This window comes from Lepeophtheirus salmonis, chromosome 5, assembly GCF_016086655.4.
Source record: "Lepeophtheirus salmonis chromosome 5, UVic_Lsal_1.4, whole genome shotgun sequence".
Lineage (NCBI taxonomy): Eukaryota > Metazoa > Arthropoda > Copepoda > Siphonostomatoida > Caligidae > Lepeophtheirus > Lepeophtheirus salmonis.
This window is the reverse complement of record NC_052135.2, coordinates 19430514-19502602: the sequence shown is the minus strand read 5'-3', so window position 1 is coordinate 19502602 and position 72089 is coordinate 19430514. Positions and strand designations below refer to the sequence as shown.

Genomic DNA, 72089 nt, shown 5'->3' with positions numbered 1-72089 from the left:
CTTTCTATAAGAATTTTACGAGATATAAATCGACAATCCCATATTGTATCCCTGTCGCTGTTACTCTTTTGAAGAGCTACTCCTCATTTTCATTTAGACATCAATCCAACATTAATGGCTATGATAAATAAATTCAAATACATACCATTTGTCCATTATTGAGAAGTATCAAACATTTTGATAGTTTTTCCCAGTGATGGGCAAGTTAACTTAACTTTTTAACTGGTTAAGTTAAAGTTAATTATTATTTTATTTTTTATAACTAGTTGAGTTAAAGTTAATTTCGATTTCTATGAAAATTAACAATGTTCAGTTAAAATTAATTTCAAGTTTGTTTTATTTAAATTAGTTAAGTTTAAGTTAATTAACTTTAAAGAAATTTGAGTTAAATTAACTCACCCAACCTTGGTTAAGTTAAATAAATTTCGATATTAAAAATTAACTATTTAAGTTAGTCAATTGAGAGATTTATCAAAGCTTTATAATAAGAACTATTCTGTCAGTCTCTCTGGCTGAAATTTTCTCCAATTCCAATTAAACGATCAAGAAAAAAATACAAATTTAAGTTACTTCTAAAATGGAAGGCAAAGACAGCTAAAATTTTAGATTTTTGAGTTTCTATTTACTTTTAAACTATATGTAAAATTATAAAAATATCAGAGATAATATAAAAACGAAATTTTCTACGACATTGAGAAAATATCCTTATTATCGATTTGATTGAAATGACTCAGTTGAAAAGTTTAATAAAACAAATAGTGTCAACATAGTGTTTAACTAAATTATCGGAGAAGTAACGGTAACTTAAGGACAGTTTTTTAGTATTTCAACTTAACATAACAAAATAAATTTAACTTTAACTAATTAGCTTAATCAAGTTATGTTAAAATTAAGATAATGCAGTTTAAAAAATTAATAAGTTAAGTTAAAAGTTAATTTTTATAATATAAAAATTAACTAGTTATGTTGAATTTAAATAACGTTGTTTATATAATTAACTAGTTAAGTTAAAAGTTAATTAGCTTAACTTATTTAGATCAAGTTAAGTTTCATTAACTTGCCCAACTTTGGTTTTTCCTAAAAATTACTTCATAATTTCAATTGAATATAAAATTTTGAATGAAAAATTTAGGATGACAGCTGTCACATATTGACACTTGCCACTGGTTTGAATTATTTTAAGACCAAAATATTATTATACGAGTTATTTAATTATGATTTTAAATTCTTACAGTTTTGCAGAAAAAGTTATGAAATATATCCAAAAAAATGACTTGAAGTATTTTGAAAGAAAATACATAATTATATAAACGTATTGCATAAATTGTTAAATCAAATGATTAAGCTTAATAAATACTTCAAAAATTGTATTTTTTCAATAAATTTTGAATTTCATTAAGTTTCAGATATCTAAGGAATAAATTGGATTGAAACTCAGCAGCGGTGCATATATAACTAATTAAATATCTATTTACTAAACCTAGTATATCTATTACCTTTCTAAATGAGCTTCAAATTACTTATTAATATGTATTGCATATATTAAGGTTTCTATACCGGAATCCGAGGATATCGTTTAACTGGAATTTCTCGTGGTTTTACACCTACTTGAAATTCCCGGGAAATCCCACATTTAATTATTTCATAATATAAGCTTAATTATTATGTATGCATACCGGGTAGGTTTGTATATTTCACAATGATTCAAACCCCCCCCACTATTTCATTATTTAACTTTTAAGCTTGTTATTAGGTTAAAAACTCAAAAAAAGACACCCACGGGCTCTGGAAAACCAACTTGCACACTATTACTTACTATGATAAAATGAAAAAATAGAGTGAATATGTGTGAAACTAGCCCAAAATTTATTTATAATATAATAATTTATAGATTTATTCTATATAAAAAAATGGTTATTCGATAAAATATTTATCAGAAAAAAAAGTCTGAGAAAAATAATGTTGATAGAATAGGTCTGAAAATAAAAACTGAATTTACACTTAGGAACAATTTTATAACTCAAAAGTAATCATGTGTTTGATTTTAAGATCAACAAAAAGAGCAAACTGAAATTATAAATTGTGTGTAAATCTTGATGTACCTACGTACTAAGCCGATATTGTCATTACAATTTATGAGTACAGAGCTATAATTTTTATGTATTATAATAGTTTGTTAAGAATAATGTTTTCTTTCTTTAATTTAATATAAAATTAAAATAATTTTTTGAAGTACTGTCTGACTAATTGATTTAAGAAATAACAATGTAGCAACGAGTGTATATAACTAAAGCTCAGCGCCTCATATTTGAAGAATAGTGATAATAATGTTACGTTATATTTGGATGTTCTAGAGTTGATAGTAAATAGGATGTATATATCGAGTTGTAAGAAAATATGAAATTAAACGACAACATGTCTTTTTTTTTCTTTGCAACTTGAATACGATCTTTTTTTTTAATTACTATTTCCTAAGAGAAAAGCCCACAAGTCTCAGATTGATAAAAAAATCACTTTCAGATTCTTCGTAGACCTGAAATTGTCCATAAAGGCATCTTCTTAGACTACGATTAACGTTCTTGCCAAAAAGCGCCAAGTAAGTCGTGGAACAGTTTCCAGGGGCATAGACACTGACCTGAGGATGAAATCATGCATCCTCTACAAAAGAAATATAATTAAAGATCAAATGAAGGTCATCCGTACTACCCACCGAATAAAACTGTAGTACAATTACAAGCCCCATAGTAACCGTATCATGTTTTATTCGGATGAGAAACAATGGACTTCCTACAGATCCCACACATCCAGAACGACATATTGACCACAGAAAGAGCTAATTTTTTAAACCAAGTTTTCGGCTAGCATCATGATCCTTTGGTTCATTGGGAGCAACAGCAGTGTCATGCCCACCATTTTCTTTGATCCAAAACACAGGTACTGTGAACTCAAAAAATCAAAAAAATATATAATGATATACCTGAATAAAAAAGTAATTAGATGAAAAATGCAAATGTAATCCAAACTTGCTTCTGAGAAATATCATCCTTTCTTATTTTTGGACTGACGGGTAACATAGGTGAGTATCTCCAATCAAATACTATTTTTAGAAATTCAAGATAATCTTAACCTTTCTCTTTATTCTCTGTTATGTATGTACTAGCAGTAGTATCTAAAATTGCAAAGAGTTATTAAGTGACGGGGAACAGACAAATTTTTCTAGAATAATATATATTTGTTTATAATATAGAAGATCACTCCCCAAAAAATCATCTACGTTACTCTCCATTTTGATGAGGACACTTACACGTAGTCACTCAATACTTAGATATGCTCTCTTCAAGAATGAAATAATAATTATAAGAGCTTGAGAAAAATCGCATCGTTCAGTTTACCAACAACCACAACAAAACTTGCATAGTAAAAGAAGCTTAGGATTTACGACCCTAAATATACGTAGTCCCTTTCGTTTTTCTTATTTTAATATGAGAGGTTGAGGTTTACCTACACATGCCAGTGGCTAAATCTAATCTAAAGTAATATTCTTTTTTATTTTCCTTTTTAGTATAAAACGCTGAGCTTTAGCTGAAAACGCTCGTTGTTAAAAAGGAGTCCAGAAAATCAAACAACAAGACAAACTTTGCTTTATTGATACAGATTATGAACATACATAAAGTCATTTCTTTCCACTGTCACACAAGTCCCTCAATATCTCATTTGAGAAAAATAATATAGATTTTTGATACAGTCAGCTCATGCTACCGTAGTTAATGTATTGTCCAAATCTATATATTACTTTATATCTGGTTGAGTGCGTGTTTTTACTTTAAATAATTTGGTGACGGAGATAAAAATAAAATATGATAAATCAAAGGTCCTAATTATTTTTCGAAAGAAGATAATCAGTACCAAATATGCATCTATATATTATGTATGTATGCCTTTCTCACAATATATCAGGTCCTTAATTATATCTAATGTAACGAGTTGAATAAAAAAGTTACTTGTGTTGTATGTAAATATTAATCTGTTATTCAAGAATGTTTTCACTAGAGCTAGGGACTCGGACTTGAGTCTCTTTAAACTACCTATTCAGATTCGATTCGAACTTGTATTGAAGAAACCCACGACTTTACTGGAAATCAAAGTTAAAAAATTCATATTTGAATATGACTTGAGACTGACTGGCATTATTTATTACAAACAGTTAAATATCATTACTTAAGCGCCTTAAGTTTTTTTAGATTATTAAATTTTAACATTTCTGATGGCATGGCGTTACCTCACTAACATAAATTTGCCATATGTTCTAATGTCAGCTGGCAATATTTTACTTCTTTTCACCTAATCTTAACGTAGAGTAAGTCGAAAATCAGAATTTTAGAAAGCAATGATGTGAGTATTAACAAATTTGTAATAATATGAAAGTCTATTCTATACCCAATTTAGGAAGATTGAATGTATTTTAGAGGTTGAAACTTAATTTATACATATTTTGTGGATTATTAGAATATTTGTTTCATTATTATCAATTATAGTAAGAAGTTTTGATTCCTGGAAAAACTTGTAAGGTATTTTTAACCTATAATATTAATCAAATGGCTTAAATTTCGTTCTTACTGAAAAATAAATTGTATCAAATCAAATTTTGTATTTATTACAAGTTAGTCATCCTCATAAAGGAAATCAATTATATGAAAAAATATACATTTTAAAAGTGTATATCTATTGGGTAACATCTTTTCCCGATACTTTGTTTTCAACATTCGAAAAAGTTGATCAAACTCCTTCAAAACAACCCACCCTAATGAAAATGTTCATACTCTATAGCTACAAATATTTAAGTGTATTATTACTTTAAAACTATTATTATATTGTATATTGTACATATGACGTCAGCAATCACCATATTAATATTATATTACCTATTTACAATGTATATAATTGGTAATATGACAAGTTATAGCAACTAAATACATAGATATATGTAAATATAGTAAATATTGTGTTTTTTGCAATTCAAATTTGAACCTTTTAATTTTTTGTTTAGTACTTAAATCTATGATTAACATACATACAGATACATATATTATTTTTACATGATGAAAATGTCACATACATTTGAACAAACATATGTAAGTACTAGTTACTTGCAAAAAAAGAAGAAGAAAAAAAGATGCAAGGCCCCCTAAAAAGTAATTAACCCTTATTGAATCTTACAAACTTTTATATTCCAAAAATGAATACAAAAAAATGTACAAAATTAGCTGTAAGTACCTAGTTAGCCAATTCTTCCAAACTATAGAATTAGTATTCAATAATCAATCATTGTTGGGGGGGAAGCATACAAATCTATTGCTGAAAGCAACAAAAGGTTTTTATTGATATAATAAATTTTATCATAATTGAAGGAGACACCATCTTGGGGACTCATACCTGAGATTGTTACTATATAAAATGTACAAATTTCCAATCAATCTTCATTAAACTTCATCAAATGCCTTTAAGTATAAAACAAGACTTGAATACAAAACGATAAACATTGGTATTTAAATTTAATGGCTAGACTTATACAAAAAATATTTTGGATTGATATGAAGATGAGAAAAGACGGATAATTTTATAAAAATATCCTGTTCTATTTATTTCAATTGTTAAAAAAAAGATTGTATAAGGTTGTAATAACATATTTTTAATACATGTTGGGGTATGTTATATAAAATTAAATTAACCATTAGAGGGATATATTCTTCAAAAGGAGTAAGGTTTAAGTATTTTTATTAGTTGAATCCATTTTGACATCCAAAATAATGCACTACTACCCTTAATATGAAAGAAAAAAGGGTTTTATTGTTATAAAACTTGGTTGTTTAGGTCCCCAAAATGGCCAACATCGACAAGACTGACGTCACATAACAATGCTCTATACCAAATAAAAATGGGATGTTAGCGAGGTAACGCTGTGATATAAGTAAAATAACTTACATCAAAATAAAGTACCATAGTTCTCATACACAACATTATTCTTATTGTAAATTGCAACCTTTCTTCCGAAAATAAACAAAAAATGAGTTAAAATCAGATAGTAGTAGACCAGTTAGCCTTATTTAATAATTTGTTATCAACGAATATAAAGGAATAATTATTAACAATAGCTCATTCGAATTCAACTAATCAGCGTTCAGAAAATTAATAAGGGAAGAAGTAAAAAATCTACTGCTGACAGCAAAATACAGTGTACATTTTTATTTATATTACCATGCTAATTTTCTACATATAAATTATAAAAATAACTTCCTACACAACATAGCAGTAAAGCAGTTTGAATTCTTTGAGGACTGTGATCAAAAAACTATAATTACCGATAAAGTATTTCTACGTAATTTCAAGCATAATAATTATTGACTGTATATTCCCAGATATTTTTAGCAGGACTTCTTAAATCTTCCTCTTGTTTTAAAGTAGGTTATTTTTTACGTTTTATTTAATATTTTCGTTTGAGGATATATAAGACAAGCTTTATTTTGTATAAATATAGGTATGTATATATAGCAATATTTAAATAAATTTCAGAGCATTGACACATTAATAAGGAAAGTGCATTTAAACCTCATTTTTAATGAGAATTATACTTATATTCTATACAATATTAGTTAGTTTGCAGATTCATTCTTTTTTGGGATCTCACACATAGCAATCTTCAAGACGTCTTGTAGCCTTTGCTTTTCAAAAAGAGAAAGAAACAAGATCGTAAATTATCTGGAAGTTAACCAATTACAACTTATAAATAGGGATAAGTATTTCGTAGAGCGCGAAGAGAAAGGAGAGCGAGACATATGCAAATTACAACATCATGGATCCAGCACCCCACTCATCCATAATCTATTATGTTTAGTGATAAATTGAGACAGCTGTGTGGTCATGGCATTTTTATTATAAAAAATTTTTTACCACATGACGTATCTAAATATTATCATCTTTTTCGTTTATATTTACTATTTTCTTGCCATTAGTACTATATAGCTATCATTTCTCACTTATTTCATGACAGAGAACCGTCCTTTTATAGTGTGTTGTTATTGGTTTGGGAGATATCACTATGAGTAGTGTTATATAATAAATAAGATAGAGCCTAGACAAGGGGTTAATTACAGGGGCGTCTGCAGGATTATATTTGGAGGGGAGGGAGGTGATTTTTTTGAAAAATTTCCAAAAAAAATTTTTTACTTCTATTTTCTCATTAATTTTTTTTCAAGATTTTCATTTTTATGGAGATTGTAAACTATTGATGGTCTTGATCACAAGGGATGTGATTTAAATTCACTTATATTGTGATAATGGAGTAAGTGTTCATCATTATACCTAGCTCTTCATCTCAGATTTTTATTTAGAGTATTGTGAAGATAAAATCCGGTCAATTAGAATTGCAAGCGTGGCAACAATGCTAAGCTATTTATCTTTATATTATAGTGATCTATGCAAAATAAAATACTGTCAAACATGGTCTAACAATCAGCTGTTGTATGTATGTCACTGCACTAAGTGGCTAACTCCTGTTCCCACACAGGAGTTTCATAACTAAACCTGGGATGTTTGGTAAAATAAATTATTGTTTGAGATTAGTTAAGGAAAACATTTGGTATAATTTCCATTTTTTCTTATTTATTCATTCTTTCTGGAATTGTTGTTGTTCTAACATCTCCTCAATAATTTTTTGTTCGCCGAGTACTTTTTAGTTTGTACAATAAGATTAATAAATACTGAAATAAATTTTTTCCTATGCCTGGATTGAAATTATGTAGGGCATAAAATTTGGAGCTACCTACCGGACGACGCAAAATATTTTGCTGAATATCCCGATGTAAGGACTCTTACAGCCCCCTCCAGGTCCCACATCAAGAATATGAAATCATACGAACAACATTTGACTTATGATGATTCTGACAACTTTAACACCGACCTCTTAAAGATGCTAGTTTCCTATAATATAACCTATTCGCCGTAGAGAACCCCATTTTCTCAAAGTTTATGAAGAAATATGCCGATAGAACCTCACTAGTAGAAGGACTCTACATAGATTAATGGAGGTTGTCAGTGAGGATGTAATCTCCAAAATTAATGGTAACGTTGGAGATAAGGATATTTTCATAGCTGTTGATGAGACTAAAAACAACGGGAACGATCAATGACAGCTATATTGATGGGCCCATTGGATGGGTGTTTCTTGGGTTGTCGTTATCTAATCAACTTGATAGACATAAAAGTTGCTAATGCCATTAATTTTGCAAATTTTGTCGTTCAGAGTATTCAACTAACTCTTGGTTTGGACTTTGACGAAAATAAGTTGAAAGTTTCATCACAGATGAAGCGTCCTACTGTAAAAAAGTGGGTGAAGACCTCAAAAGAAGCTACCTCCAATTAAACATATTATTTATGTAGCTCATGGACTCTATAACGTGGCTGAACTTACACGTAAATAATTCCCAAAGACAAACGAGCTCATTTCAGAAAAAAAAAAATGTTTTTGAATGGCAGGCTAAGAAAACGGAACTTTACTGCTTCTTACCAAATTCCCTTACCTCCCGCACATATCGTCACACGCTAGGGAACTTGGTTGAAAGCAGTTGATTACTATTTCAATAACTACGAAGTAATCAGGGAATATTTAAATAACCTTATTGAAAAAACACCAATGTTCGTTAAAGCTAAGGAGATTATAAATGATGAGTTCATTTATGAAGAATTGTGAATAATTAATCATAATCTCAACACAATTACTGAGAACATTACCGCGTAAGAAGGCAGACTCCTTTTAATTGTTAGCTTGAATATTGTTGCCCATTTACGCGTCGATATCAAGGTAGAGCCATTCAAAACAAAATTAAATATATTTTTAGATGAAAATCCAGCGTACAACGATTTGCAAGACCTAGCAAATTCTAAGGAGACAATTTACAGAAACACACCTATGGTAAATTGTGACTTAGAGAGGATTTTCAGCATATTCAGAACCATTCATACAAAAATAAGATCTTGTTTAAAGTGTCAGGAACAAGCTAATTATAAAATGGAATATTGAAATTTTAGATTCCTAAGAATAAGTATTTATCAAATAACTTTTTTAAGAATAAATTATGAATTATGAAGCATGAATGGTCTCAAAGACTTGATAAGTTATTATTGATGTATTTAAATATTCAAAAATTAATTAAACAAATACTTCTTCAAATTTAGGATTAGCATTTAGCTAAATGTTCATAGTCTCCTAGATAAGGGTTAGAGAACTACAGTAATATGGCCAAGAACAACAGCATGAATGGTGTGAAAGGGGGTCTTAGCTTCAAATGGCGTACAAATAGTTTGTCTAAGATCAGTTTCTTCGGGTAAAGAATTGGGTATGTTCCATGGATTTCTAACATGTTGAAGTACATTTTAATTAAAATAAGTAGAAATCGTTTTAAATACTGAACATATTAATTTACTTTTTCCTTTCTTTGCTTTACAAATTACTTAGATGACGAAAAATGAGGATTCTACATGGAATTTGAAGTATGATAGGAAAAAGACGGATTTTATTTCTACTCATAATTAGTATATTTTTTTATGTATAAAAATGTTTCATTATTTTTGTATATTTATAATTTACATTTGCCCCTAATAATTTGTTGAATCCATTCGTAATATTTAATTTGAATAACTTCAATTTTGTTTCATTTTTCCCCAAAAATTTAGTGAATCCATTTGTAATATTTATTGTCTTTTGTTATTGTTTATTTGTTTCACTTTTTGTGTATAGCTACTATTAAAATTTCTAATTGATATTTATCGTTATAATTAATCGTTTTTTTTATTTTACCCATACTTCTTTAACTTAATACCACAAATATACGTTATAATACTTTAGTTTATAAATTTACTTGTAATTAATTAAAAATTTATTTTATTGCTACACTTCATATAAAACATACGATCAATACGGGCACATGTAAAAATAACTTTAATTTTTGGTGCCCTCGCAATAAATAGTTTGCCGGATTAGGTGTCCTACTGCAATCCGTCCTGAAGGTCTTCTAGGGATGGTGCATTGTTTAGCTAGCCCCCGATATCAGAATTCATTAAAAAACTGGAGTGGCTAGAGACGGAATGTCTAAACTTACAAGTAATCCACTGCTACGGGTTAAGTGATAATCATAAGTTTTTGACTACTCACTGTATGACATATGATATTAGCGATTTTTATTAATATTTGTTAATAAATCTATATTATAGAAATTTGGAATTTTTTCATGATTTTCACTAAGTAAACCTTGATACGTCATAGCTATTTCATAATTTATTCTTTTCATAAAATATAAAGTAAAAAGTTATTCTATTCATATGCTCCTGTTGTGTCTTGACTACGTTGAAGAGAGACAAACTATTAAATAAAGGAATCCAGGACGACCGAGAGAAATGAGGAGAGAAGAGACGCGGAGGAATAAGGCAACGATGTAATTTAATTGGAACACGTATATATTCTTATTAATACATAATCATGACTCCTCTGACAAACATACACAATGCACGGCTATTTATAAGAAGAGTAATGAGGATAGTAATTTATACATATATTAAATAATAACAATAACTAAAAGATGAGAAGGTAGGAAAGGAGTCACGATTAAATAACATAAACATGTATCTGTTTCCAAAAGAACGGAAATACAATTTCTTTTTGATCTCTCGTCGTTTATATCAAATATTTATTGGCCATTTTATTATTTCTATGAATAAATGTTGGCTATTTTTTCATAGAAATAATATAATAACTAATGAATACTATTATTTTAATAAAATATAACTTTAATAATTTGTAATTTATTTTTGAAATAGTGAAGAAATAATATGAGAGTGATAGTCTGCAAGTATATAAGATCTAAATAGCGGTTGGTATGATTGACTTATTTGGCTAACTACCAGAGGATTTTGAGTCTTTTTTTTTTTTTTTTTTTTTTTTTTTTTTTTTTTTTTGGATAAAGTTATGACAAGAGATGAAAGAAAAAAGGATATAAAAAGGGACATTTGCTAGTATTACTCCGATATCAACCCCCAATTTTACTCTGAGCCCAACAAGGACTTACTATTTTATCTCTGCAACAAATCGTCATGGTTACTCTACATCTTTTATGAGGACACACAAACGTTCAAACAGGTTTTGAATATAAAGAGTCTATTTAGGAAAGGATGTTCACTACAAAGGATTAAATAATAATAACAACTGCAAAGGAAAATAAAATTCGTTCTTTATACTACCAATTACAAATTAACGGGCCAGCTAAAACACCAGATTTACATGTATGTATATGGAGTTATAGACCCTCTCTTGACGAGATAATAAATAAATTATGTATACTGAACATAAATGAATGTTTTCCCCAAATTTCTGTCTTTCCCTCTCTCTCTTTATCTGCGAATTAAAAAGCGAGCACATATCCTAAGCGATCACCTTTATCAGTTTCCCTTGCCTGACTTCTTAGTACAGATTTGATTGTACATAGTAGCAAATCTTATATTTCTTATAAAAACAAAAATAAACTGTTAAATACTTTTTGTAATACTATGCTCAATTAAAAGTTCTTGAAAACATCAATCCCAAATTTGAATTTGATGTATTATTCCATAATTTCTTTTACCCCACGCAAGGCTCCAGGAAAAGACTGCTCATAAATCTTTTTTATATTGAGGTTAGATTTTTTTGTGGATAAATTTTGAATGACGTGTTTATGTTTAAATTAAAAATTTTACACTTTTTGAAATAATTTGTCAAAAAACTTCAACATTAATTTCACTTATTGACATGTATTATGCAAATATATATCAAACTTTGACAAAAAAAAATATTTAATTCAATATAATATTTGTATTTGCGTGCTTCTTTTTTTTTACGCCAACGCCCAGAGCCTAAGACAAATGGCTATAATGTCCCCTTCCAACCCCGGCACTTACTCCATTTCAAGCTTAATAGGTTATACCATAACATGTGTACAACTGATGTTTGACTTCCACCATGCTTTTAAATTGGTGTCATGGTATTTGAGTGGTTGTGTGTTTTGTCAAAATCTGTTTTTCTTGCTCAACAGTCGGTACGATACATTAGCAATAGTGACGTCATAGACTATGAGTAGTTGCGTGTTATGTCAAAATCTGGCTCTCTTGTCCAGCAGTCGGTACAATAAATCAAATTGAAAATTCTAGCAATCCCGATTACATGATGGTCTAACCTTGTGTTTATATTAACCTTGCTCCATTTGACTTTTTTTTTTCAAAACAGAGACCATATGCAACTCCTAGCAGCAATAATGTATATGTCTTGAAGGTCAAATTGATAGTAAATTAATAGAAACGTATTGTGATTAATGCAAGTCATTTCCATGCAGACTCTTGTGAACACAAAAGGTAGTCATAATGAATGATTTTTTTTAAAATGTTCTATAAATTCATGTTTTTCTATGTGTTACGTTTTATGCTAATCAAACAATTTATTAAATTGGCTTCCAATACCGATAAAAAATTTCATTTTTTCAATAATTAATAAACTGAATGTTTTTTACATATTTAGAGAAAGATGGAATAAAATTTTAAAAAAAAGTACTAACCAATTTTAGCATATTTACTATCAAATAATAATTAATTGAACAGATATTTCCACGAATCTTGTACCCAAAATATTGGTAAAAAAAACAACAGGTTTTCATTACTAAGGTTTCTCATTTACCGGGAAAAATATAAAACTATCACTGAAATTTAAGTATTTCTTTTAATATTTTGGAAACAAATGATAAATTTTTAGTTAGTCCTATTCATATATTGTCATTTTCTTTATTTTTATCATTAATAATGCAGGAGTTGGTTTGTTAAAGTGTGAATTCCTTAATTTGATCCGATTTGTAAAAAAAAATACTATATTGTAAGTAATAAACAAGCTAATTTTTCATTTAATTATATATATATAATTAAATGAAACTTATCTTATGAAATAATTATGCAGGATTTCCCATATTAGAAACCCCCAAGAAATCCCGGTAAACGGGATTCCGACATAGAACCCTACTTGACACTACTAGATATGTACTGGAAAAAGAAACATCTTCCATGCATAAGCCATAGCCCATATCATACTAAATATGTACGTCATGTACATATTTAGGGCCCTATTATACATACATTAACATGATCGACTATGAGTAGGTATATTTTGCATATAATAAAAAATATCAAAGAATCATATTGAGAGCAATGCAATAAATGACCTTGATTACATTCCGTTGAGGTTTGAATCTCATAAGAACATCAATTCTTTGTACAGTAATAGTCATATATATCTACATATTTATTAACTAACAATAATATGTTAAAACTCTCTTTCAATATTATAGGATGTTACAGTATATAACATCAAGACATAAATAGTATGAATATAATATCTATTTTAACACTCTGTATAAAGTATTAAGCTATTTCTACATATTATTTTCATTTCCTGTTTAAGAATCAAATTAATAAAATAGTAATAATATGTAAAGACTTAATATTTTTCGTCCTTCGAGATTTTTCAAGTTACTCTTATATAAAAATATATATGTAGATATCGGGATCGGCATTTTCGCCAAAATTCATTTTATCAAAAAATACAATTAAGCAGTGTAGGTAGGTGACCACTCATTTTTTATAACGAATGTGGCTCATCAACCCAAAAGCAAGCTAAAATGACCTTTCTCAAAATTAAGTGTGGATTACATTTGTATTCTTCGACGAATTATTGTCATTTCTATGCACAAATTATTCTCATTGACCCTTTAATGAGAATGCAAATTCCACTGAAAGTACCCAAAATTAATCATCATCAAAGAATGAGAAATTAAGAGATTTTATTTCAAAGGTCATATCGGACCCAATCTAAGTTTGTTAAACCAAATAAAAGTTATATGCTTAAAATTCTTGAGTATCTTAGCTTAACCCACAAATTTGAATACAAATACTATAATTAACTCAAAATGTCTATGAAATATTGAATTGTATGTATATATAAAGTAAAAAAATAAATGGAGATTTTCTCCTTTTCTTGATTTATGTTTAAGATTGTTTTTATGTTGACGTACCACAAGTATGATACACAAACACTTTGTAGTTTCAACTATATTTTGAGCAAATATTAAACATCTAGGCGACATGGAACGTTATTACCCCTTCCCCCCCCCCTCTTCCAATAAATTATTACCATAATATAGTAATAAGGTTATTCAGGACATAAGTTAAGCAGGGGCTTCTGTCAAATGTAAAGTAGAATTACATTGAAAGTGAAAGTGTTTTTGAGTCCGCTATTAGAAGATGTATACAATGAAGTCACAGGAGATTACTATGTGATAGCCGATAGGATTAGAAACAGAATGATCCTCCATAGAATAATGAAACATAAAATAGTATAATAATAAGCAAAAAAAAAATGTCGCAACAAAAGTAAAATATTTTGAAAATTCTGCTAAGACCTGGTGAATTGCAATATATGGACGTACACACGTATTTATATATTGTGTGTGCATGGAATGATGATTCACTTTTAACATCAAGTATGCTGCTCGGAAGTGAGATATAATGTGAAGTATAGGCTTATCAATTATCATTCAATTATTTAGTATAAGGCCATGGATGCTGGATGAAACTTGGTGCAAAATATAAAATTGGAGGTAATATGATATAATAAATAGTCACTTTGTGAATACTTTTGTTTCGCCCTCTCAATTAAAGGGAGGAGGATGAGCTGCTGCTGCTGAATTAAACAGGAGATGATGGATCCAGAAGAATAAAATAGACAAGTAGTAGTAGGGATGTTAAAAGGTGTGCACGCTCCGCCTTTTTCCTTTTTTAGTACATAGGAGAAATAGAAGAGTGATGCCTCGCTCGCCCTTGAATTTCAAAAGGCAAAAGGAGCTCAAAGGCATGCATGGAAGAATTGATGAGAATAAGAAGTAAAAGAAAAGAAAAAGGAGGGACGGTGAGGGAGCACTGAAAAAAGGAAAAGAAGGAAAGAAGAAGAAGAAGGAGGTGAGCTGCTGCGCTGAAGAGGTTTTTTGGTCCTCCCTTGAATCTTTGAAGTGAGGAAGAATAATAATACAACATATATTTGAGTAATTTTTAATAAAATCAATCACCATCCATTTGTTTAATTCCAAGGAAGAAGGGGTTATATATGGCCTAGGGCGAGTCCTCTTCGAATGTCCTGAGGAGGGACTACAAGTGAGTCAGGATGAATATCAACAACAAAAATATCCGTAACCAAAACCATGGGATTGATGAAGATCGTCTATCCAGACTCCAGGATTTGGAGAGGAAATTGACGGATCCTAGGTCTATAATCAATGTGGACTGCCTCATCGATACCGTCCAATCTCTTGTGGCGGATTGTGATCATCCCGTGATTCGAAAGATAAAGAACATAGATTCCTTCGTTCGGAAATGTAATTAGAGCTCTATTAGGCCATTCCTTCATACTTTCTCTCTCTCTTGCAGATGGATCCATCAGCGAAAGCGTCTCCAAACTCAGGATCAAACCCTCAGACTTCACTTTCATCAAAGTGATTGGTCGAGGGGCCTTCGGAGAAGTACAACTGGTTCGAAACAAGTCGAATCGTCAAGTCTACGCCATGAAACTACTCTCCAAGTATGAGATGATTAAAAGAAGTGATAGTGCCTTTTTCTGGGAAGAAAGGGACATCATGGCACATGCCAAATCAGAGTGGATCGTCCAATTACATTTTGCCTTTCAAGACAACAAATATTTGTATATGGTCATGGACTATATGCCAGGTATATGCTCCACTCTTCCACCTTCTCCTAGACGCCTTCTTTTTCATTCTACACTCATTTTTTAGGAGGAGATTTGGTCAATCTTATGTCAAACTATGATGTCCCGGAAGAATGGGCGAGATTCTATACAGCTGAAATTGTGCTAGCCCTAGATGCTATACATTCCATGGGTTTTATTCATAGGGATGTTAAGCCAGATAACATGCTTCTAGATGCAAGAGGTCATCTCAAACTTGCCGACTTTGGAACCTGTATGAAAATGAGCCCAGACGGGCTTGTTCACTCAGAAACGGCTGTGGGTACTCCAGATTATATATCACCTGAAGTATTGAGTTCCCAAGGAGGAGAGGGAAAATACGGTCGGGAATGTGACTACTGGTCTGTGGGAGTAGTACTTTACGAAATGCTCTATGGAGAAACTCCCTTCTATGCAGAATCACTCTCGGGAACCTACGGAAAAATCATGAATCATAAAAACGCACTTGAATTTCTTGATGATGTCAAAATCAGTAATGCGGCTCAATCCATCATTAAAGAATTTCTAACCGATAGGTAGTGTCTTCATAAAAATTGAATTACATTCACATTTGCCGCCATATTTGCTGTGTATGTATATAAGGATTTAAGATTTTTATTCTTAGTACATAGAAAATGTGTAATTTTTTCCCTTCTTCGAATAGGTTATTGGTGCTATAATTATTTTTGCTAATATTATAGAAACTAAAACATGCTCACTATTAAATTAACAGACATATTTGCCATTCATATTTTCATTCATTTTTTATTTTTTTAAAGAAACAACCGCTTGGGGAATAAAGGAATCAACGAAGTAAAAAATCATAAATTCTTTGAGAATGATACTTGGAATTTCGATACTATTCGAAATTGTGTTCCACCTGTAGTGACTGAATTATCAAGTGATGATGATACTCGCAATTTTGATGAAGTCGAGAATGAAACTCCTAATGAAAATTTCCCTACTCCAAAAACATTTGCTGGAAATCATTTGCCTTTTGTTGGTTTTACTTACTCTCAAGATATCCAATTACTAACAGGATCAAAACATGCCTCGCAATCTCCTCCTCCAACTCCTCGAGTAAGTGTCTCTTGTTTTCATTATTATTATTATTTTACTAAAATTGATTGATTGGTAAAATAAATATTGTCTTAGTTAATGCATGCTTATATAATCTACAAACTATTATATGAGAAATGTACCATTTTAATTTAGCTATTACAATTGAATAATTGTTACATAAATAATGAAATACTTTTTCCAGAATCGAACATCAGCTTCACAAAACAATTTTTCTTCAGCTTCTGCAGATGATACTTCAAGGGAAAGAGAAAGAGCCGAGAAACTCACTCTTCAACTCAATAATACGTATAATGAACTCAAAGAAGCAAATTCTCGTGAAGAAAATATTCGTGCAGAGATGTCTAAAAAAGAAAAAGACTTAGCATTAGTTAAACATGAGTTAAAAGAGACTCAACGTCGTATAGAGATTGAGTCTGAATCTCGGCGTAAAGCTGAAAACGAGAAGGCGGATTATCGAAAAAAGTTAGAAGACGAATCCAACAAGTTAACAAGGGTTCAAAATATTTCATTCCAAACATCTGAGAAAATTTCAAGTCTTGAGAAAGAAAAGAGGGATTTAAATGAAAAGCTAAAAAAAGAAGCAGAGCATAACGAAAAGATAAAAAAAGCTAATAATGAACTCTTAATTTCTAAAACGGCAGCTGAATCTGAAATTTCAGGCTTAAACGATAAGATATCTGCGCTTATGGAAGAGCGAGCTTCTTTGGAGAAGGATGTGGCTAAAATACATTCTCATTTACAAATGGAGAAAAATAATCGTAATGAGGTGGCCAATGTACTCAAAGACAAAGAGAGTAAGTTATGAGTTAATACGTCATTAAATGCTATTTAATTACTGTTTCATACATTTTATTATAATTTTACAGATCGTATTCTGGGTTTGCTCTCTGAAATCAATTCCCTTAATGATCGTGATCAAAATTCTTCTCGTGATAATGTTGAACTTTACGCAAAGATATCTGAGTTAGAAAAAAATAAAGCCAATTTAGAATTGGAACTCAAATCTATCGTTTCACGATATGATCAACTAGTCAAATCTCAAAAAGAATATAACGAAAACAATAAAAGTTCTAGTAACAAGCAGGAAATTGAACAACTTAAAGGTATATTGAAATGGAATCCTTTTGATATTAATGTTTTCTTTGACTTGCATATTTATAGTTTTGGAAGATAAATTGTCAAAAGAAGTTCAAAATCGTATGAAAATTGAATCTAATTGCCAGGATAAAGATCGTAAACTATCAATGCTTGCAGTTGATTATCGTCAATTGGAATATAAGCTTGAAAAGTTGGAAAAAGAAAATGAAAAAATTCGTACCCTCAATGCTCAGATAGAACGTTTAAAAGAAGAAAAGTCATTAATGCAATCAGAAATTAGTGTTCAAGCCTCTGAGATCACTTTACTGCAAACAAACGAGAAACATCTTGGTAGAGATAGTGCAAACTATAGAGAAAGAGCGAAATCATTAGAGGAAGAAATTCAAAAAATAAAATCTGGTAGAGCTATAGACGATATTCAGCGAAAGGAGCTTGAAGATCAGTTAGAAGCAGAGCAGTATTTTACTACTCTCTATAAAACTCAAGTTAAAGAACTTCAGGACGAAATCGACGAAGGAGAAGTTCGAATGAAGAATATTGATGCAGAAAAAGAGTCTTTGATCTCACAATTAAAAGAGGCTATAACGCGAGTTGATGACGAAGCGAGAGCTAGACGAATTGCTGAAGAGGATTCGGGAGAATTGGAAAAAGAAAAAATGATGATAGAACTAGAGCTAAAAGAAATCGTTTCCAAGAATAAAGCAGATGCTAGGAGTTTAGAGAGTCAGCTAGCATCTTTGAAAGATAACGAAAGTGACTATATTCAGCGTATTGATATGCTAATGAGAGAAAGTGATGAGCTTTTAAGAAAATTTGCATCTAAAGGGGAGAATGGTCCGATGGGAGAAACCATTTATAATGAGGAGGCCTCTGAGATTGAACGACTGACTAAATTGCTAAACAATGAGCGCATGTTGAAACAACAAGCTGTCAATAAATTAGCAGAGGTAATGAATCGTAAAGATTTAGTTAAAAAGGGGGATAAAGTTGATCGAAAAGCAAATTCAGCTGAGGTTCGAAAGAAAGAGAAGGAGAATCGCCGATTACAACAGGAACTAACTCTAGAAAAAGAAAAGTTCAATCAAATGGTGTACAAATATTCCAAGGATAATCAAGATCTTCATGCAACTCTTCATGAAGAGTCGCAATTGAGGTTAAAATTATCTATGGAATTGGATACAAAAGAGAGTGAATTAGAAGCATTGCAGATTAAGTTAAGCAATGCACACTTTGATACGGCTAGTTTAAGCTCCGGAACTGGAGATCCTTCTGAAATGGATAGCATGGCTGTAATGAGTGGAGAATCTTCCTTGGAAGGGTGGCTTCAAGTACCCTCTAAGCAAAATATTCGTAGACATGGTTGGAAAAAGCTATTTGTCATTGTTTCGTCCAAGAAAATCATATTCTTCAATTCAGAAACAGAGAGGCAAAATGCAGATCCAACATTGATACTAGATCTTAGGTATTTAATGCAGCATTCTTAAAGTCTATAATTTTCTTCATTAAAAGTATTTCTAAATTTGATTTATAGCAAAGTTTTTCATGTCCGTTCAGTCACTCAAGGTGATGTTATCCGTGCCGATGCCAAAGATATTCCAAGAATATTTCAGGTAATTGATATTTTAATTATTACACGGTACACTTTTTTACTAAACTTTTACAATTGTTTCATTATTAGATCCTCTATGCCGGTGAAGGAGAGTCCCGCAAGCCTGATGATAATGCCACCCCACCAATATCTGACGAAGGGAAATCACCAAGTATTTTGGTGGTTAAAGGTCACGAATTTGTTCAATTATCATTCCATATGCCTGCATCATGTGATGGTTGTTCTAAACCATTGTGGGCTCCCTTTAGACCTCCTCCTGCTATGGAATGCAAACGTAATTATTCATATATAATGGGATTTGAAAATGTTACATCTAAAACATGTACTCTTTTTTTCCAGGTTGTCGAATCAAATATCATCGTGAGCATGTAGGGGATGGAGGAAAAGACGTTATTACGCCCTGCAAAGTTAATTATGATCCTACAACAGCGAAAGAAATGCTTTTAATGGCTCCTAGTATAGAGGAACAAAGGTTTTGGGTTTCGAGACTTTTGAAAAAGATTCAAAAGTCCGGATTTAAAGCTGCATCCTCTTCTTCTAACTCTGGATCATATACTTCCTCTGGTGATGTCACAATATTAAGTAATCGAATTTCTCCACAAGAATCTATGAAATCAAATTATAAACTCAATTCGTCCACAGTGTCATCCCTGCAAAAAGCATCTACGTTACCCGGAAACGCTTCTTTAAATAAGAAATAATTTATATATTCTTTAATAGTCGCGATGATGAGACCGTCCAATAGTGCCTTATATAGAAATCTCTCTCTCGTGCCATTAATATATATTTATATGTATATGAAAGAAGAACCATGCTGTAATTTTTCACTTTGGCTTTCATAGTCCGTCCTATATATATATATATATTACATATATATTTTTTCAAAATGCATTTGTTATAGTTTCATGACTTGATTGGGTTAAAATTATTATAATGATGATTTTTTAGTATTGTTCTAAATATAACAAAAAAAGTTAATTTATTTAATAATATTATTATATACCTATATATATATTTTTTTTTTATTGGTCTGCGAATTGAAATTTATGATTAGCAAAGCAGCAATTAAAATATTTTTTTAAAGAATTCTGACGCTTATTTCTATTCAAATGTACATACATACATATATTTGTGATGACGACATATTTTTATTTATATATAGTTGCGTTTACAACGGTGTCAATATTTTATGTATGTATTGAAGAATAATTAGTTTTTACCCTACCTAAAATACAATACGATTTCCCAAAAGAATAAAAGTAATTTTAATAAAAAAAAATAACCCTTCTTTTTTTATTCTCAGCTACACAAATATGAGAACCCCCCACCACCCTCTAGTGTAAGGATAACATGTGCTGACTTGAGATTAGTCTCTATGACTTTAGTTTTGGGAGGATTGGGGCATTTCATACCTAAATGTAAATTGTAGAGAAAGTACTTATCAGAAGGGTTATTTAATTAGTTCGTTTTTTTTAAATTTGCCATGTCCAATCTAGATTATCTTAAAGTAATTGAACAAAATGTGAAGAGTTTTAACTATTCATGATTCTCCTACAGTTATATGAAGAAAAAATATTGAGTTTATTTTAATTTAGTAATTGTGATGGTATTTTAAGAAGTCTTCAATTTTAAAAACTGTTCTAATAATCAAAAGATTACAATTTATATATTTTAATGATTAACTAATTATCTCTTAATCTTTGGAAGATAAATTTTGGAACTTATTGCTACTTTTTGATTCAAAAAATATAAATAAGTTTTATACATTTTAGTATTTGAAGAAAAAAAATTGCTTTATATGCCTTAAGACAGTTTTAACCATAATTGCAATGACATATTATTGTTAGTATAGAAACATGAGTAAATGTTTTTTTAGTTTACGTCTGATTAAATCGTAACCACCACAATGAGTTGCTTTAGGACACAGATGGTAGTTATCATCTATGCAGGGAAAATATCATCAGGTTCGACGCAATAGATGTGAATACTTTATAAAAAGATATTTGGAGTTAGTCAGCTTGGAGAGGCTATAAATTATAATGATTAAAAAGGAGAAAATGTTGAATTTAGCATTAGAAACAAGACTGGAAACATGGATATGACTTGAGTGGATATATTTTTTAATTATCCATTTGTTCCTGAAGTTTTTCTACGGGACAACAACTGGTAAGAAATGAGACAAAAATCTTGACAGACATACTTAGAAATAAGCAATATGAAATAATGTAAATCAAATGTGATTTAGAATATTCAAAATTCCCATAAAAAAGCGTTGAGGAATTTGGATAATTTCAAAAGATTTCTTGGATGAATATTTTTCACATTGCTTTTTACAAAGTCTTGTGTTCCTTATCTTATGTAAGTTTGATTCAGTGCCTAAGAAATGTTGAGTCTGGTGCGCGCAATATAAAGATATATAGCATATGAACAATACCAATCGGGCAATTTATCATAAAATCTTTTTTAATTGAATTAAAATATGCAATCCCCTATATCAATATAGTATTTATTAAATATTATGTTTCGGCCTAATCTCCTAAATAATCCTTCGGAAAAAATGTTTTCGCCCAATTGTCCGCTCACGGGTTTGATTATACCCATAGAGATAAAAAATATAGAGTGCTTACTTGATGAAAAAATTGAAGGGAGAGATAACTGACGAATACAAACAACATAAGGATCAAAACATTCAAATATTATATACTAAATCGCCGTTTCCTATTACTTAATCATGTGATTTTAGGAATCTAATGGATAATGAGGATACTCAACTTATTTCAAATGATCCTATTATAAAAATGGCAAGTTTAAATATAAAATCTTTAAAATTCAAAATAGTTCATTATTAATGTTATATTAATTCATCAACCTCAATTTTCACCCTTAGGAAGGAGTCTCATAATTCATCTCTAATAGGAATATCTACGATTGGTATTTAAATTCGCCTTGAATCGCATGAAGCCTATAACACCAAAATGAAGAACATTTTCATATTTGATTTTTTCTTATAAATTCCTAATATTCTCGTTTGTTCTAGTACATACTAATTTTAATAAAAAAATGTTTTAGAATATTTAAGATAAATAAACATTTAATCAATGAAGTATAACTTATTCTAAAAAGTATTATGTTCTTATAAAATTAAGTTTTTCAAAATATTATTGATATTTTTCAAATGATTGATTCTTAAACTATATAAGATTCGTGAGGACACAACGAATCTTGGTTCCTTCTACAGTCTCAGTTTCTATCTTTTCTAAGTGATACAGTTTTATAATAGCATAACATCGAGAAATTGCTTTTATAAGGGAAAATATATGATTAGATTCTAGAGATGAATCAAATATATGATCACTAAGGCATTGAAAGACCTAATTTTTACGAAAGCCAATATTTTTCAAAATTGAAATGCTAATTTTAAGAGTCCGGCTGGAATTTCTCCGCAATGCCCGTTTTGTAGAATTTAAAAGTATTTCAAGCATCTTTTCAGTTTCTAGACAAACTTCAATTACATCCTTAGAAGGATAAGTTAGTGCTGTTTGATGCAATCCTCCCCCCCCCCCAATCTTTTTGTTTTATCAAGGCATAATCGACCCTGAAGAAGACACCACAAAAATTCAGCGCATTTTTCAAAAAAGATTGTTTTTTCTAATTTTTTCACTACAAATCCGGCAATGTAAGTGATAACCACTCTTTTATAGTCCGAAATTGCTATGCAAGAATTAGGATTAGGCCCTTTGCTGTTGTCATGGTCGATCATCAATTAAGCCATGTTTACGAATAAATTCCATATGGTTGCTATCCATATTTATCTGGCATCTTCCTTTGTTTCCCTGGGAAGATAGAAAGGTGGTTTTATCTTGACTTAAGCAATTTCCTCTCATTCCTGATTTAATCTCATGTTGAATAATCAATCTTTTATAAGCAGAGGAAAACTTTCTGACCCAAGGATTATTATTATGCCCGTTGGCAGATCGAATTGCACAGAAGAAAAGTTCCAAGTGATCTTGACTGAATTTGTATGTTAGAATATATTTTAGATAATTTGTTTCAATAAGATAATTATGAAAGTGTGTAAAACTCTGAATTACAATCAAAAATCCAACATATCCTGTTTTTTGCTTTGTATTAGCGACTTTTTTACCACTACAAGTTTTTAATTATTTGATATAGTCGTAGCTTGATTCCAAGAGAGGGCGCCAATAATCATAGTTGGATCTTCTCAATGACCTTTAGTTGAGCCTCCTAATATATTCCTAGAGTTAAAAAAGTCAAATAAGGCGTCAAATATTCTAATTAAATACTGTAGCCGTACAGTTCGAAAAGTTTTTGTTTTGAAGATCCTTTGAGAGCATGTCCAAAGCATCTGCTACACTTCTAGAAAGTGTTTGGCATGCCAAATTTACTTTCATTTTCATTCTTCTCTATTCAATGTGAGCTTTTCTCAACTTCGTTCCAGCTCTCAGACATTCATGTTTCTGTAATAAGTACAGTTCATTGATAAAGTTCCAACGAATCGCCTCTCCTTTTTGATTTTTCATAACACCAAAGGATGCAAATGTATTCCTCACGAGCTTCACCATATGGCAAATATCAAATATAACTGCTATCTTGATTTCAGGATTGGAAGGATAAGGAAACGTAATTTTCATACTATTTAGACAGAGAACAGCTCCGAGGGCGTTAAACAGTAAAGTTGCAGAGTTCATCACATGTAATATTAGGAATGATTATACCGTATCATAAACTTTACTCAAAGCCGTACGAACCAAATTTGCCTTTTCTCACCCAGATAATCTATGAATCATAAAGTTTCCAATAGGTATTTCCCAACTCCCATTGATGACAACCACCATCAGTACAAGAACCTCTGTGGTAGGAGTCATTGAATTGTCGGACCCTCCTGTGCCAATATTGCGTACCCATCGTATTTACTGCCATCAAACTAAATCATTTTCTTTATACTCATTTCATCCAGATTGAGGTTGCAATAGATTTTTTCACCGTTGGCGCTTTCTTGTTGCTGAGCTCGTAACCTTAATGCTTGAAATGATTTTAGAGTAAATCCAGGAGAACCACCAATCGATCCATACTAGGTTCTAATGATAGAAGGATGTGGCAATGTCATGTTGAAAGTCCTTGGGACATAATCATAACCCTTCTGAGAGAAAAACTGCTAAGTCAATGCAAATTGTTTTAATTCCTCCGAGTAAATTTTTTCTTTTAATTCCCATTTTTTTAAATTATGGATCATACGATGAAAGAGCTCTTTTGGAAATTTGGATCTTTCAGTAGACAGAGCTTCTTCACTTAATCCAGAAACCCTATTTTATTTTGTTAAATGGCGACATAAATCTTTAGAATTGGTTATCCGCTTCTGAAGCCTTCGTTTGCTTTAACAAATAATTTTATTTTTAATTTTTAAACCCTTTAAATGTGTTGAAAGAAGAAAAATTATTTTTCGTTTGGACCCAAACAAACTTTCTTTATTTCCGATCTTTCCATCATCTCCTTGCAATCTCAATCCTCAATCTCTTGTCCTCTACTTGCTTCGTTGTTAGAAGGCATTCTTTTAAGGATTAGCGATCTGTTTTTAAAATCCCTTCTAATTTAAATCTACAAATTTCATCCACTAGGCTATTGATGTAGAAACACAGTTAAGCTCCTTCCAACAGTGCCAGAGTTTCAGCTGCCAAGGTTGACATCACCACTCTTTTTATTCTTTTATATACCCATGCAATTGGACATACCTTTGCGTTTTTATCTTCCATCATGACGAAAATTCCCATTTGTGATCCACTATTTTCGACGTTTGCCAAGGATACATCGGTATAAAATATAATTTTGCACGTTTTCAAATCTTCCAACTTTGGCAAAGTTATTCTGGTATTGCGTGTTGTGACTTTCCGGACCATTTTATTTGCTTCAATAATATCTTGTACTACTGGTTTCTTCATCTTTGAAGCTACCATACTGACTCCAAAAGAAATATCCGGTCGAGTTTGGGTCGCAACCCAGTTAAGCTGGCCAATTATAGATCTGTATTCTCTGATTTCATCTTCTCTCAAAGGTTACCATTTTTCTTTTCTTCTTTTGTCACTCAAACTGACGGCATCCAGAGACGAATTATACTGAAATTGATCCATTTGAATAGTTCCATCCTTATGGCTTCTGACATTAACTCCAAGATATTTGAAATTTCCAATCTCTTCCGCTCTTGTTTGAAATTTTTTTCAAATCTTCCCAATTTTTTTCTTTAAATACACTAGATCTAGCCCACAACAGATCATCAATATGAATACAGATAATACCATTGAGTTTTCCAATAAAAAATACAATTGTCTAGTTTTGACACAGTCATTCCAATTTCTAACAAGAAACTTTTAAAACGCTTATATTATCTTGCTGCGTCAACTAGACCATATACTACTTTGTTGAGTTTCTATAATTTTCCAATATAATAATCCTTCGGTGGTTTCAAAAAGACATATCTTGATATTGGACCTCCTTGAAAAAAAAAACCAGTTTTTATATCCATGGAGTTCCAAATCCAACCTTTTGAGCTCATTACCATCATTGTCATTCTTAGTCCTTAATTGATACAGGTAGGTGAATCTGTTCGGATATCATTGTCATGTTTTTCAAATCCTCTTGCTACCAGTCTTTATTTTATGATTGATTTGTCTTTTGCCATCTTTTCTGTCACCATCCATCTCGTAGAAATAGTTCTTTGACCATGACCTTCCACTTCTTCAAAAACTTTTTTTTCTTTCCAATTGTTAATTTCATTTCTTTTTGGATGCTTCACTTCTCCAGAGTTAATATTAAATAATACTTCATGATCATCTTCTACCACCTTCCACTCCTTCCAGGTATCTATATAAAAAAATATTCTTCACCAATACCATTGTTTCTGATATTATACAACCTCCTATATCTTCCATTGGCTTTTCCAGCTTTGCCAATAAATTTTCCTTTGAACTACTTGCCAGAATTATGATCAATGGCTTCAAAATTTCCTCCAACCTTTGGACAACATAGATCCTTTTCAAAGCAACTTTTTCTTCATTACGTGGACGACCTCTTCTTCTTTTTAACTGTTCACTAGGATTTTTACCACTTTTACTGGAATCATCTTCTTCATTGCTATTTGAAATATCTTCATCTTCAGTATGACTAGCTATGACATTTTCATCTTCAATACGTGCTTCCACAACACTTCTTTATCTTCGACCATAATGATGATCTTCATCATCATCACGAGCTTCTTCAACGTCTGCTTGTATTTGACCATAACCATGATCCATACCATTAAGATGGGCTTCAACATTTGTTTTAACCATTAGAACATCTTCTTTTACAACACTTTTTTTGCACCATACAAACATGACATCTTATACAGTAAGCACCATGACGTAATAAATACACTTTACCATCTTTTCCAATAATTTTGCCAGGATCTTTCTATTTCGAGTCATCATTTCGTTCGTAAAATACCATATCACCAATATCGAGGTCTTTTGTTGCTCCATCTCTGATATTATGCGAAAGAGCCCTTTGATTTTTGACATTTGATTCATTTTTTATGTATTCGCATCTAGATGATGTAATACATTCAAATATCTTCTAACTGCTTCTGATTGGGTTGTTGATTCCATTGCAGGCAGCATATTAACGTCAAATGATGGATAATTCGTGTCAAACCCAAAAACTAACTGGTTAGGAGGAAATTCTCAAAAATTCTGCATATAATTCCTTGCTGCAACAGCACAATCAAGTGGCACATCCACGTTTGTGATGTCATCTTCAACCAACCTTGAAACTATAATACCCAAAATGGCATTTTGTCCTCTCACATAGACCATTCGAAAATGGAGAATATGAAGCTGTGTTCATTATTCTAATGGTAAATTTTTCTCCCTGTTCAATCATCTCCTTATTGCTAAATTCCCGGCTATTGCCCATAAGGAACTTATTAGGTGCCTCAAATTTTGATATCCATGTTCTGAAAATGCCTTGAATGATGGTGGATGGTACCTTGTTACTGATAGTACACGCAGCACAAAATCTTGTAGCTGCATCGACCATTATAATAAAATAACAGTTTTTCTTCCAGTACTTGAGATCCATAGATACAACACCATTCAAGCTTTTGCCCATCGGTAAAGCAACAACTAGTCTTGGTTCTTGTTTCTTCGTTTTCATGCATATCTCACATTTATTGGTTATGTGAATTATTTCTTCTTCCAACTTTTTACTATAGAATTTTGACTCCTTGATAAATTCGACTTATCTTGTAGACGGTGGGTGACCAAATTGTCTGTGTAGCTTTATATCCATTATTCTAAACTCCTTGTCCATTATTCGGTTTTTCAATTCCGTAAACATTGCAAATTTTCAATCCTTATACGCCCATCTATTGTGATCTAGTCATCTGCTGTTGTTGCTTAGTTGATCGTATAGTGCCTCGATGATGAATTTCCAAGCTTGATCTTCTTGCCACGAAAAAATAAAATATCATTTGAGAAATTGAGTACCATTTCCGCCTTCCGCATTGATTCTTTGCTCCACAATAACGGTATGTCCTTATCTATAACATCAGTGGTTATATAAGTATGCGTTACCCCAATTAGACATGGTAGCTTGATCTTCATTTTTGACTTTGTCTTCTGATGATTATCAAAAGTATAAATTGATTTTGCCGAGAACTCTTATATCTTCATACGATCAGATTTGCTCATATTTTTAATGTAGTCGTCTAACCAACCTTGCCCAAAAATAGTAGATGGACAACCAGAATCTGATAAAGCTTTGCCCTTCGAATTTTGTACCAATTCTTCTAACTTATTATCAGTATCTTCTTCAGCGTATACTGTTAAAAATGAAGTAAGATCATATTTCCGTCTTCCTCTATTACCACCACATTTCCACAGCCTTCTTTTCTTGCAATTTCTTGCCCAGTGAAACTCGCTAGTGCAAATGTTGCATTTTGTGACTTAGCCATGTCATTGACTGGATTCTTCTTCATCCTCGTAAACATTATCGGTTTGTCATTTTAATCAGGGTTACTAAAATCTATAACCTCATTCTTCTTTGCAAGATGTTCATTGAATATTCTTCTTAGCGTCGACATATTTCCCTCTAACTTCACTCCAGAAAGTACTAGATACTTTTGATTGCGATTTAAATCACATGTTATAAGAAGCATAAACGCAAGTACAGCATCTGGAAGCTAGATATTCTCTTCAATTAATTTATAATTGACTGATAAAATGATTGATGTTATTACCCTGGCTTCTTCTTAGGTCATATAGTTCTTGGAATGCCAAGAAGTTTGACATATGCCTTCTTCAAGTAAAAATAGTTTGGCGAATATATTTTCAACACCAGTGTAAATCTATTTCTTCGTCTTTTAATTCCGTAGTAGCCTCTCTTGCTTTCCCATTTAGAAATAAATAAATTCCAATTGCCTGTTTCTTCTTATCTATGTCGGTGAATTTTTGCCATAATCTTATGTCCTTCTTCCATATCTTAAATCCATCGATTATTCAATATAGGAATTGTTTTATCAAAAATGTTATTCTCCTTACCGGATAAAGCGTCGTGATTCTTGATCTTGGAACTACATACATCTCCTACCAAATGTTAATGATGAATATGATGACGGATGAAAGAATAGGCTTAGCTACTAGTAAATATAATGGCTAAGATATATTTGCTAATAATAATTATGTAACAACATCTACTATTCACCTACGACTGGACAAAACACCATGACTCGAGAAGTGTATACAGTACACAAACATAGTGACAGATTTACTTGTTAATGTTTCCACACTAAATATAAATTAAGCATAGTTCATAGTTGACCTAAGGTCTATGATTTAAAATCATACACCTTTAGTCAACTATATTATATTCATCTATTAATTGTTATAAGGGAATAAAAGTTTATTCATTACATTTTGGTCTAAGCCTTCTCATTTATGCTAGAGGCGAAATTTTATATTAGTGTTAATATTTTAGCTGATGATTTTATAATATGCTTAATTTTATTATAATTTCCTGAAGAATTCCGAGTAGAAGTTACGACTATAGGTGTATTTACACAATGATAAGAGTATGTAAAATTCAAAGTAGAAACTTCTTTAAGAAGAATAACTAAAGTCTCGACGTAGAATTTTCAGCAAAAAATACATATATCAGGAAATTTACATAATTTGTTATCAACATTAAAACTTAAGTAAAAATAATCAATTTGAGAATAATAAAATATATTTTTTTTTCTTCCGAGGAACTATATTACAAATATTAAAATGATATAAGAGAACACAAAATAACAATGTCAAAAAATTAATAAACTATATAATGTGATTAAATTCCGTGTTCCTAATCATTATAATAATAAATATAGCTAAAACTGAATGTTCCATACTTAAAAAAAGAAAAAAGAATAGAGATGGGATGATATTAAATGATATATTATATATATATATATAGGTCTTTTTGGATGACGAAAGATATTTAGATACATCCACTATGAGGAGGAGGACTCTTGTGACTGAGGCTTATTGTTGTTTTTCTCATTAAAGTTCAAAACGATTCTCTGCTTGAGCCTGAGAAACATGTACTGCTTGTGATAGATTTTGAATGCTCCCTTGACGCCGATGTAGGTGAGTCCACCACAGAGTGTTTTTTTGAAGTGCGACATGTCCCAAGTGGAGAATAGAGTCGCTCCAATGATGGAAGAGATGGCTGGGAAGAAGAGGGCACCAATGAGGATTCTAGTGATGGGAATCGGATCTGAAACAGCAGCTGCGACGGAGGTGGAAGAAGAAGTACATAGATTAGAGGGTATCTCTGCAAAACTTGGAAGGATGAATCTCGTAAGTGGTGTTTTTGGGACAGCATAGCGTAAGAACTTGATGATCTGAAAAAAGAAAGAAGTTTGATTGAGTGAACTAGTGTATTAAGAAAGAAAAACTGACTGGCTCGTGCCATCGAATCATTTTCCCCATACATAGAGCGATGGGTACTAAAGGTAGAACGATGAGCAATATGCAGGGATCACATTTTTCCATAAGTAAAAGTCCTTTTTTGTGACCAGAGCATTGCATGACCGTGATGGCACCATACGTGACACAAGACCAGTAGGCAGAGGCGAAACAAATCCCTCCAGTGAGTATCTGTAAACAATGGAATGGAATAGAATAAGGAGAGATTAGGAATTTGGATCTTACAGGACATATCCGCTCAACAAATTGATCACAAGAGTCCAAAAGACTCACAATGTGGGGAACAGGAGGAAAGCTAACAACATATGGAGTGCCACATTGAGGACATTCAACGGGATTGAGTTTGGCGTACTTTTGTTTCTCATCGATCCACATCTGGATGCAAATCTGATGTCCCCATTTCGTGGTTCCGCTGCACCTAAGAAGAAGAAGAAGAAGGAGAAATCCATAGAGAAAGATGATTTCTACTCTGAGAAATAGAAATAATACCTGCAAGGATTCACCCAAACAGCTTGTGGATCGTCTTCGTCATACGCATAACAGATCCAGCATTGTCTTCCATCATCCGCATCATCGAAAATGACAGGGTAAGGAGAGGGCGAAGAAGAGGAGGACATTCTTCTCGTATTTTAGGATTCTCAAGTGCTTAATTCAAACACATTCACTCATTCACTAATTATTGATTATTCCATACATTCATTCCAATTTGGAAATTCTAAATTCTAAATTTCAATCCATCATTTCATGTTTGCAAAATCTTAATTGTTCCAGTTTGGAGACAAGAGGACGTGCTTTGGGGCCCAAATCCGTTCTATTAATTGAATTGGACGACGAAACAACGACGAAACTCTTGGAGTAGGAAGAAACGAAATAAATATTATCAATTTATGTCTATGATAATAATTAATATCAATGTAATCAAGAATAGAAAAGAAGAGAGAAATGGGAGTTGAAGGGGAGTTGAGGTCAGTTGAAGTCAGTTGACTCGAGTTGAACTCAACTCTCCCATAGGCCATGTCCTTCCATCACGAGTTCTACTCTACTCTCTATCTCTGAAATCATCTCCGGAATCCGAGACGGATTCTATTTTGTTCTATTTATTAAAATATAAAGTTAGAGAAATAGTCTACTATTGCATTGCATTAGGAATCAATTAATTCTAATTGGGGTGAGTCCAACCCAGAAAGAGACCTAGCCCGGGATGAGTAAGCTTAAAGGATGAGCATTGAGCAGCTAGGAGGAAATGTTAATGAAAATGCAACAGCTGAAGAAGCGTATGTCTCAAGAACTGGACTTTTCAATTGGCTCTTTCTCATTTTGTATCTAAAAGAAATAGTGAGTGTGGATTGGCTATTTCGGCCCTCAACGGGTCTTAATCCCTAGAAAAACATTGAGCGCCTAGTATTATTTTTTTTCTCGGTTACGGTTATAAATAGCCTCTCAAAGGCAGCTCTTTTTCTTCTCGAGTCCTGGAATTGCATGAGTGAGAGAGAGGATCGAGATTGAGGGCCATTCTCCGTGATTTTCCATCATTAAAACTAAGGTAAATAGTTGGGAGTTGTAATCCATGCTTGTTCCGTATGTATCCGTATGTATTGGACGTGAAAACAATGAATGTGCCTAGATCTGACTTTTTGATAATGAGGCAATCCTAATTTCTCCCCTTCTTTCTTTCCAGCTTCTCCCTCTCCAGAAATGCCTGACGCTTGTGGTGTGAATATCGATCTGGGCGACGTGACCCGGCACAACATAAACATTCTTAAAAAGATCAATGAAGTTGTTCTTCCAGTCATTTATAATGTTCAGTTCTACAAAGCTGTATTAGAATATGGAGAATTCTCCAAACTTGCATACTACAATGACATCGTCGTTGGAGCCGTCTGCTGCCGGATACACACTTCCACGAATCCTGCATCTCGCAAATTATACATCATGACATTAGGCTGTCTCTCTCCGTATCGCCGCCGTGGAATCGGCTCACAAATGCTCAGGCACGTTCTAGATACTGTTGAAAAGGAAGGGAATTTTGACGCCATTACACTTCATGTCCAGGTGAACAATGAGGGTGCTATAGAGTTCTATAAAAACTTTGGATTCGACATTGTTGGAACTAAAGAACAATACTACAAAAGAATAGAGCCTGCAGATGCTCACGTTCTAGAAAAACAACTTAGACCCTCTAAACAAGTTAATGGTGTTGTTGCTCATGATGTTGCGGATCATGTGGCGGACGTGACGGACGTGGCGGATCATCAGTCATAAATACATATTCATATTTCATTATAATATACATATTTATCTCTCTCTCTCTCACACACACACAAACACACACACACACACTTTGATCGCAAAATAAATCTAACCAAATATGAATTACTCCATTCCTCTTTACTTTCATTGCTTTGTATTCGAAATTGAACATGTATCCACTACTCTCTTGTCAGTCATTCCATTGATAAAGCTAGATACAGCCATCATTGAGTAGAGCACTACTTTTCTTTTATTACTAATTCACTGATTGTATAACAATGTTACATTTCCATTTCTCATCAGAACAATACAGTGCTACGTACATACTTTGATTTACAAACAGCCTTTACCACTTCCCAAGAAGTTCCTCGTAAATACAGATAGCTATCTCACCAGTTTTGACTTTTTTAAAAGTCATTTTAATCTACCATTTTCTTCAAATGCAAATAGATATAAATGTTGTTGTTTTTTGCCTCAGATTTTATAGTTCTTAGAAACAGCTTCATTACTTTTTCATCAATCTAGATTTATTAATTGTTGCAAAATTGCAGATCACGATAGTCCTTTCTAATGAGTAAATAAGGTAATGAAACACTATGTATACCTTCTTTTTTTTTATCAAGATTTCACTAAAATGTCGATTAGATTGGTCTTAATGTCTAAAATTCAGTAGTTCGGACTCTTTATTAAAATGATACAATTAAACTAATATGCTTTTTGGTGTCTACAGGATAATATTTCCTATGAGTGTGTTTTATAAACATAGTGATTGCCCGTATTTGATAATTTTTTTGTTTTTTTACAATATCATTTAAGTTTTTACAACTTACTATTAATGTAATTGTTGATTTCAACACGAAATTTTAAATAAGGGACTAGACCTTTTCTTGAATAAATGAGCGTTGTGCCAAACTAAGTCAAGTTTAAAAAATAACGGAGATTTTGAAATTCGTTAGAAAGCCTAGGTAGTCAGTCTCTTTTGAGATTAGAAGATCAATAAACTCATTAGAAACTGTGATTGAGTAGAAGAATCTCCATAAAACTCATAACTTTTGATGAGGTTTAGTGATAAGTCAAGCAGACAGCAGGCTTTATAAATATGAAGTGACTCCTTTTTTTCGGATGTGATAATGGAATCATAATTTGAGTCAAGTCGAAAAATAATCCAATAGAACCGAGTCGATAGTTCGAGACAAAGAAAATTTGTTGATTACTCTAAATAACAATTTATTCATGTAATTCGAAGTATCATAAGCCATAGAATATGTAACAACTAATAATAGTCTTGACCTAGAGAAAGTAAATATATTTCATGGCAAAAACTACTATGCATCAAAATAGACAAATATTTTTAGAAAAATTAGTATATCTTAAACAAAATATATATTATTTTGTTTAAGATATTATGCATAATAATGAATCATATAAAGCCATTAAAGCTCGGTTGTACCAACTACAGTTAAATTTAATAGAAGAAAAATATCATTTTGAATAGATTTTATAGAAAATTTATGATAAGTTCAATTAAATGAAAAATAAGAAAGATTACAAGCGTTATAATGAGTCGAAGGCAAATATATTTACCGAAACAAACTGTCAAAAGCATAAGATGTGATAAATTTTCTAAAATCTTTAGAAAACAGAAACTCCTAAGGAGTGTTGGTAACACCCCTCTTTTTAGGGGGGGGGATTGGCTCAAGCTCGCGCAAATGTTATAGTATATTATAATTAATACATCAATTTGTATAAGTAGTTATACAACGGTGTTGATAATTTTTGGGGCTAAGCCCAAATGATACAAGCTAGCAACGGCCCCTACCCCTAAGTATGATTTTCAATTAAAAGTTTTATATAGGTAAACATCTATTCACCAATGTGTGTTCTATTATATCTACTATAACACTGCCTAACTAATTCAATCGGGGCCATCAAATGACTTATTATAAAGTACTAAGCAACATTTGATAATAATATAAGACAAAAACTTCCCACTTGAAAATTAATAAAAGAATATGAAACTATTTTTCTTGTGGACTTCAACACTAACAAAGTGGCCTACAAACTCAATAAAAAAATTGTATATATAGTGTTTAGCAACTTGCATTACCTTATTTACTCATTAGAAAGGACTATCGTGATCTGCAATTTTGCAACAATTAATAAATCTAGATTGATGAAAAAGTAATGAAGCTGTTTCTAAGAACTATAAAATCTGAGGCAAAAAACAACAACATTTATATCTATTTGCATTTGAAGAAAATGGTAGATTAAAATGACTTTTAAAAAAGTCAAAACTGGTGAGATAGCTATCTGTATTTACGAGGAACTTCTTGGGAAGTGGTAAAGGCTGTTTGTAAATCAAAGTATGTACGTAGCACTGTATTGTTCTGATGAGAAATGGAAATGTAACATTGTTATACAATCAGTGAATTAGTAATAAAAGAAAAGTAGTGCTCTACTCAATGATGGCTGTATCTAGCTTTATCAATGGAATGACTGACAAGAGAGTAGTGGATACATGTTCAATTTCGAATACAAAGCAATGAAAGTAAAGAGGAATGGAGTAATTCATATTTGGTTAGATTTATTTTGCGATCAAAGTGTGTGTGTGTGTGTTTGTGTGTGTGTGAGAGAGAGAGATAAATATGTATATTATAATGAAATATGAATATGTATTTATGACTGATGATCCGCCACGTCCGTCACGTCCGCCACATGATCCGCAACATCATGAGCAACAACACCATTAACTTGTTTAGAGGGTCTAAGTTGTTTTTCTAGAACGTGAGCATCTGCAGGCTCTATTCTTTTGTAGTATTGTTCTTTAGTTCCAACAATGTCGAATCCAAAGTTTTTATAGAACTCTATAGCACCCTCATTGTTCACCTGGACATGAAGTGTAATGGCGTCAAAATTCCCTTCCTTTTCAACAGTATCTAGAACGTGCCTGAGCATTTGTGAGCCGATTCCACGGCGGCGATACGGAGAGAGACAGCCTAATGTCATGATGTATAATTTGCGAGATGCAGGATTCGTGGAAGTGTGTATCCGGCAGCAGACGGCTCCAACGACGATGTCATTGTAGTATGCAAGTTTGGAGAATTCTCCATATTCTAATACAGCTTTGTAGAACTGAACATTATAAATGACTGGAAGAACAACTTCATTGATCTTTTTAAGAATGTTTATGTTGTGCCGGGTCACGTCGCCCAGATCGATATTCACACCACAAGCGTCAGGCATTTCTGGAGAGGGAGAAGCTGGAAAGAAAGAAGGGGAGAAATTAGGATTGCCTCATTATCAAAAAGTCAGATCTAGGCACATTCATTGTTTTCACGTCCAATACATACGGATACATACGGAACAAGCATGGATTACAACTCCCAACTATTTACCTTAGTTTTAATGATGGAAAATCACGGAGAATGGCCCTCAATCTCGATCCTCTCTCTCACTCATGCAATTCCAGGACTCGAGAAGAAAAAGAGCTGCCTTTGAGAGGCTATTTATAACCGTAACCGAGAAAAAAAAATAATACTAGGCGCTCAATGTTTTTCTAGGGATTAAGACCCGTTGAGGGCCGAAATAGCCAATCCACACTCACTATTTCTTTTAGATACAAAATGAGAAAGAGCCAATTGAAAAGTCCAGTTCTTGAGACATACGCTTCTTCAGCTGTTGCATTTTCATTAACATTTCCTCCTAGCTGCTCAATGCTCATCCTTTAAGCTTACTCATCCCGGGCTAGGTCTCTTTCTGGGTTGGACTCACCCCAATTAGAATTAATTGATTCCTAATGCAATGCAATAGTAGACTATTTCTCTAACTTTATATTTTAATAAATAGAACAAAATAGAATCCGTCTCGGATTTCGGAGATGATTTCAGAGATAGAGAGTAGAGTAGAACTCGTGATGGAAGGATATGGCCTATGGGAGAGTTGAGTTCAACTTGAGTCAACTGACTTCAACTCACCTCAACTCCCCTTCAACTCCCATTTCTCTCTTCTTTTCTATTCTTGATTACATTGATATTAATTATTATCATAGACATAAATTGATAATATTTATTTCGTTTCTTCCTACTCCAAGAGTTTCGTCGTTGTTTCGTCGTCCAATTCAATTAATAGAACGGATTTGGGCCCCAAAGCACGTCCTCTTGTCTCCAAACTGGAACAATTAAGATTTTGCAAACATGAAATGATGGATTGAAATTTCGAATTTACAATTTCCAAATTGGAATGAATGTATGGAATAATCAATAATCAATAATTAGTGAATGTGTTTGAATTAAGCACTTGAGAATCCTAAAATACGAGTAGAATGTCCTCCTCTTCTTCGCCCTCTCCTTACCCTGTCATTTTCGATGATGCGGATGATGGAAGACAATGCTGGATCTGTTATGCGTATGACGAAGACGATCCACAAGCTGTTTGGGTGAATCCTTGCAGGTATTATTTCTATTTCTCAGAGTAGAAATCATCTTTCTCTATGGATTTCTCCTTCTTCTTCTTCTTCTTAGGTGCAGCGGAACCACGAAATGGGGACATCAGATTTGCATCCAGATGTGGATCGATGAGAAACAAAAGTACGCCAAACTCAATCCCGTTGAATGTCCTCAATGTGGCACTCCATATGTTGTTAGCTTTCCTCCTGTTCCCCACATTGTGAGTCTTTTGGACTCTTGTGATCAATTTGTTGAGCGGATATGTCCTGTAAGATCCAAATTCCTAATCTCTCCTTATTCTATTCCATTCCATTGTTTACAGATACTCACTGGAGGGATTTGTTTCGCCTCTGCCTACTGGTCTTGTGTCACGTATGGTGCCATCACGGTCATGCAATGCTCTGGTCACAAAAAGGACTTTTACTTATGGAAAAATGTGATCCCTGCATATTGCTCATCGTTCTACCTTTAGTACCCATCGCTCTATGTATGGGGAAAATGATTCGATGGCACGAGCCAGTCAGTTTTTCTTTCTTAATACACTAGTTCACTCAATCAAACTTCTTTCTTTTTTCAGATCATCAAGTTCTTACGCTATGCTGTCCCAAAAACACCACTTACGAGATTCATCCTTCCAAGTTTTGCAGAGATACCCTCTAATCTATGTACTTCTTCTTCCACCTCCGTCGCAGCTGCTGTTTCAGATCCGATTCCCATCACTAGAATCCTCATTGGTGCCCTCTTCTTCCCAGCCATCTCTTCCATCATTGGAGCGACTCTATTCTCCACTTGGGACATGTCGCACTTCAAAAAACACTCTGTGGTGGACTCACCTACATCGGCGTCAAGGGAGCATTCAAAATCTATCACAAGCAGTACATGTTTCTCAGGCTCAAGCAGAGAATCGTTTTGAACTTTAATGAGAAAAACAACAATAAGCCTCAGTCACAAGAGTCCTCCTCCTCATAGTGGATGTATCTAAATATCTTTCGTCATCCAAAAAGACCTATATATATATATATAATATATCATTTAATATCATCCCATCTCTATTCTTTTTCCTTTTTTTAAGTATGGAACATTCAGTTTGATTTCATTTATCATTATTGTATTTAATAATTTTATGTTTTTAAGTTGATTCTTCAACTGATTGTGCTGCTAATTTATCTTATTAAAGCCTTAGATTATATGATTTTTTTAAATATATATAATAGAAACATCAAAATACATTCTTATTAATTGTTAACTATAGTCAGTAGTTATTTTTTAGTAGTCAAATACTTGGGTTTAAATGTGCGGGTTTTTTTTTAATTTGCAGTTTCTGTGTTGGCATTTCAACACAAAATTGTAATAAATTTTAGCGATCGTATTTTATCCTCTATATTAAATGAGAATGTCTCTCGTTTTGTGTGTTTGTTAGTCCCTAAATCAGGGCTTAACCAATAAATGGATTTGCATGTAGGTTCTTAAGGCTCCAGAAACGCTTCTAGCATATTTTTTGTGTGGCTTTCAAGGACATGGTGGATTTAAAATAGCATTTTTCGCACTTCACCTGTACAACCTGAGGGCCGGGGAGTAATTAGCATATTAGAAGGATTCTTGGATGCACAAGGAAGTGGCGGTGGAAGAATTTTACCTACCTCAGGGACCAGCAGCTTATATACACAACCCGTTGGCGTTATATTTTAGCATACTAGAAGGGGTTCTTAGTGCTTAGAAATACGGGGGCAGTGCAGTTTAAACTGCCTCCAGGCCCAGTATTTCACCTATACAGGCTGAGAGCCGGTGTGTAATTTGGGATATTAGGAGGGTTTCATGATGCTCAGGGAAGGGACAGCGGATAAATTTAACTTGACTCACGCGCAGCAGTTCACCTGCACAAGCCCTGGGTTGGGGGTGTATTATAGCATATTAGAAGGGTTCCTTGGTGCCTAGAAAAGGGACGGCGGTAGAGTTTATGCTGTATTTTGGCCAAGTACTTTACATGTACAACCTGAGAGTCGAGGTGTATTTTGGGATATTAGAAGGTTTCCTTGGAGCTCAGGGAAGCAGCCGTAAGACTGCGAGTTTGGCGTCTGACCCGGAATAAAGCAATTAATTTCCCATCGCGTGAACGAAAATTGTCTATATAATGCCTATATATTACAAGGGTTGTTTGAAAAGTCCGTTCTAAGTCCTATAGGCTGGCACGTATCGAGGTTATATTTAGATAGTACCATCTCTTGGAAGAACACACACCAACTTTCAGCTACATCAGTCTATTTTTTTCTCTTAGGCATTCGTTTATATCGAAGAACGGTCTTCCCCTTTTTTGACGCAGATTCCCCCTTGATAACCCAGCGTTTAGATTGTTCGGAGTGTAGTGATATATCCATGTTTCATCCATAGTGACAAAACGACGCTTAAGGTCCTGCAAATTCTACTGGAACAGTTGCAAACTGTCCTTACAACACTTCACACGATTTCGTTTTTGTTAAGCGTGAGCACCCATCTTGCGGATAGCTTTTTCATATCCAAATATTGATGCAAAATATTATATATTCGGTCATTCGAGATGCCCACAGCACTAGCAATCTCATGCACCTTCACTCTTCTGTCATCCATCACCATATCGTGGATTTTATCAATGATTTATGGAGTATTAAACTTAACAGGACGTTCATTGTCACTTGTGCCTATATGACCACTCCGAAATTTATGAAATCAAATTATAAACTATTATAATCAAAGGAGCAGGGTCCCCATAATGTATATTTAGCTTCTTTTTAGTCTCTTGAGGTGTTTTGCCTTTCATAAACTAATGTTTAATCAACACACAAAATTCTTATTCTTCCATTTTTTGAAAATCACACCACTTCCTCGATTCAAACGAATGCCAGACAGAAAGAAATTGAACAATCTGCTTGAAACTTGGTCTGATGCCACAAACTAAACATAACCTCGATACGCACCAGTAGTGTCATCCCTTTTACATTGGCAATGTAACATTGCACAGACTTTTCAAACGCTAGTATACTCATACAAGAGAGCCCTCTGAGTCATACATGATACTCATAAAACCAACATGAGAATCATTCTTGAAAATTACAGTCTTTATTTTTTGTTTTATATTAAGGAGAAAAGTTCTTAATTGATTTTAATTTCTTAATGTCCAGGGCAACGCCAGCAAACCTACTCTAGTTATTAGGATTTTTAGAATTTGGGATAGAAAATTAGATTTTGTAAATTACTAAAGTAAATACTAATGCCTATAGAAATTATGGGGTAAAAATTCCTACTCAGAAAATAGGATTTAATATTATATAGCTAGTACGATAGTTTTCAAATTGTGGTACGCTAAGTTGTTTTTTTAGTGATACGTGAAAGTGTGATTAGGGATATTGGGGTACAATTCTTAAAATATATTTCATAAATTAAATATCACGTATGTATCTTATTAAACATTGTCATGCCAAAACTTTTGCATTAATGTGTTAATGTTTTATAAAATATTCATTCATCCCCCTGGGGAAGTTAACAGAGTATTATTAGCTGTATTATTAGAGTCAATACTCAATTATTACTGCTCTGTGTGTATAAAAATCAAATACAAATTTATAATTTATATTTCATTTTGATTCCCGAGTTAAAAAACCACAGATACTTCATTGATTAGTAATAAGTAAAAAGAGAATATGTGCGGCGAAAAAGAAACGGTTAGTCATTAGGGATATGCAGTTGCCCCAACATTATCAAAATCAGCAGAACCTTATTTTGGTACTGCGGCTAGGTAAGTAGAACACAAATACAAAATTTTTGCTAACTTGGTTTACGTTTGCCTCTAGCGCAATTGCAATTTCTAAACGTGTATGAACCAAAACTTTTTTATTATGGGTTTTATAAAAAATATGTTGAAGAGTAATATATTTCTATTATCAAATAAAAATTATCTTGTCTTTAGTTTTTTTTTGTCACTTCACTTTCCTTGATTATATCTAGCAATACCTCATTCAGCATCAAGAACCTTCGTCATCCACAATATTGATTGCCAATGCCCTGGCTCTTGAAAATAAACAGTCCAGCGGCAAATGTGGATGAGGTGAAGAAATAATGTAGTTTTTTAGATTTCCTTGTACTATCGGAATCTTGTCAAAGTCGAATTTTAAAATCTCTTATTAGTTTAGAAGTTGGTAAGAATTTTACGACACAATTTCAAATATCCTCGGGATGTATTTATTTTAATTCTCCCTGTAATGACTGTGGCACGCCATTTAACTCCGTGGTTCATGCTTTTAGTAATAGTCAGGCTCTGCGGATACTGACAAAGTTGTTTTTGCTCAATTTGAAGGGTGTTACTCAAAGAAAATCCTACTATTTGGAGTAGAAAAGTTATTGCTTCATAAAAGAGCAAATCAATACAGTATGTTGTTTTAAATTACAAAGCTCTTATCGCGGAGAAACTGACACATTTGAAACCTATAAAAGTGGTGTAATTAAGAGCAATTCTCGTTGATGCAGCTGCTCGCTATACTGCTTTTACGATTAAAGTTCCAGATAAACATATCTCATCTTGGAAGTTTGCTGGAGATCTAATTAAATTTCACCCTTTATTCTCAGCAAGCTATTTGATGGTTTTGTGTAAGATTATTCTTTATTTTAAAAATTCAAATCTTTTAGTTCGAAATAGTAGTTTGCTTGTTTTTTTCGTTATTCTAGAATTTTTTGTTTATTTTATGGTTGCTTTTTGAACTTTCAGAAACTTGTTTTTGACTCATTGATTAGTCATCGTTTTAAATGCTTGTATTGGAGTGCATAGTAGTATTTTGTTGTTCTTTTTTTCTAGGATATCTGTATGATGCAACTTTTCTAGATGAACAAGGAGAAAAGAAAAAACCTTTTCCCTTTAAAAGGGAATATTGAAGACTAAGGTTTGATGATTATAATTTATAGGGAAGTGCAGGCTTGGGAGCGTATCGTTATTTTGGCGTTCCGTTCAGCGTTCTGCATTCAGCCATTATTTCCGTTCTGTTCTTCGTTCCGTTCTGTATTCCAATTATAATGCCGGTAGTACCAAATACACTTTACGTCAAACCTCAAACCTCATTTGAGAACTAAGTCTCAATATTTGTAACACAATAATCCGTTAAATATTAGCGTTCACAAGAGCAAACAAAGTTTACAAAGCAATGGCTCCAGGAGAATTATTTCGAATTCTGGAAACACGATTTGTGGCTTCCTTCCTTGCCCGATATGGATCCTCCCGACTATGGCATCTGGAGCTATGTCGAAAGTTGGGCATGTGCCGCCCCCCCCATCACAGTGTTGACGCATTAAAGACATCATGCCGAGAGGCAGTGGTTGACCATGTCCGATGTCCACGTCGTCAAGGTATGCCCAGTCTTCAGGCCCAGAATCGAGCCTATGGTGGTAGCAGAGGGCGCCCAATTTGAGAAATAATTTGAAATTATCGTTCTTTTTGAATAATATATAGCCCACTCGTTCAACAGTATGTTGTTGTTGAGGAAGTCGATTTTTTGTATCCTACACCAAAAGGTCGCGTTTTACTGCTGCACACTGTATATAAAAGAGAACCAAAAACAAGAAATACTATATTAATATCGGGAGATGCAAAATTATCTTAGCCAGATCCTACAACCATCCATATGAGCCATAGCTCTCTTTCATAGGACAGAATAAATCATATTTCTCAATTAATACAGTTATTAATCTCTCTTCTATGAAAATAACTTCCAGCGACATTGCTATTTAAACTAATTATCGGGAAACTATTCTACGGCCCTGGTAACATACGAGATCAGAATTTATTATTTTTAGTGCACCATTTGCTTACATTCGCGGCCAAATGATGAGCTTCGGCCCCATGATTCAGCATTATTGAACTGGTGAAGTTTATATTTTCCAGTTAAGAAAGAGTACAAGAAACTTTCATGTTCGATAAGAGTCTTCAAAATGTGCCCCCTCAGCCACACTACTGTATCACTGCCACAAATATATCTCCCAAGCGTTCCTCTTTGCTTTATCAGCCTTTTAAATAATATTTAAAAAGTAAAAAAAATATATAAACAAGATTCCGTTCTGTGTTCCATTCATTTAACACACTTTCTATCGTTCTATTTTTTGTTCCGTTAACAAGCCTGATAAAGTGCAAATTCAAGTATGTACGAAATGGGCTGAAAACTCCCGGGTTTCACACATATATAGTATTATTTTTTATAAATTCCCCTCATTTTCAGCTAGTACAAGCGTTCAAAAGACAGGTGAGATTTCATGACAATCTATTCTTTAGTTAGGGAGTTATTGTGCTAAGTGGGGTGCTACTTTTGTTAATCATGGAAAAACGGTCCGGTCCCATTTGAAAATAAGAAACTTGGACAATTGTGTGACGTGTCACATGTCCATCAAAATAATGGCAACTCTACATTAGTTTAACTTTGAATTGCTGCCAAATCCACCTTACTCTCTAGATGTGTCTCTAATTACTACTGGTAGTTCTCAAACCTCAAAAAAAAAATCTTGCTGCTAAGAAATTTTGCTCCAATAAAAAGATTATCGCTAAAACTGAAGACTATTTTGAGGCAAAAGATAAAGCGTTTTATGAAAGTGCCCTTGAAATGTTATAGCGGTGCTGGAATGATTGTGTTGCTCTTGATAGAGATTATATTAATGAATAAAACCAATTTTGGACAAAAAAAACCGTGCTTTCCTTGTTAAACACTGGACTTTTAAGCCCATGTGTTAATTATATACTTAGATTTTTTACATTTTTAATTGTTTATTGAGTTATAGGGCTTTTGGTAAAATTTGGTGAATTTTTATAATATACCTAATGTGAAGGTTAATTAGCTATCTACTGTTCTAAATTTCTTAATGTTCTTTAATACCAGTCGTTTTTGACCTACAAGATTTGTAAATGTTATTTCTGATGACAATAATATTATTTGTACGAATAGTTAATTCCTTTAATATTTTTTTTTCTTGAAGTATATAGAAACACAATATAATTTTGACTAAAACATGGTATGGATTATTATTTTGAAATAAAAAGAGAATTTTTTAACATATTATAAAGAGTATAACCAATTAAAAAACTTCTACAATTGACACCAAGTGTAGCATATGAATTGTTAATTAGCAGGTAATTAACAGAGATGGGAAAAACTCCTTATACTGAAAATCCAGTCTCAAGTCTTTGCTTAAAGGTCCTTGAATATTTTCATCGATTCCATTTCAAGTCAATTTCAAGACAACTTCAATTCCAAGATTATTATATAGCTTCTATATTGTTAAGGCTTTTCTTGAGTTCAATATAAATTAGTTATAAAAATAATAAGTCATAGTTAATGTCTAATCATAATTTCATATTTGTGGGATGGAAAATTTTATTATTGTCAATTTTTGGAGATTAATCATAAAAGGGCAAGTTTTTTTAAAAGATTGAATTGACTTTGGATTATTTTTTAAACTATATATCTATAGATATTTCAAAGTAATTCACTCAATAAAAATACTACAATGAAATGTAAAGTAAAATCCTTCTTTGTGCAATGTAAAATTCATATAATTAAATATAATAGAACCTTCATCCTTAATTGCCTAATTGTCATATATTAACATGCTCTTTACCTCCTCTTTTACGGTACAATAGGCTCAGAAGTACGCCAAAAAGCGGCAGACGCAGCATGCAAAACATATTAGACAGTAGTTGTGATAGTGTCAAAAACACTTTAATTCAACATTTAAAATTGCGAAATATCCCAAGACAGTACTAAAAATATACTTTTGTCAAGGAATTTTTATATTGATTAAGGCAAAATTAGCGCTTGTTACATATTTTTTTAAATGGGAAAACATGGATGAAATTCTATAAATTTTTCTGCATCCAAATCCAACGCTTCATAAATGCCGGTTGTTTGTTAAACTGTAATACAACCTTTTTCAAATTCTTTATTTCACACATTCATCGTGCAGTCAAATTGAGAATTTCAGCTTTGTTACTTATATCTAGGAATAATTATTCCCAAGTTTAAATTTAAGCATGTCTATACAAATTATAATTATTTTTACATAAAACTTAAAAAGTATAAATATAAAATTCTAAAAAAATATTCAAAGTTGCAAACACAGTTGCTAAAGGACTTCTCTAAAAATAACATTATTTTTAGTTTTTCCGTCTTATGTTAAGATATATCAATGTAAATATATTACTAATTCAGCGTGTGACGAATAACTGTCCATGAGACAAACAAGGAATTGACAAATACAGGCCAACAACTTAATATGTCTGATCTTGGATTTCATTAATGCTCAAAGCAAACTCAACTTTACATGAAATTGAAGTCTCTTAAATTTAATTGATATATTTGAAGGCTATAATAACTTCCAAAAGAATAAAACATCTTCTCCAGCAAAGTTGCCCGTTGTGATAGTTGCTTCTAAGATATATGACATCATATTCTTAACAATCATTCATCATGGACCTTCAACTCTAATCTTCTTTTCTAAATTGAGATATTGATTTTATCTTTTTCAAATAATTTTTTTAGGATATAATGTTTGAGATATTTAAGGTAAAAAAACGTGGTTGAGGTGAGGCATGTTTTTTTATCATAACAAAAAAAAAAAAAAAAGAAATAAGTTGCATCCATGAGTTAAGTAGTTAACGAATTTCAATCTAAAACTAAGGGTTTGAACACAGTTTTCTATACAATTCATAATAAAAAGGAGCTTACAACTCAAAGTTGGATTAAATTACAAATCAGAAATTTAATTTGACTGTTAATTTGACACAACAAATTTTATTTAAAATGGATGGAAAAAACAAGAATTGACTGTAAATTTAAAATGGATGGATCCATTTATAGAAATATTCAATACATTTTTGTATAATTATGATAAAAATATTATAGTTTCAATAGTTTTTCATTTTTCATAAGCTTTTTTCTTTTGATAAAAGTAAAGGGAGATTTTATTTTTAGGTTAACATCCCAAAAGCTAATGAAAAAGCAATATAATCTATTCAATATATCAACGAAAATATATATACATAGTTTTAAAGGATTTTTGAACAATTCAATTCTAAGTATCTTTATATTGATTATTGTTGTTCATATTTGTAATCAATTTGGTTTTAATATTGTTCTCAAATATTTCCGATGCACAATCATTTATTACCATGGCTTCTTCTATGTTGATTGATTAAACGTTTATTTATAAGATTTTGATTAAAAACTTACATTGTTTATATATATACATATTAGGACACCAATAAAATCACTTTTTGTGAAAAGTAAAAAAATTGAGGATTCAAATGCATTCCTTTTGATAAAAGAATTCAATTAACAAAGTTTGAACAACTTTTATGAATATTTAGAGATAGGTTAACGGCCTTAAAGTTTTGAAATTTTACATATTTGTGGAAAAAAATGTGATTTTATTTTTATATCATCCGTATACTACACAATATAATTAACAAATGTAGTTAAATTAAACTTATATTAAAAGTTGTTATAAATGTTTTTCTACTCGTGTAAAATAATGATAAAAATATCTAATTGAAAATTTGCCTTCTTACCTATCTGTCTATTCATCTGTGTATCACAGCCAATGAGCGGCTATTAATAACTACTAAAATTTGCAAATACATTTTTTTACTTAGATTAACAAAAAAAAAAAAAAATGCAAGCTTGGATGACCTTAACTTTGATGACCTTTTTTGAGGAAAAACACCTATATAGCCTAGTTTTATAAAATAAATCAAAAAATATGGTAATGCAAATTTAATAGGAGCTGATTTCACAAAAAAATGACCACCAACGTAATTTGAGGCCAAGAACAAGGTAGGGCTTAACAATGGAAGTATATACATTTTGTAGTTAATAAGTAATTTTATTTATTTTTGCAATGTAGCTTGTTTCTTGCTTGAAAAAATACTTGAAAAAAAACAACTCTTTTCATTTGCATGCCGGGACTATCATGGAATTAATTATTGGAACTTTTTCCAAGAGTATTTCTTCCCAAGTTTCATTATTTAAAGAAAATTGCCAATCGATCAATAAAACAAAGTATGAATACGGAATTGCAGATAAAGAGGTAACTAGGCTTGTTGAACCATACAACAAGGCACCATTGACTTTGCTAACAAACATATCGAAAATAAATTTCTATGTCATTCATTGTCTTTCACAAAGTAATGTTTAATCAACAGACAAAATTGTTTTTCGATTATTTTTTTGTAAATCACTCAACTGCCTCGATTCAAATGAATTCTAAGCCGACAGAAATAGACCGATCTGGTTGGAAGTTGGTGTGTGTTCTTCCAAGAGATGCTACTAACTAAACATAACCTCGATATGCGCCAGTAGCGCTATCTATTGGACTTTACACAGATTTTTTAAACGACCCTCGTATGTTTAATATATGGAATAAAATGTGAATAATCATCCAACGTAAGATATTGCCAATCTTCACCAAATTTTACAGAGTTGTTCTAGAGGTTATGTATCAAGACCAGAAATAAGTAACCAGTACTTTTACCGCAAACATTTTCGCCGCTGATAATTTTTCTGCATACATATTTCCCTTTTGAAGATTTTGCTGCATGAAATATTCGATGCCTTATTTAGGTTTTTGTGTTTAAGTCTCAAACTTTAGCTTTAGTTTTTACTTTTGTATCTCAGTTACTTAGATCAGAAGAAAAAAGGAAAATAGTGAGGAAAAAAAAAGAAATAGTTTTTATAAAGAAAAAAAGTGTTAGGAGTCACGGCTCATTTTCAAAAGGACTCATTGACTAGTGGCACCAAGACTAAAGCTAAAGTTCGAACCTATAATATAAATACATAAAATGGCGACGAATATGTAATGCAGAAAAAAAAACACAAAGTGGCAAGAATCTATGATGCCATAACCAGCGACTAAAATGTTCGTGGCAAACAAAATTGTCCTCTCTGCCTTAAGACTCAACAGGCAAAATACCTCCATTCTTCTTGTGAGTGCTTGGAGGCCAAGTGAGGATCAAAAAGTAAGAAGTCGTCACGTTATAAACAAAATTGAGATCTTGGGTAGGACTTGGGAGTGTCAAGGAGCTCATATTTTGAATTGGCATTCGATAAATTGTGCTATTTACCAAAACCTCTCTAGGTGGAGAAATTTGAATTTTCAAAGAATAATTGATATATATTATAATAATAATTGATACCCACAAGTAGTTCCCCTAGTTACATACAAAGTCACTGCTTAGAACTACGAAAAAATTGGATAAAAATAATTTTATCTTTCCTTATTTATATTTCGGATGATAGGAAATTTACTGCATAATTTCAGATCTCTGCAAATTGTATCAAATTTTATAATTTGCAAATATAGTTGGAAATTTTTTAACAATATATTGCATGCCTTTGTGGATTGTAGGGCTGCCAAAATTCGGCAAAGCTTCGTAGCCATCAACATCAAGGTTCTAGAAAATTAACCTTTGAATTTAATCAAAGCTTCTATACTCTTCGGATTATCTCAAAGGAAGAAGTAGTATCCACAGAAGTCTAAACCCATTGATTTTGCTTTATTAAACTTTAAGGGATTATTTGCTGGAAGGCTAACATCCTATGGGCGAATATAGCCTTAAGAACTTAGATTAATTTTTATGGTATATGCTTCTACATATTTCACTTTTTCCTTAAAAATCCCTAATGCTGGATCGCGGCGGAAAAAGAAGTGAAATTCTATCCATGGGTATCACTCAAGCATAAGACGCTACTAATGTCATCCTTAGAATTTTAAGAATTTCTAACCCGGACTCTTGATTTCTAGTATTTATATTGGTTTCAATTATTTTTATATAGTAACAGTTATGGATGTGCTTTATTAATCATGTTTTTTATTTTTATTATTAATGTGTTTCATTTTTTTGACACTTAACTTCCCCCACGAGAATACACTGCTTCCATGAATTAGGCTATTTTGTTTTTTTTCATTTTCAATTTGCCTCTTTGATATAAATTTTCGAAAGTTCTTATATGAATCAATAACTTTAAACTATAATGTTTATTTATGTATATTTACTAGTATGAGCCTGCCCGTTCCACGGACGCATGGGGGATGATATTGAAAGTGTGATGGGATGTCAATAAACTAACCTCCACCTGAAGAATTATTGTATATACAATTGAATTCTCATAAGTGTTCATACAAAACGAATTAACTGGCTAATACAATCTCCCCTTCCCTTCTTATTTTTAATAGTAGAATGAAGAATAAAAACTGTTTCTAGGCAGAAAAAAACAGGGAGGAGGAGGAATATGCAAAAGCTTAATTATGTCATGGAATTCTCGAGACATGGAAGACGCGAGCTTTTTTGTTATTCCACATTGAGGGTTCAATTTTCCTTCTTCTCATTTAGAGAATTGAATTAGACGGATTACTATTATTTTTCTCTTACTTGTTTCCCTCTGTTTATTGTTTATTATCAGTGGTTTGTGTCTTTATAGCTGAGGATGCTTGTTCTCCAGGACCACTGGCTTCTATGTTGTTCTAAAGGACATTAAATTATAGAAACTGATTGATATTCGATACCAAAGGCGTTCTGTAGCCGTTTCCTTGATTAACAGTCGAACTCTCACAGCTCACATGAGCCACTTCGTTTAATAGACGGAGTCGCACTCTTAGAGAGCAAGGAACGAACTAACGTCACTCCTCCGGAAGAAAATAGGATTTTATACCATGGGCTTTCTGTAAACGCTTCATTGGATTAATGGAGTCTAACTATCACAAAATGTCAATCCAATAGACGTAAGTCCCTAGAAGGAGGCTTAGAGTCGATCCCTGAAAAAATTGGGATCCCATCCCACGTACCATTAGTTGCTTCCTCGTTTCAAGGACATGGTCAGGCTTCCACGAATGAAGCATCAAGCCTACTTGAGACCCATAGCATGCTGAGATCCCATACCCACGACTATCTGTTGCCACTTCAGGGAAGGACGGGATCTTCTTTATACACTCTTTTGTTGGAATATATATCAATTAACCACGTATAGTTCGTAAATTATGTATAACCATTTTTTGTTGATCTGAGAGAAATTTATTAAATATAAGAAGATTAATTATTATTCTTGAATTTTATTATTGATAGGAAGATAGCTCAACAATTTTTCTAATTTTATTACAATTTTTTTGGGTGTGTGTAGCTGATCTTTTCATATTAATGTCACTATTTAGATTTCTACTATAATTTTTTGTCATAATATTAAGTAATGGAATCGAACAATTAGAAAATAAACTTAACTTTTTAATGAATGATTAAAAGAACAATTAAAGCATAAATAGTTCTCAAAGTCATAAATAAACAAGTTCACAACATAGAGTAGAAAATAGTTTTCCTAAATTTTGGCATTGAAAAAATTGAGACCTTGATTTTTTATTTCTTATTATAATTTGAAAGACCACAAATACTTTGGTGAATATATTAAAACAAAAGTCTGTTGGAGAATAGAAACCTCCTCTATTTATTTACTCCAAGAGCTGATGTTTAGTCTTCGAGACCAGATTCACTGAAAATAAACAAGGGGAAATTTTTGAAGATGCAAGAAAGTCGAAACAATCATTACATTTCAGTCTTGAAGTTTGTAACCGTACAATATAGCCAGAAATTACATAAAGAAGAGCTTCGTAACTTCTTTCAAGTTCATTATTCATCTTTTTTTGCTCGATTGAACCCAAAATTATTGTTTTGAACTTGTTTATGTCTACATCTAGAATTTCAGATTCACTGGAATGAATGTTCCTTCTCGCATATTAAGCCCATCAAATTTAGCAAGTGACAGTATTCTAATTTTTTTTCTCAGCATCAAGTATTTTTCTTACTGAAATATGATAGTTTGCTCCAGAGAGCTGACGGTACCAGCTGAATCTGGATTCTTTAAAATCACTTTGTACTTGACCGAGAAGAACGTATTTAAAGTCCCAGTTCCTAAGTAGATGTTGAGCAAGCATTATGGCTGCACTTGTTTTTTGCTTCAAGGATGTAAAGGTTTCCATTGTATGTCCCACAAGGTGATTTTTTGTTTCTTCCTGTCATAGAATCAACCAAGCATTGAACTTCGAAAGATATTCAAAATTATTGTGCCCTTTGCTGAGTGGTTCCTTTGAAGTATCCCTTTTTCGAACTAGCGCAAAAGGCGTCCTACAATTTACAATATTCCTATACTTTCATACAACGGAGACAAAGTTTCCAGTAACTTTCCATGCAGGGTACGTTGAGGAGTAATACTGAAGAGCTGCAACTGTGCTTTCATGGAAAATACTGGCAGCCAGTAAAACGTTAGTTTTTTCAATAGGAGTTGGATACACCGCTTTTGAAATTAATTTGTGTACAATTTTGACATTTTTATGCTTTTCCATTTCGTATAAGTCAATGATGTGTTGAAAATTTGGAGATGAGAGGTCAATATCACCGAAATAAGGACATTTCAATATTTTTCTCCTTTGGAAATAGCAAAGAGAAGAAAGATAGGTGAATCTGGAGCTGCTGGATTTGGTATTTGTGGTTTCCAGGATCCATTACAAAAATATTTGAGGTAATATTTCCTGTTAGGAGTAGCATTGTCCATAGAAACAGCTATTACATTAAACCCAATATTGAAAAGCTCTGAGTTTATCTGTATGAGCAAGTCATAAAGTGTTTCGGAATTGAGGTTAACCATAGAATAAAGTGCAATGGTATCCCAGTAACTTGAACATGTTGATTTAATCATAAAAACAAGTAAAGTTTTTGTAATTTGACCTTCATCATGCCCTGTTAATCTTCCTCCAAAAACTCAACTCTTTGTGCAGTAAAAACTTCATTGACCAAAAGCACAAATATTTTCTTATTATCAGACAGTTACTTGGCTCTTGTAGATAAGTAGTGTTTAGATGAAGAAGATAGTCCAACATTCATAGTAAAATACTGTGAGAGTTTTTTCAAGTGGTTTGGTGATGGCAAAGTTATCCCATTAGTGGATATCTGTCTATAAAGTGCAGGACTTGTATTGTGCCTAACAAGAAAAGTTGTTAAATAGGTAGGAGAAAAACGTCTGAGGGTTGGATTGGATTTTAGAAGGACGAGTTGTTCAAAGATGAACATTATTTTCTTTCGTAGCTGAGAGTTGATGGGCAATGACGAATTTTGAAGAAGCCTATTCATATCATTGATTCAATTAGAAATTATTACTTGCATTGGTGGAGAGCTTAGAGATTTCATATAGGCCATATTTTCTGGAAGTTGTTCAATGACCAATTTGAACTTGACTCTCCGTAACAAAATCCTTATCTTGAACATGGAGGGAACAAATTCTTGAATACTTAAAATGTGCCTAAGTTCCGTCAGTTTTCCTAGGTATAGCTCTAACCCAGGCACTTTTTAAGAATTCATCTTGTGGGAAGGAGTAAAGAGAAACGGTAGGATCCTTAGGTTCTTTTTTATAACCAGTCCGACAACTGGGTACACACCAACAAGCTGGTATCATGATCTTCATAATAATAATAATATTATCATATAATAATTAATAATACGATTCTTATTATAATGAGAAAAGCTGATGTCAAAGAGTATTTGAAGGTCCCATTTAATCAAATTAATTAATTTTTTACTTACAAAACTTCTCAAAATTAACTATTAGTTCTCCGATGATATTATACATATATTTCTCTTTATGAGATGATGATGAAGGTAATGAGTAATGACTAATAATGAACAAAAAAAAGTTTGATTAACATCAGAGAGAAGATTCACCTAGTTGAATGAAAGTATAAATATTAGCACTCAAGGTGTAAGGAAAAAAAACGCGGGAAAAGAGTGTGAGTCTTCCATGTCTCTAGAATTCCATGTTTTCGTATATATAAGATTTACCTTATTGCTTTGTACATATAAAAGGAACGGTGAATAATAAAAAAAAAATATTCGTTGTAACATTATTTAAAACCAAAGATAATAACTATTTCCTCTTCAGCTGTTTTCATCACTTACCTCTTTTGGTTTTTTGAAGTAGCTGACTTTACGTAAACATGAATTCAAAAGGGGATAAATTAGTAATGCACGTGGCTAGTGTTTTTAACCTGCGACCTCATGCTTGTTTGGAATTCTGTAACCCGATCCATTTTTTTTCCTATTTGACTACATACTAATTATCACAATTTTTTTGGGTTACTTATGCATATTTGAAAAATATGTGGGAAATCCAATGTGGGGAATAGACACATCAGAAAGGATGGATTTGCTTCAGTTTCTAGCTTATTGTTTGAGGCAAGAAATTACATAAATATATCAATCGTAATTATGATTATAATTACTTATTTTAAAAACTCTAGGACAGGATTTTGAAGGGCCAGCTCGTGAAGATCAAATTCTGTTCCATGTACTTTTTCAAATCTCTGGTTTATCATCACAAATTATACCAAGAAAATCATTTTCTGGATGAGAAAAATATGTATTTCCTTGTATAACTATGTAGTACCACACTTTTTAAACTCTTTCTTTTTGCTCATTATCAATTTTATTATTTCAGAAAATCCAAGAATGCTAGCTGTTTTCCTCTCAATCTCCATCTCTTTACATGGCGTAGAGGAAGCTTATTTTCATGCAGAATACAAACAAACCAGTGGAGGGGTTTTGAAGATATCCTTCCAAAAACCTAATAACTCCACCTTTATAGCCAGTATTGACATTTATACCATCACATCTAATAACTACCATGGATTCATTGAAATGTTTTGTTTTTTTTGCTTAAAAAGATAAAAATTCCAATACACGAGCAAGAGCTTCCTTCAGTATTTGGGGGTAAAATGGCCTAAATACTCGTTATTTGTTTCCAAAATTAAGGATATTTTTCTATGTCTTTTTTTTTTGGTTGAACTTATCAGCTAATTTTACATTATTAAATGAATCATCTCGCTTAGAATCAACATATATACCTGTTACTGATAATGTAATATTTGCAGCACATTCTTATCTTCTTCTAATTCTCATTCTCCTAACTTTATTTCTGTGTAAGATATTTGTTGTGTTAGATTTATCAATAAGTCCAATATCATCCAATAGATACTTAGTTAGCAATGCAGTTGCTAAATCTGACAAACCTACTCTGTCATAGACTTCCCCATATGAAGACAATTATTTTATTTTGTCAATGAAATTAATATTTATCATGGTATTATCCTCTTTAGAGTTGTTTTTAGTCACTACTATTAGTTCCGATAGAAAAGGCTTCATTTGGATTTGGTTTATCAATTGAAGAGAGTTTTTGGAATGTTTGGGGTGATAATTTTTCCACTCTTTTTTCCTAATTTATCATTCTTGGAAGGCAACTCTTGCGCTATTGTTTTGGACAGCAGTAAACAATTTTTTTTCATTTCTTTGATCAAAAATAAGGTTTTGTTTCATTATAGGAATTTTTTTTTAGTCAATGGAGATTCAAATAAAGAAAATTTTCTTCATTTACAAAATGAAATATCAAATGAATTATGTGAATAATTTATAATTGAATCAATCTTTTCTTGCTAACTTGGTAAGATGATAATATCTGATCTGCCACTCTCTTTGCAAATACAGTAGGGATTGAAGCTGATGGTAGATATTTTTGACTTTGATAAATACAATTTTCCTTATTTATTTTACACCCACAGTTTTTCCCTTTTTTAATATAAAAAATGTCATTTATCTTTATCTAACTTTTTGCGCATCAGTTCACATTAGTAGTAAACACCTTAGAACACCAAAACGTCAAAAAGCTCCCATAAGTTTTATTCATTTTTTCCTTCTCTTTTATAAAGGAATACTTAAGAAAGTATAAAACTATCATCCTGAAATATGATATTAAATAGTTCAAGTCAACTCTGAAATTCTCCTTATAAGTAATTGAAGCATAATTTAATACAACTTCAAGGTCCTTGATGGATTGGTGATATCATTGAAAGAGGAAACTGTCATGAAATGGCAACTCTTGTCTTATATTATCTCTCTCCTGCTCTCCTGTAAAATGAGAGTTGAATATAAAACGACTGGAACAAATAAATCATATTGAATCGTGTCCCCAATTTTATATTTTTGAAATTCTGTGAAATAATGAAAGTCTTCAAAATATGAAAATCAGGATAGTATTATTCTATATCAGTTGAAAAAAGTAATTTTTATTGAAATTTTTGATATTCAGCATCATAACTTTAAAATTGAAAGCTCTCAATCCCATTAGAGAAAAAGTCATTTTGGTGACAAAAACGGCCTTTGAAGATTGAAAATTTTCAAACATAACTTTTTTATCAATATATAACAGAAGATCAAATTGACAGATAGCTCTAAAAATGGGATAACCTACCATACATACTGAGATGAAATTAGGAAAGGCTTGCGCTTTTTTGACTTTTGACATTTAGTATGACCTTGTGGCTGATTTTATTTTTCCTTCCAAAATACCCCCCAAGATATTTTGATATTAGAAAAGTCAAGCTAAAATAGAAACAGCTCATTGTTCCAAAATAAATTTTTTATATGGAACTAGCAAAGGGTTACCTGGGGTTGTTCGAGTCAAAGAGGGAGCAGAAACTCACATTGACTATTTCTTCATAATGTTTAGATCTCTTTGTGGGGAACGAGCGTTATGGTATTCTTATAGGCATTATAATATAGTTTCTGTATATTATATGAAATGTATTATTATGAATTTAAAAAAAAGGTGATATAAACGTTGTAAACAAATAACATACGAACATATATGCGTGAAAAAATTTATCTATATGATAAGTTGTGATAACCAAATAATAAAAAAAAAAAATTCATTTGAATTTTTGAACTTTATTTGCATTTTTCCCGCCATTTTGAAGTAAAAAAAATCCGTTATTACAGTAAAGAGGGGATTGAGTTCGAGTATTGGAGGAGGAAGAGAAGAAGAGGAAAGAATGAATCTATGGGTACCATTAATTATAAAAGGAAAAGTACTCGGGTATTCAAAATATATTATATCCATCTTGCAACCCAAGCTATTTAGATTTTGTACAATCCGTTTTTTCTCCATAAATATAAACGGGGAAAAAATTAGAATTTCTTTTCAATATATATACATTCATTTGAAGTGAAAGAACATCTTGGGGAGATACTGAAAAAAAAAATCCAGTTTATGAGAAGAGGAGTCTTATTGGGTCAGTGAGTGCTCTCTGGTGAGAATGTGCCTGGCATGAAGGAGTATACCAGAACCATAACAAGCTTCAACTGCGTCCCTATGAAATCTGTGGACTGTGAGAGAGCCCTCTGTGTTTTCAAAGATCTCATCACTTACAAGAGGAATAGGCTGATGGAGGACCATCAAAGGGACCCGATAATAATTCAATGGAGCAAGGACCTGCTTTATTGAGAAATTTTAATTATATATTTTTCCTACAAGAATACATCTTATTTTACAAGATTTTTTTAAATTTGCATTTTGGCCTTTTTCTGCATTTTTGAGTTTTTAGCTCCATTTTTATACATTATTTGGACAAAGTCTATCTTTCATTTTGTCAAAAAATTGTCAAACCAAAATTTGTGAAGAAAATTAAAAAAAATGTTATATACTAATTTTTTGATGAAAAAATGAAAAAACAAACAAACTTGGAATATGACAAATATTTCAGTTAAATATATATATTTTTATGTGTCAAATTTATATATTAACGAATCTCCAAACACATTTTTTTATTTTATATACGAATCCAATATTCCAGTGGAGGGAAAAAAAATTTCTTTTGAACCTGAAAAAAGATCTAAACTGCAATTTTTATCAATTTCTTTTTTCCCCATAACTTTTTCGATTTTGATTAAATTTAGAAAACATACTTATTTATATAGATGTTTATTGAGAGTCCAGTCATTTTTTGATTTATATTCAACCCCCTATCTAGTCCCCTTGAGCTCCACTAAACTCAAGTGTTTTGCTTTTAGAATAAGTCCCCTCATATAACTCCCTCCACCCAAAAATCGGCACCCACGCAATGTTTCAGCCTCTTAGGCCAATGGTGTGGCACACATAAAAGAAAAATACACACACACTGTATTATATATTTACAGAGATGTCATATCCCACTTCCCTTCCATCTCCCTTTTTCATATTCATAAGAGCACAAAAAACGGTATTTGAAGCCTCCATAATTAATTTCAGAAATGGTATTATGTACATAGAAGATGGGGTAAAAATATGAGTAAACAATTTTTCATTGTCAGGGAAGTGATAGTGGATTTATTATATCCCAAACCACGAGTATGTTTGTACATTTGATCCTCGCAAGTGCATATGTGTAACAGATAAGAAAATAGATAAACTGAAGTACTTTGATGTATGTAATTTATATTCAAAATAATACCTTTCAGAGTTGATTTTACAATTTAGGACGTTTTTAAAGGACCGATAATAGAGAAAGGAACCTATTTGTATGTCCCAGTTGAAGGACCCATATAGACAAAAATGTAGTATTATTTATGTGCAACGATGTATAAAATAAAATATATTCACTTTATCATATAAAGTAGCTGCACTGATATACGCGTATTTAAAATTACATATGTTTTTGACAATTGAAGATATCTATAGAAGAAAAAAGTTGTAAATAGTTACTAGATTTTCGAAATATGCAAATCATGTCATAAAAACATAGAATATGCATTTTTTTAAAAGTAATTTTAATATTTAAATGACTAACAATTTTTGAGGTCGTTATGTATATATATAGTTCTTCGTAAAAATATATTATTTACTTTTCAATTGTATGATACTACTAAATTGCTATGGAGGGCTTTCAAGTGACATCATTATTATGCACATCCTTGCTTCTTTTTAATAGACCTTTAATATAACAGAGAATTTACTGCACGAATAATACCACCTATATTTACTTTTCGCCATATTTTTATAATTCATCCCCAAATATGGGGCTTACTAGGAGGTTTCTTGCTTAGCAATGCATAATCTACATAGTTGAAAATAAAATGACCTACCGGGATGCTAAAATAAAATAAAATGAAAATGATTGTGTTCACCCTGACAATTTGAAGAATGTCCTGGCGTTTTATTAAATTAACTGTGAGCAGCTATGAAATTGATGATACAAAAACTAACACCAACTCCTTATTTAACAATAATATAGACATGAGTTACTCCTATTACGAGCCTAAGTTCTACTCCAAGTACATCAAGGGCTTACACTTATAACTCCTCCAACAAATCCTCAGAGTTAATCTTCGTCTTTCACGTACTAGTGATTAATTGATACTCATTGTCCTCTCTTCAAGAATAGAAAAAGAATTATAACAGCTTTTGAAATAGTAATAAAAACCCACTTTTTCACGTTGAAACAACAAAAAGACGGGCAATTTGTAATTTCCTTTAAAAAAACAACCTAAATGTATTAATTTCTTCTTAGAGTGTATTTTGTTTTCAGCTTTAATATTTCTTTTTTTTTCCAGCTAATTTTTGTTATGAACGTTGATTGGTTGATTTAGCTCTTTCTAAACTGTGAACAATTCCAAAGAATTATTCAATATATCCATAGTTCGGAAGAATTGCCTAACTACCAACTTATTTTGGATTGTTTTTTCTGTTTCTTTTCGGAAGAAAGGTTTTGTGATACAATAAAGGTCAATTGTACTTGATTTACTCATCGATCTTCCATAATTAAAGGTTTACTTTTTTTTTTACATGAAGTAAAACTTGGTTCCTTATTGTACTTATTTGAAAAATGTACCTAGATAAAATTATTTTGTTCTTAGTTTTAGCATTATTTACTTCCTTTCTCAATTCATATGTATTAAAAAAGAGGCCAAACTTAATTAAATTCAAAGAACAACTAATCATGATATTATGAATTATGTAGAAGGAAAAATACTTTATTAGATGTACCAGATAGAACAGGAAAAACTTCCCTATACGTTTACTTTTAGAAAATGTTGGCTGGAACATATTGTAGGTACACAAAACAAGGAAAAAAATAGAGCTCAGAAGAGGGCACTATGACTAAGGTTGATAATTTTGGTAATGATACAAAGCGTGCGAGGAGAAGGGAATAAATACTTATGGTATCATTGATTAAATAATAAACATCTTCCTCTATTAAGACCGTTATCAATTACCGCCTTTATTATTCAATATTAATATAATATTAGATACTGATATTCGATAGAGAACTGAATAAAATGCCTTAAATAACGTCGCCTTCTGTCTGGATTTCTAGAAATTGAGGCCCGGGAATTTGGAAATACTTACCGGAGGAGAAACAGATGGCTTGTCGGATTTGTCGATATAAATGTGCCTTTAGACCCCTGTCTAGAATTAAATGCCTCTCATTATCCTTATCTCCTATCAAGAGCATGGATATTCATCTAAAAATAAAGTTAATGATGAATACGTCAAGTCAGATTTTAACTCTGATCTCACAAAGATGCTTATTGCATGTAATATACCCTTATCCATTGCTAATCATCCTACGTTCATTTTTTTTTTTGAGAAATACACGGGTACACCCGTCCCAGAACCATCATTAAATTAATAATGGATGTTTGGCATCTCCAAAATCAAAGAAAAAGTCGAAGGGAATGATATTTTTTTATCTAACTGTAAGTATTCATTTTTTTAAAATCTAATCATAAAATATGGTTCTATTTTAACCTAAAATATTAAGAATTATGATACACACATTAAATGGCAAAATCAACTGCTTAAATGGTCACAACAACGGGGGTAGTAGCTTTGGATGGTTTGCAACTAGTTTGTCTGACACAGTTTCTTCACCTAAAGACTAGGGTATGATCATTAGGTTTTCCAATATTACATAGTCAATAAATATTACTTTTTTTATCACTTAAGGCTTAGCTATGGTTGATAGGCTCCAAGAAATGGTGTTCAGAAAACTCATAAAAGGCAAACGCAACTACTTAAATGGTCACAAAAACGGGGGTAGTTGTATTGGGTGTAGTATTATAATTAGCAATTGTATGTATCCTTCATGATAATAGTATGTTGTTATACAAGCGGTAAAAACATATCTATCCTGTGCACAGTTGTATATAACAACTTCCACATGAGGAAAAAGGGTTAATGATCTTTTTGATTAAACTCCACGTCTGGCTTGTGTTTTGCAACATAAAGTTATGACATATTTAATTGAATTCCGATGTCAGAACAAGAAAATATTATTTGGATTAATCTATTATTTTAAATTTATTTATAATTTATTGCTATTATTAGTTATATGATTCTAATTGTTTAATTTTGTATATTTAACATAAATTGTATGATGGTTTATTCTTTAGTATATATATTATATTTAATTTAAGCTTTCTTTTTAAAACTTGGAGCTTTAAATATATTTCGAAATACTCCACTTTGTCGTTTCATTAGTTATTATTCTGAGAATATGGTTCATAATGAATTACAATTTCATGGAGTGTGGCTTTTTCAAATCTACTATAATGGATAAAAAATGTCTAACTATACGTAGTACATCTTAATTAAGCATTTTGCTAATAAATACTTTCGTTATACCCTCAAAAATCATAATAAAGCAAGCAGCTCATAATCACATCAGTATTTTCAACAATGATACCATAAGTCTTTCTCCCCCTTCTCCTTGCACGTCTTTTTCTCTTCAGGATTATCAACTTTAACTATGCCACGAGAGAAAATGAGATGCTGAGACTCTTCTTTCAACAACAACCGACATTTTCCAATTCCCCAAAACTATCCATTATCTTCTATTTGTTCTCTGTATATAAAATTTCCAAAAATGTTAATTAGGCTCAACGTTTTATCACTATCACTTGAATTGAAATCTAATTAACAACAAAAAAATGGGCAAGTTTATTTAATTTCCGGCTATCGAAAAACCATACAGTACCTGCCCAAAGGTGTATTAGGGATTTCAAAATTTAGTTACCAATTTTTATTTTATATTGCAGTCTCTAATACTATATATTAAAAATAGTTATAAATTATAATCAATGAGGAAAATCCAGTGTAGAATTGACATGTTAAAAAAAAAAACCGAAAATCAACATGGTAACCCTGACAATGTAAAGAATGCTTAGGAAGAGAGAAAAGATAATGTCATGACGTTTCATTAGATCAGCTACAGTCAGTTGATACTAGGGAGGAAGGCAAAAAGGATCTAAACAAGGAAATTTTCTATAATTCATCCTATGTCGATGCCCAATTCTACTCCGAGTCCAACAAAGACTTACAATTTTAACTCTGCAACAAATCCTCAGGGTGACGCTCCGTCTTTAATGAGCTCACACGAATGTTCAATAAGGTTTTCAATATAATTGAATTTAGGAAAGGATGCTCACTACTCAGAAATTAAATAATAATGACAACTTCTAAGGAAAAGAAAATTCCTTCTTTATATTACTAATGAAAAATTTCTAGGCCAGCTAAAAAACCACCGGATTTACATAATTAATTATAATTAATCTCGTAAAAAATTCACATATTATGTGGTTAATAAGTAAGAACCAGATGCTTTTCTCCAAATATTCCAATTTTCAAGTCCCACACATGCTCCTAGCTAATTGAATGAAACGTTATGACCGAGAAGCTCCTCCCTCTCCTTTCAAACCTTCTTCAAAGTGCTAAGTTAATTTTTTGGGTTTTATTACATACCGACAATGCTCACAATTTTCGTCCCTTCTGGGAACGCTCTATACATAGTTGAAAAGTGTGTTAAGATTCCCCCCTCTAATTTACAAACCATTTTAAATAATTTGTGAATAAATGTCTCTTTATTTTATATAAATTAACAAACATAAAATATGTATATCCTTTTCGTATATTCATAAATACTCGTATATATGCGCATGTAATGTATTCATCTATTCTAATCTATCGTTTTCAATAAACCTTTAAAGGGATTATATAAATGAATAACAACACTAAATTATATACTTCAAAGTAACATGATCAATTTATTATTTGTAGTGTTGGATTGGAGTCAAGCTCTTTTGATCACGACCCTATTCGAGTAAAGGCATTAAAAAATTAAAATATTTGATTAATTGAATTGATGGAATCTGAGTTCAACAATTAAGTTAGTTTGGCTACCTTAATAAGGCAGTTAATTAATTAATAATCAAATAATGATAATCGTAATTTTAAGAAAAAAATATATTGTATTTATTTGCCTTATATAACTTTTTTTTCATAAAGTTGTACCCATACAATCCCAACTAAGCATAAAATTAAATGAATTTAGGTTGCCGAGTATAATTAATAATATCTCAGCTATAAAAGTTAACTTCCCATTTATTTGTATCTCATCTTTTCAATATTATTAGAAAATTAACTAAACACAAAACTAGGGGCCAATTAGACTAACAAGGGGGGCGTCCAACCTCGACAATTCATATTTTTGGTGGAACTTTCCAGAATATAAGTTCACTTCAAGGAAACTCTCTCTTGAAAGTCTTAGGGAATATCATTCTATATAATAGCATCCAAAGTTTTTATTATAGGTGATTGGACTGTGATTTTTTACGTTTAGTCTTAATTAGTAATAGTTAGTGTTGTGTAAGTCCTCATTTAGGACTGAAGACTGTTTTCCCGTAGAGGTCAGTTTCGGTCAGTCACAGTCTGGTGCAAAGCTGTCCTGTAATTTTCTTAAAACTTAAAAAAGTTCGGTCCTTTATGACATCACTAATTTTTTTTTTTTATATATAATTTTAGTTCTGACTGTCCGAAGGACCAGATCTAAGACTGCACTACACCAAATAATTAATGATTGAGACAATACTAATAATAGCTCATTAGAAGTGTTCTAAATATATAATAAGAAAGATGGTGAATCAATGTTCAATCTTTTCCGTATAATTGATTGACTTCACTTATTATTTGAACAATACTAGAATTCTTGAAATTATAATGTTTCGATATTTTAAACAAAATATCGAAACATACTATATTATATGTATAATAATAATAAAAAAAAAAAAAAAAGTCGATTTTATTTTCGAGCTTGAGTAATATTCAAATCCAAAACTAAATATTTAACAAATATGAATAAAAAATAATTTGATAAATATATTTGCCTGCCCATTGATGATATATATTATAAATATCTATATCAAAGTAATTTCACAAATTAAAAAGAAAATATATTAAACAGCTTGATTTACTTGATGAAATATATTTAATGAGCACTTAGGTAGAGTGATCGTTATTTTTGAAATGAAATTGTATGAATTACAAAACTCACTAGGGTAATTTTACAGATTTTGGTTAATTTTAGTTTCAGAATGATATTATACTAAGCCAACCGTTATTATTTACCCATTTTAAAACATAAAGTATTGAAGTCCATTGCATGATCCTGTGCAAATTAGTAAACAAGTTTATTAATTATTATTATTAATCTATATATTAAATGTGAGTGTCTGTGTGTGTATATGTCCTTCAATAACGGCCGGAATAATGCATGGATTTTGCTGAAATTTTTCATGTGGGTTTTTATGGCTCCAGAAACGGTACTACTAATATTTTTTAGGTCCTCAAGGGCATGGTTCCCTTCAAATAGCATTTTGGTATCTTGGATTTAAACGGGTTCTTTGATACTCAGGGAAGTGGTAGTATAATAATTTAACATGACCAAGGTACCCACAGCCCACAACCCGTGCTTGGGGTGTATTCTAGCATATTTAAAGGGGTTCTTGGTGCTCAGAAACACGGCGATGGTAGAGTTTATAATGTATTACGGTCCAGCACTTCACCTGTACAACCTGAGGGCCGGGGTTTAATTTGGGATGTTTAGCAGGTTCCTTGATGCTCAGGGAAGCGCCGGTGGAGAAATTTTACTTGACTCGGCCCTAGCAGTTCGCCAACAAAATCCAAGGGCGGTGGTGTAATATAGTATGTTGGAAGGGGTTCTTGGTACTTAGAAATGGGTTGGTGGGGTAGTTTAAACTGCATTGAAATCCAGTACTTTATCTGTCCAACCTGATGGATGGGTTGTATTTTGGTATATTATAAGGGGTTTCTAGTACTCAGAGAAGAGGCGGCGTAGAAATTTAACTTGACTCAGGCCCAGCAGTCTGACTGCACAACCCGTAGTGCCTAGATATACATCGGAGGAAGAGTTTGAACTGTATTTTGTCACTGTACTTCACATGTTCAACCTAAGAGATGGAGTGTATTTTAGAATATTAGGAGGTTTCTTAGATGCTCATGGAACCAGCTGTGAGACTGCAAGTTTGGGGTCTGACCAATAAATAGCAACTACTTCCTTATCGTGTAAAAGAAGATTATACATATATGTATTTGTATATGTATACTCAAACTACTTAAATGAGAATAATTATTAAAATTTTAAGGTCTTTATTTTTTGTTTTATATTAAGGAGAAGAGTTCTGAATTAATTTAAATTTCTAAATGTCTCCGGCAAAGCCGGGCAAATCTTCTCTAATGTGAATATAATTGTGTGTATGTCCTTCAATCACGCCCAATCCAATGGATGGATTTTGCTGAAAATTTTCATGGCTTTTTATGGCTCAAGCAAAGGTTCTAGTAACATTTTTTTGGTCTTCGGGGACATGGCAGCCTTTAAAAAGCATTTTTTATCATTTCGCCTCTACAACCTGAGGACTGGGGTATGTTTTGGATGTTAAATGTGTTCTATGATGCTCAAGTAAGCACAGTAGAAGAATTTAACATGGTTAAGGGACCTGCAGCCCTTAACTTGTGGGCTGTGGTGTATTATAGCATATTTGAAGGGGTTCTTGATGCTTAGAATTGCGGCAGGTGAGCAGTTTAAATGCCTTGAGACCCAGTACTACACCTATACAACCTTGGACGAATATTATGATGTTTCATTGATGCTCAGGGAAGAAATGGCGGATAAATTTAACTTGCTTTGGGCCCAGCCGTTTAAATGTACTTATCAGCCTCTAGCCTCTATCCTAAAGGGAACCATACGGGATTCATGGCCTTCCCGTTGGGTGCAACCAGACCTAATATCATCAATGAAACAGTGATCCTCTGTTACATTCCCTAATATTACTACTTGATCATTTTGCATGGATTACTTAACATCTGGATAAACTATTCACTTTTAGAATCATGTAACCTCTCTATTATAAGTATTTCTGTTTTGATTCAATAAATTATATAAATATATTCTTTTATCGTCAATTAGTTATAAATAAATATTATTTTGCATAGAAAGAGATTATTCTTCCTAGACGTAAAATATACATTCAAATTGTGTAGTTCCTTCTTAACAAACTGATAAGACATTTAGTCGAAAGCTCAAATTCAATAAAATAAGAATTTCTTTGCATAAACTTCCAACATCTAACATGGAAATTCTTAATAAACGAAAATCAGCTATACCAATTCCTGTTAAAAAAGAAAAAGATACGGTTGAGGTTCTTTGGCTAAGATAAATAAATTGGCAATTAATGAAGTTGAAACATTTTTATCAGAAAGGAGTAATTACTATGATGAAGAGTTTCAACAAAATTTGATTTTGTTTTTAAAATTCTTCCAGAATTAATAATATCCCTTGAACCCCTTGAAAAATAACAGAGAGTAATATACTACGATTCATGATATATTGCCAGATCAATAACTAAACTAATTTAAAATGTCTAGATTGTACTTTAATGGTTTAATCAAGTCATAAGAAGTTCAAATAGATGTAACTAGTGTGATCTCTGATTTAAATGAAGAATTAATGACTGTTAAGAGTAATTTTCTAATTTTTATTTCAAGAGAAAGACTAATAGGTAGCTCCATCAGATATTATTTATCTTGCATGTTTGACTTGTATTAAGCTTTAGAATGAGATATTTATTGAAAAAAATCATGGTTTTGAAATAATATAAAATTATCCAAATCCTCAACACCTTTTTGTAAATTTATAGACTCTTTGATTATGTCTTGTCCTCTATCTTGCCAAATTTTTTTAACGTTCTATAAATCGGGCAATTCCTTTTCTTTTTTCTTAACCATAATATCCAATAAATTTTTGAATATTATTATGAAACACTTTGTAGTTGAACAAAATGAGAAAAAAAAAAATATATATATATATGAGAAACATCTGCTCAATTTAGAAAAAAGAAAAACTCAACGTCCCAGCAAAAAATAATGAAATTAAAATCTATCAACTGATTTGTCATTATGTATTAATATTTACATGAGATGGGATCATACATTACTCAACAATTATGTTGAGTAATGTATGATAGGATTTTCAAATAAAAACAAAGATTATATAACTGAACAAGAAATTAAGTTTATTATAACATGTGAGTTTAGAGGTGAATTACTCTACATCGAGTGGTCAATGTAATCAAAAATTATTCCAATTAAAGATTAATATATAAATAAGCATTGTAAAAAATAAATATCAATAAGTAATAGTTGAACTTACTGTCACAATAAATTATCAAAATCCATTTGGAATGAAAGAAATATCAACCGAACTTCACTATGTACCGTGTCTTCAGTTTGAACATTAGCGATAATATAATGCTTTAACTATTTTAAGTAGTTAAGGAATACATCATAAATAAACGTAGGTATACAAATGTATTCCACCCTTTCCCCACAATAAACAACGGTCACATAAGCAACAAATGCGTTTGGTACGCCTGTACCCGCCTTTTTGGTTTTTAATTTCTATGTAAGATATTGTTAAAGATGGAAAAAATAACTTAGTCTGTACGGGATAACGTGGTGGGACACTAGAATTGTATACTTACGTTTATTTATGAAATATTACTTAACTACTTAAAATAGGTAAAGTATTGTATTTCATTTCATCTCCGTGGGTATACAATTGTATCCTTCAAAGGTTTGATTTACGAAACAGACTGAGTTGAAAAAAATAAAAGAATGCTCATTGAGTCTAATTAATTTTAGAGAAAAGGAAAAGTTATATTTCTTGATTTCTAAAGAAAAATAATAATAATATATTTTATCTATATTTGCATTGAAGGGGACATCTCCATTTCCATTGATGCAAAAAAAGAAGGCAGATTTCAATTTGTTGAAGGATGATCCTCCTCGGCCTGTAATTTAAGAAAAAAAAGATACTTTCTAAAAACGTCTTAAGCTATCAGAGTTCTCAGTCCAAAAACCCTGTTTAATAATCTCGTTTAGGGAAGACCCTTGATTTCTCTTAAGTACAACCATGGTTTCTGACCTAGTACTATGTCTAGTGAAAGAGCTATTGTCAATACCGGCAGCTTCCATGCAAACTCTCAACTAGTGGCTGAGAGTTTGTGTGGAACCTTGTGCTACCGGGTCCTTGTCTGTACTGCCTCCTTGCTCAGATTCATAAACTCCTGGATTACTCCTTTACTTCTTGATACCAGATTGACACTTCCCAACGAGGGGTTATTGTTATCTCCGGGCTTAGTTTCGTGTCTCTTAGTCCTATTAGAACTTTGTGAAAAAGTGGAACTTGCGGAAAGAAGTACCCGTCTTTCTCCCAGTCTATCACGAATGCATCTGTTGCAATTGCTGTGTGGTCCGGAAGCCAAGAAACATATTTCTCTGTTTGGTGGCATTCCCTGGCCGCAAAGTAGTTGTATTTCGGTTAGAACCAGAAACGCGAGATTTCCTTAAAAATCTGAGGTAATAGCGTGAAATTCCAGATTTCCTGACTCTGGCGTGATTGGAAATCTGCTTCCACATTCTCTTTTGTAGGGATCCAAAAGAATTTCGCTCTGCAGTTCTATGATTTTCTTCCAGAATGTTACTGCTAAAGTGGATATTAATTCGTTCATCGTTCTTCCATTGCCTTGAAATAATGTAAAGCTGTAGTATCATCCACAAAGAAAGCAATGTAAGTATTTTGAGATATTATATCTAAGCTATGAATAACAGCTCTTATTTCTAGCGTATTAATATGTTCTATTGATTCCCAATTATCCTGGATACATCTTCCGCCTGAGGCAACACACCCATATACCGAGAGTGAAGCATCTGTGAAAATCTCCAAATCTGGAGGAAAATCTTCCCAAATGAGTGAGCATAGAAAATTAGTATCTAAGGAGAGCCACCATTCTATCTCTTGTAAGGTCTCCGTAGAAAGAGAAGCCGTACGTACATTCGGATTCAGTCGAGAGTATTTTTTGCTAATTCGCAGAATTGAACAAAAAATACTGGGGCAAATGCAACGGCTACTCTAGAGCTTTCTAGAAGGCCTATTATTTTCTGGACGTCTTTGAGAGACAATTTATCTAGTTTTCTAAGAGACCAGCCCCAAGGTTTCATCTTTGTTACTTTTTCCCTTGTTACTCGGACTACATAATTCTTGGTATCCCAATTAATTCCTAAGTGTTCTAAACTTTTTAGCGGGGATTAAGTTACTTTTCCGTCCGCTTACATTAAAGCCAGGTGAAGTGAGAAGTACAATTGTACGGCAAGCGTCTTGGATTACTGAATATCTGTACACGTCTTGTATGATAGTATCATCTAGATAAATACTTCATGATACATTTAAAATTGTTCTTGAGTATTGAGCTACGTCTCACATTAATTTAGTAAAAAATCTAGGGCCATTGCTTAGGCCAAAACAAAGAACATTAAATTTAAAAAATTATCTCCCCATTTAAAAATAAGAAACCTTCTATGATTGCTATGAATAAGGAAAGAATGGTAAGCATCTCTTAGGTCGATGGCACATAGAAAATAATCCCTCTTAATACAAAGTTTCAATTTTTGAGGTGTTTCAATTTTAAATTTGAGCGGACTATAAAACGATTTGGAGGTTTGAGATTATTAATCACTCTCCATCGTATTTTGTCTTTTCGTTTGACAGCAAAGATGCTGGGACAAACCTTGGGACATAAGGATGAAAAATCTCAATAATCTTGTGTCAATAGGGCATTTTAAACAAATTAAACAGAATAATTATCTGCAATGTGGTGTGGCTGTCTGTAGCTTGCTGTTTTAAAAAATAATGCATGCTAAGAAGAATGGGGGGGGGGGAAGGGTATTATCATCATTGGGGGAGTTGTATTGTTTGCCGCAAGAGGGTACCCTTCTTTATCACTTTTTTAACAAACTAATATAAGTAAACAACACTCATACCCTTTTGATTTGAACCACACAAAAAGCTTTTTTCATGAAACATTTTCAAATTTTATGATTGAATTTTTGAAAAATGTGTGAGTTATTATCTATTTGGTTCGTTGATAATTTGTTATTGATCTTTAAAAGAAATTTGTTTGGGGCACATCTAAAATTAATATAGTATTCAACCTCATATTAAAATTAGACAAAATCTTTATAATGAAAATGGTGAGTTTTAGAAAAACTAAGAGTAAAAACATATTTTTATAATCTTTAGGCATAAGACATTAATACTTTTTTTGATGGAGACCTTCATACTATTTCATTTCGAAAGTAGGGATCCCTCTAAGCTACATATATACATAGTTAGTACGTAAATTGTGAATTCAATACTAGTAATAGGGTTAGCGTAGAACTACAACATAATTTACTTCACTATAAGAAATTTAAATAAAATGGTTGAAATATAATCACAGCAATATTTCAATAAATGTCAGATCTATGTATATACAATTTACATTAGGGTGGAATTTATTTTTGAAATTTTTGAAATGTTGTTTTTAATGATTTTAAAATGTTACTCTTGGTCCCAAGAAAACATTTGTACATTTTGGGGTGATTTAAAATCCATTTAATAGGAATTTCAAAGACCGTAAAGTCAGAAAAAAACATTAGCAAGGTCAAAGTCATCAAAATTTGTACTTTTTAGTTTACCTAAGTGAAAAATATATTTAATTTTGCTATATATAAGTAGAATAGTTTAGCTGTTATACGCTAACAAACAAATATAAATGTGGAAAACTACTATTAATGTTATGTAATAATTTTCTGTTCAAAACAACGATAACTATAGTTAACTGCAGTTATGATTGTTTTGAACAAATAATTATTCTATTTTACTAAATTTGTTATTTTAATCCAAAACCGAAATGCGTATTAAACTACTTTTTTGTTTTTTTAATACATATTTTTTTCTAAAAAAGTGTAAAATCTCACAAGTTTAAGACTGTTGATCAATCTTTAAATATTTTTCAAAACAGCTCAACATTTGTAAATGTTATCTTTGGACACGAAGAAACATTTTAATATCTTAAAAGCGCAACATTTTAAAAATAAGCTCCACCTTTATGTACATTTTGTACATGCAGTAATGATAACAGCATCACGTCTTGAATGTATTTTTTTGGATGAATTAATGTACATATTATAAATGCCAGTACAAAAGAGATTTATGTGACTGCATGAAAGCTAATAAAATGAATATATTATTTTGAATATAAAAACTGTATTAGGTTTAGAATGGACTTTTGGTAGGCCTATATTAAATTTGCATCACAAAAGGTGAATGTTGTTGAATAATGTATTTGGAATCAGTGCGATGGAGAAAATCGTATATGCATGGATGTATAGATTAATCACACATCTTCCTTAGCCTATTTTATTAGGAAATGGAGAAAAAATGTATCTTCTATTCTTTTTTTTTTTTTTTTAATCTTCCTTTTTTGTTCCACTTATGTGGGAATTAAAAATTATGTATGATTATTCAACTTCTCTCAAAGTCCATCGTATATGTTACAAACATATACGCATGAACCATAGGAAATATAAGATTAACTTATAAATATATATATATGAGCTTTAAATCAAATCAGCTTTCAGAATATGATTGTAAAATTTGTGAGGAAACTTTTGGCGGGGAGGCATACCTCTTCAATGCTTGTCGAACTTATGTTAGTCAAAACTTTAAGATTGGAATACTCGTAACAAGGGATGGAAATCGAGTGTATTATGGGCATGTTTAAAAAAAAGAAACTGAAAATCAACATGGTAACCCTGACAATTTGAAGAATGTTTTGGAGGAGATCAGCTACAATCACCTGTGACAAGGGCGGATGAGGAGAAGGAAATGGTCAAGAATTACTCCATTATGGATCCCAAATTCTACTTTGAGTCAAACAAGGAGTAACAATTAAAACTCGACAACAAATCCTCAGGGTTATTTTCCCTCTTTTATGAGAACCCTCGAATGGTCAATCAGGCTTTGAGTATAATTGAATGTAATTAAGAAAGGATCCTCACTACTCATGAATGAAATAATAGCGACAACTGCTAAGAAAAAGGAAAATTCATTCTTCAGATTCCCGATTCCAAAAAAATGGGGCAGTTAAAAAAAATTGCAGGATTGACATGTAACTACTAATAACCAATTTTTCTTCTCCAAGAGCGAGAGAGTATCGGACCTACGCACTTTGAGTTCCATATAATAATTTATATTTAACGCGTTGTTCATTGAGCTATGCTGCTCCATTAGAACTTATGTAAATTATGTGTTTTTTGTAGCTCGCGCGGTTTTTTTAGTTTTTTTTTGGAATTGGTAATTTCAAGAATGAATTTTCTTTTCCTCAGCTGTTGTTATCATTACTTAATTCCTAAGTAGTGAACTCCCGTTCCTACTATTTTAAATTATAATCAAAACCTAATTGAACATTCGTGTGTGCTCATAAAAGACTGAAAGTAACCTTGAGGATTTGTTGTGGAGTTATGGGTGTAAGTCCTTGTTGGACTCCGAGTAGAATTGAAGATCCAACATCGGAGCAGTTCTTGCCATTTTCCTTAATTTTTTCCTTCTCCTCTGTCCTTCTGTATCGGGAAAGCTAATAATTTAAATAATTTGAA

The 72089-nt window shown here is 31.9% G+C and overlaps 5 protein-coding genes and 2 long non-coding RNA genes across 8 annotated transcripts; 4 read left to right on the top strand and 3 right to left on the bottom strand.

Moving 5' to 3' along the window:
* The first annotated feature begins 14672 nt into the window (after positions 1–14672).
* On the top strand, positions 14673–20624 carry Rok (Rho kinase). Of its 2 annotated transcripts, XM_040711638.2 has the most exons (13): positions 14673–14720; positions 14782–15128; positions 15208–15491; positions 15544–15840; positions 15906–16392; positions 16636–16936; positions 17121–17733; positions 17806–18042; positions 18101–19499; positions 19569–19647; positions 19716–19920; positions 19986–20228; positions 20289–20624. In XM_040711638.2, the coding sequence occupies exons 3-13, from the start codon at positions 15281–15283 to the stop codon at positions 20345–20347; spliced, it is 4131 nt and encodes a 1376-aa protein (XP_040567572.1). In that variant the 5' UTR covers positions 14673–14720; positions 14782–15128; positions 15208–15280; the 3' UTR covers positions 20348–20624. The 2 variants fall into 2 exon arrangements, with proteins under 2 accessions (XP_040567572.1, XP_040567571.1); XM_040711637.2 differs by lacking the exons at positions 14673–14720; positions 14782–15128 and having other exon boundaries at positions 15140–15491; positions 19986–20624.
* A 1693-nt stretch (positions 20625–22317) lies between these two features.
* Positions 22318–22759, top strand: LOC139905366 (uncharacterized). The gene is made up of 2 exons (XR_011780037.1): positions 22318–22447; positions 22534–22759. It is a non-coding gene; the product is annotated as an uncharacterized lncRNA (long non-coding RNA).
* Positions 22760–26434: 3675 nt separating this feature from the next.
* LOC121117265 (uncharacterized) lies at positions 26435–29452 on the bottom strand. Its single transcript, XR_011780036.1, has 3 exons — positions 29237–29452; positions 26575–29176; positions 26435–26522 (listed from the first exon to the last, which is right to left on the bottom strand). It is a non-coding gene; the product is annotated as an uncharacterized lncRNA (long non-coding RNA).
* A 451-nt stretch (positions 29453–29903) lies between these two features.
* On the bottom strand, positions 29904–31940 carry LOC121117261 (E3 ubiquitin-protein ligase MARCHF5). Its single transcript, XM_040711639.2, has 4 exons — positions 31151–31940; positions 30887–31079; positions 30635–30832; positions 29904–30576 (listed from the first exon to the last, which is right to left on the bottom strand). Exons 1-4 carry the CDS (start codon positions 31276–31278, stop codon positions 30184–30186), a joined length of 912 nt encoding a protein of 303 aa, XP_040567573.1. The 5' UTR covers positions 31279–31940; the 3' UTR covers positions 29904–30183.
* A 416-nt stretch (positions 31941–32356) lies between these two features.
* On the top strand, positions 32357–33034 carry LOC121117264 (N-alpha-acetyltransferase 50). Its single transcript, XM_040711643.2, has one exon. It carries the CDS (start codon positions 32357–32359, stop codon positions 32921–32923), a length of 567 nt encoding a protein of 188 aa, XP_040567577.1. The 3' UTR covers positions 32924–33034.
* A 2444-nt stretch (positions 33035–35478) lies between these two features.
* On the bottom strand, positions 35479–36841 carry LOC121117263 (N-alpha-acetyltransferase 50). Its single transcript, XM_040711642.2, has 2 exons — positions 36307–36841; positions 35479–36171 (listed from the first exon to the last, which is right to left on the bottom strand). Exon 2 carries the CDS (start codon positions 36152–36154, stop codon positions 35588–35590), a length of 567 nt encoding a protein of 188 aa, XP_040567576.1. The 5' UTR covers positions 36155–36171; positions 36307–36841; the 3' UTR covers positions 35479–35587.
* Positions 36842–36924: 83 nt separating this feature from the next.
* LOC121117262 (E3 ubiquitin-protein ligase MARCHF5-like) lies at positions 36925–38410 on the top strand. The gene is given in 6 exon segments (XM_040711641.2): positions 36925–37360; positions 37432–37624; positions 37679–37766; positions 37769–37875; positions 37934–38162; positions 38165–38410. Coding segments are annotated over 6 exon segments (906 nt in total). The 5' UTR covers positions 36925–37232; the 3' UTR covers positions 38326–38410.
* The last annotated feature ends 33679 nt before the right edge of the window (positions 38411–72089 follow it).

Excerpts from the sequence above, each read along its gene's own strand:
- Rok (XM_040711637.2), top strand. The coding sequence starts at position 15,281 with ATGAATATCAACAACAAAAATATCCGTAACCAAAACCATGGGATTGAT. Across the intron at positions 16,393-16,635 it reads AAAGAATTTCTAACCGATAG|AAACAACCGCTTGGGGAATA; the intron begins GTAGTGTCTTCA and ends ATTTTTTTAAAG. Across the intron at positions 17,734-17,805 it reads TGTACTCAAAGACAAAGAGA|ATCGTATTCTGGGTTTGCTC; the intron begins GTAAGTTATGAG and ends ATAATTTTACAG.
- LOC121117264 (XM_040711643.2), top strand. The coding sequence starts at position 32,357 with ATGCCTGACGCTTGTGGTGTGAATATCGATCTGGGCGACGTGACCCGG.
- LOC121117261 (XM_040711639.2), bottom strand. The coding sequence starts at position 31,278 with ATGTCCTCCTCTTCTTCGCCCTCTCCTTACCCTGTCATTTTCGATGAT. Across the intron at positions 31,080-31,150 it reads GTTTGGGTGAATCCTTGCAG|GTGCAGCGGAACCACGAAAT; the intron begins GTATTATTTCTA and ends TCTTCTTCTTAG. Across the intron at positions 30,577-30,634 it reads TGATTCGATGGCACGAGCCA|ATCATCAAGTTCTTACGCTA; the intron begins GTCAGTTTTTCT and ends TTCTTTTTTCAG.
- LOC121117263 (XM_040711642.2), bottom strand. The coding sequence starts at position 36,154 with ATGCCTGACGCTTGTGGTGTGAATATCGATCTGGGCGACGTGACCCGG.